We start from the raw sequence: 72,089 nt of genomic DNA on the forward strand, positions 1-72,089 counted from the left end.
AATCTTTATCAGTCAAACCGCATAACAACATACGTTGTTCCCTTTGTCATCGGTATGTTACTTGCCCGAGATTCGATCGTCGGTATCTCAATACCTAGTTCAATCTCGTTACCGGCAAGTCTCTTTACTCATTACGTAATACATCATCCCGCAACTAACTCATTAGTTGCATTTCTTGCAAGGCTTATAGTGATGTGCATTACCGAGAGGGCCCAGAGATACCTCCCCGACAATCGGAGTGACAAATCCTAATCTTGATCTATGCCAACTCAACAGGTACCATTGGAGACACCTGTAGAGCACCTTTATAATCACCCAGTTACGTTGTGACATTTGGTAGCACACAAAGTGTTCCTCCGGTATTCGGGAGTTGCATAATCTCATAGTCATAGGAACATGTATAAGTCATGAAGAAAGCAATAGCAATATACTAAACGATCAAATGCTAAGCTAACGGAATGGGTCAAGTCAATCACATCATTCTCTAATGATGTGATCCCCTTAATCAAATGACAACTCATGTCTATGGTTAGGAAACTCAACCATCTTTGATTCAATGAGCTAGTCAAGTAGAGGCATACTAGTGACACTTTGTTTGTCTATGTATTCACACGTGTACTAAGTTTCCGATTAATACAATTCTAGCATGAATAATAAACATTTATCATGATATAAGGAAATATAAATAGCAACTTTATTATTGCCTCTAGGGCATATTTCCTTCAGGGATCACAATAGTTTTCGAGGGTAGAGTATTCAACCTAAATTTATTGATTCGACACAAGGGGAGCCAAAGAATATTCTCAAGTATTAGCAGCTGAGTTGTCAATTTAACCACACCTGAAAGACTTAATATCTACAGCAAAGTATTTAGTAGCAAAGTAATATGGAAGTAACGGTAACGATGGCAAAAGTAAAAGTAGCAGTTTTGTAGCAATTGTAACAGTGGCAACGGAAAAGTAACTTAGCAAAGATCGATATGAAATGAACTCATAGGCAATGGATCAGTGATGGATAATTATGTCAGATGGCATTCATCATGCAACAGTTATAACCTAGGGTGACACGGAACTAGCTCCAATTCATCAATATAATGTAGGCATGTATTCCATATATAGTCATACATGCTCATGGAAAAGAACTTGCATGGCATATTTTGTCCTACCCTCCCGTGGCAGCGGGGTCCTAATGGAAACTAAGGGATATTATGGCCTCCTTTTAATAGAGAACCGGAACAAAGAATTGGCACATAGTAAATACATGAACTCCTCAAACTACAGTAATCACCGGAAAGAATCCCAATTATTGTCACCTTGGGGTACGCGGATCATAGCTCGTAATAGGTGTCTACAAATTGCAAGATCAGATCAAGAACACAAATATATTCATGAAAACATAATAGGTTTAGATCTGAAATTATGGCACTCGGGCCCTAGTGACAAGCATTAAGCATAGCGAAGTCATAGCAACATCAATCTCAGAACATAGTGGATACCAGGGGTCAAACCCTAACAAAACTAACTCGATTACATGATAAATCTCATCCAACCCATCACCATCCAGCAAGCCTACGATGGAATTACTCACACACAGCGGTGAGCATCATGAGATTTGTGATGGAGGAAGGTTGGTGATGATGATGGCGACGATTTCCCCTCTCCGGAGCCCCGAACGGACTCCAGATCTGACCTCCCGATGAAGAACAGGGGGTGACGGCAGCTCCGTATCGTAAAACATGATGAATCCTTCTCTCTGATTTTTTTCTCCTCGAACGTGAATATATGGAGTTGGAGTTGAGGCCGGTGGAGGTACAGGGGACCGACAAGGTAGGGGTACACCCTAGGGGGGCGCCCTCCACCCTTGTGGATACCCGGTGGGTCCCCGCTGGTTGATTTTTTCGCCAATATTTTTTATTTATTCCAAAAATATTCTCCGTGAAGTTTCAGATCATTCCGAGATCTTCTATTTTTGCACAAAAATAACACCAAGGCAATTCTGCTGAAAACAGCGTCAGTCCGGGTTAGTTCCATCCAAATCATGCAAATTAGAGTCCAGAACAAGGGCAAAAGAGTTTGAAAAAGTAGATACGATGGAGACGTATCAACTCCCCCAATCTTAACCCATTGCTTGTCCTCAAGCAAGTTAGTTGACAAACTAAAATTGATAAAGAAAAACTTTTACAAACTCTGTTTGATCTTGTTGTTGCAAATATGTAAAGCCAACATTCAGGCATTCAGCAAAGATTATGAACTAACCGTATTCACAATAACATTTAGGTCTCACATTTACTCATATCAATGGCATAATCAACTAGCGAGCAATAATAATAAATCTCAGATGATGACACTTTTTCAAAACAATCATGATATGATATAACAAGATGATATCTCACTAGCCCTTTATGAGACCGCAAAACATAAATGCAGAGCACCCCTAAAGATCAAGGACTGACTAGACATTGTAATTCATGGTAAAATAGATCCAGTCACAGTCATACTCAATATCATTTAATAGCAAAGCATACAAATGACAATGGTCCTCTCTAACTGGTGCTTTTTATAAGAGGATGATGACTCAACATAAAAGTAAATAGATAGGCCCTTCGCAGAGGGAAGCAGGGATTTGCAGAGGTGCCAGAGCTCGAGCTTTTGAAATAGAGATGAATAATATTTTGAGCGGTATGCTTTCATTGTCAACATAACAACCAAGAGATCTTGGTATCTTCCATACTAGAAACAATCGGTACCGTCCAACTAACAACAATCTTGGGGGAGTTTTGTTTGAAGTTATATTTTGATTTGATTTGAGCACGGGACTGGGCATCCCAGATACCAGCCATTTTCTCGTGAATGATGAGTGGAGTCCACTCATCGTGAGAATAACCCACCTAGCATGGAAGATACTGACAGCCCCCAGTCGCTACATGGGTGATTCGGGCATACAAAACAGATTATTATTTGAAGGTTTAGAGTTTGGCACATGCAAATTTACTTGGAACGGCGGGTAAATACCGCATATAGGTAGGCATGGTGGACTCATATGGAACAACTTTGGGTTTATGGAAGTGGATGCACAAGCAGTATTCCCGCTTAGTGCAAGTGAAGGCTAGCAAAAAATTGAGTAGCGACCAACTAGAGAGCGACGACAGTCATAAACATGCATTGAGATTAACCAACATTGAGTGCAAGCATGAGTAGGATATAAATCACAATGAACATAAATATCATGGAGGCTATGTTGATTTTGTTTCAACTACATGCATGAACATGTGCCAAGTCAAGCCACTTAAATCATTCAAAGGAGGATACCATCCTATCATACCACATCACAACCATTTTAAAAGCATGTTGGCACGCAAGGTAAACCATTATAAAATCCTAGCTAATTAAGCATGTCATGAGTAACTATAATCTCAAATTGTCATTGCAAACATGTTTCATTCATAATAGCCTGAATCAAGAACGATGAACTAATCATATTTACAAAAACAAGATAGGCCGAGTTCGTACCAGCTTTTCCTCATCTCAATCATATCATCATATATCGTCATTATTGCCTTTCACTTGCACGATCGAACGGTGTGAATAATAACAATAATGCACGTGCATTGGACTAAGCTGGAATCTGCAAACATATTCAAAGGAGAAGACAAGGTAGGTAATATGGGTCTCTGTTAGATCAACAATAATGCATATGAGAGCCATTCAACATTTTCATTATGGTCTTCTCCTCTCGACCCAAAGAAAGAAAAAAGAAATTCAAAGAAACACACTGAAATATTTTTTGGAGTTTTTGTTTTTCTGAAGAAAGTAAAACAAGAACGAGAAAAACTATTTACACGAGAAAGCTCCCAACAAGCAAAAGAAGAACAAGAAATCTTTTTGGTTTTTTTAATACTAAAACTAACTAAACATGGAAATGAAACTAAAAGGAAACTACAACTAATTTTTTTGGAAGTTTTTCAAACACACAAGAAGAAAGCAGAAAAAAGAAAATAAACTAGCATGGATAATACAAAGAAAAAGTATTTATAATTAAGTAATATGCTGCTAAGTGGGAAGCCGTTTAGGTTTTGATTGGTATGAACAGGTATGCAATTAAATATAGCATGGTAGTAATTTGCAATGTGATGGGAAGCAATCTCAAAATCTATTGACGGTTCTAGTTTTGATGTGCGACACGATTCTCGGATGGCGTAACGTGGGCATGCGTTCTCGGATGCGTACGTGGCGTTTGCACCATAGGGTGCACCAAAATAGGTGATGTCAGCACACGACTTGCTCCATCAACCGTGCGCGCTCGTTATTACCATCCCGCATGCTTCTTTTAATAAGAATGTGTGCCCATCTAGCGCACACACCTTGATATGTCTGATTGTTTCTGTTTGTTGTGGCTAATCCCAAACAATTCATCCGTGTGAAGTATATGCCGTTAATCGCACACACCTTGATCTAACTGGCCATTTCTGTTGTGTTGCCTAATCGAAAACAGTTCATCCGAGTGAACTGTATGCCGTATATTGCACACATACATCTTGATCTGGCTGGCCGTTTTTGTTGTGTTGCCTAATCACAAACAGTTCATCCAAGTGAACTATATGCTGTATATCACACACACCTTCATCTGTCTGATCGTTTTTATTGTTATGCTCATTGCAAATAGTTCCTTTGAGTGAACTGTATGCCACGCATCATACATGCAACTATAATTTGGATCGTGTTTGTTGTCTCCGCCATCACAAACGTTTTGTATCTTTTTTGACGGGTTTTTACATCACCTTTTACGATTAATGCATTGCACGCAGTTTCATCGAAGGGTCTCCAATTATAGTGTCGCGTTAACAGCATCCTATAATAGTGGTTGATTATGTGGAAAACATTAAATACTACTTTGATAATCCTGATAAATCTCCATTGAACTTGATAGTGGGAGATACTTTGGATCACCGAGAATACTTTAGGGATTATCACTTGTTTCAAAAAGGGAAACACTTATGGAATCAAATTAAAATTTTGCATTGGTATGCTTGAAATTTATGCTTAAGATATGATTGTACTTGTTGCTCTAAGATGGAGGCTCCACACCCCCCCTTTCAATGTGAATTTAATAATAATGAAACCTTGGCTTCTTATGCTAATGGTATATATAATTACTATGGTGTGGAACAAATAGAAGAATTTGTTGCTTTTAAGGGTGCTTATGAAATTGAATCTTTGTTTGAAGAGTATGAAGATTGTGATGATGCTCTTTACAGATTTGAAATATTTTCTGTACTTAAATATTGCTATGAGAATTATAAATACAATGCGTATATTAGTGATTTATTGATAAAGTCTCCGCTACCCAAGAAGAGACTAATATTTTGCAGGAACCCAAGAAGAGAAAATGCATATCCCTGCTCAGGTAACTTAGTTTTATACGAACATTCTTCGGTTTCATGTCATTCGAAAATAGTTTGTTAATATGACTTGATCAACCTTATTAATGGATTCTTTTTGAGGGGCATGTGGTCGAAGAATTTAGTAAGCACAACCTACTGTACCTACGTTTCTCTCTCTGTTATTTAAAGTTAATAAAGTAGAAATGCCATGATTATCCTGTTTTCTTTAATTTTCCGTGCAATAAAAATGTCCCACAAATAAAATTTCTCAAAATGTCCTGAAAATTTAATATGATTTTTTCTAGAATATTTTAGAATTTTTGGCACTGAACACACACCAGGGGGTGCACCTATGATCCACAAGCCCACAGGGTGTGCCACTCCCAGGGCGCGTCCAGCAGGCTTGTAGGTCCCACATGGACCCACTTACTTATTCCAGCAGTCCACTACCTTCTCCTTCCTCTAGAAAAAATCACTAGCTTGTTCAAACTCGTGTTCTTGCTCATTTGCCTGAGATTTTCGATCTTCTTGCTCGGAACTCCGTTTCCGGAACTGTTTTGGGAGATTATTCTTCGGTGTGTGACTCCTCTAATGGTCCAATTAGTTTTTGTTCTAGTGATTTATATATTGCAAATTTTTGTTGTTCTGGTGACCATGTTCTTGAGCTTGCATGTTGAATTTATATGGTCTAAAGTAGTTTTGATGCATGATATAGCCTCTAGATGTTGGGGAACGAAGCAGAATTTTAAAATTTTCTACGCATCACCAAGATCAATCTATGGAGTCATCTAGCAACGAGGGAGAGGGGAGTGCATCTACATACCCTTGTAGATCGCTAGCGGAAGCGTTCAAGAGAACGGGGTTGATGGAGTCGTACTCGTCGTGATCCAAATCACCGATGACCTAACGCCGAACGGACGGCACCTCCGCGTTCAACACACGTACGGTTGGGAAGACGTCTCCTCCAACTTGATCTAGCAAGGGGGAAGGAGAGGTTGATGGAGATCCAGCAGCACGACGGCATGGTGGTGGAAGCAACGGTGATCTCGGCAGGGCTTCGCCAAGCTCAGGGAGAGGGAGGCGCCAGGGGCTAGGGTGCGGCTGCCCTCCCTCCCCCCCCCACTATATATAGGACCCCTAGGGGGGCGCCGGCCCTAGGAGATGAGATCTCCAAGGGGGGGGCGGCGGCCAAGGGGGTGGAGTGCCCCCCAAGCCAAGTGGGGCGCCCCCCACCCCTAGGGTTTCCAACCCTAGGCGCAGGGGGAGGCCCATGGGGGGCGCACCAGCCCACTAGGGGCTGGTTCCCCTCCCACTTCAGCCCATGGGGCCCTCCGGGATAGGTGGCCCCACCCGGTGGACCCCCGAGACCCTTCCGGTGGTCCCGGTACAATACCGATTACCCCCGAAACTTTCCCGATGGCCGAAACTTGACTTCCTATATATAAATCTTCACCTCCGGACCATTCCGAAACTCCTCGTGACGTCTGGGATCTCATCCGGGACTCCAAACAACTTTCGGGTTACCGTATACTAATATCTCAACAACCCTAGCATCACCGAACCTTAAGTGTGTAGACCCTATGGGTTCGGGAGACACGCAGACATGACCGAGACGACTCTCCGGTCAATAACCAACAGCGGGATCTGGATACCCATGTTGGCTCCCACATGCTCCTTGATGATCTCATCGAATGAACCACGATGTCGAGGATTCAATCAATCCCGTATACAATTCCCTTTGTCAATCGGTACGTTACTTGCCCGAGACTCGATCGTCGGTATGCCAATACCTCGTTCAATCTCGTTACCGGCAAGTCACTTTACTCGTACCGCAATGCATGATCCCGTGATCAACCACTTGGTCACATTGAGCTCATTATGATGATGCATTACCGAGTGGGCCCAGAGATACCTCTCCGTCATACGGAGTGACAAATCCCAGTCTCGATTCGTGCCAACCCAACAGACACTTTCGGAGATACCCGTAGTGCACCTTTATAGTCACCCAGTTACGTTGTGACGTTTGGCACACCCAAAGCACTCCTACGGTATCCGGGAGTTGCACAATCTCATGGTCTAAGGAAATGATACTTGACATTTGGAAAAGCTATAGCAAACGAACTACACGATCTTTAAGCTATGCTTAGGATTGGGTCTTGTCCATCACATAATTCTCCTAATGATGTGATCCCGTTATCAATGACATCCAATGTCCATAGTCAGGAAACCATGACTATCTTTTGATCAACGAGCTAGTCAACTAGAGGCTCGCTAGGGACGTGTTGTGGTCTATGTATTCACACATGTATTACGATTTCCGGATAACACAATTATAGCATGAACAATAGACAATTATCATGAACAAAGAAATATAATAATAACCATTTTATTATTGCCTCTAGGGCATATTTCCAACACTAGACACTTGTGGGAGTAGTTGCTATCAACTTGGATAAGTTTTGTTCACTTTTACTTTGAGTCACTAAAAATTTCAGAAATTTACAGAGAAAAAGAAAATGCTCAAGTGGAGGTTGAGAGGTTCCTCGAGCCAAAGTCCTAAGGAAGCTCTGAAGCCCAAGTACAACCTTACTCGTGCAGCTGAGGTGCGGCCGTTTGAATGGCCATGCAACACATTCTTCAGAGATGCGGGAATTCTCGATGACTTTTATCATTTGGCGAACAATGCAAGCATTATCCCCTTCCTCGAAGATAAGTGTGACCAGTACCTTTTCCTCACAAATACTTTTGTGCAAAACTTTCATTTTCACTCTAGGAGAGAGATACCCACTGTTTCATTCCACTTATATGACATTCCTAGGGAGATGACACTTGATGAGTTTTGTGAGGCTTGCTTGACTCCATCTGAGGGCAACCCTATAGAGCCACATCCTAGTGATGTTGTGGATTTCATATCCGAAGTAACCGTGGGGGAGCGTAGAGGAGTATCTAAGGCTAGAGTTGCTAGTTTACATTTTTTCCATGTTACGTTACTACTCATTATTTGCCGGGAGGTGTTTGACTAGACGGTGGGAGAGTGGAGCACTCAGCTCGCCTGACCTTGGTATTTTGCGCCATGATCTTTATGGTGATATAACTTTTAGTTTGGGTGCTATGATTGCTCAGCGGTCACACACTAACCGCTCGAAGGGAGTCATTTATGGTGGTATTTATGCTTCCCGTCTCGCTAGACATTTTGAGATTCCTATCAAGCACGATGAGATAGAGGAGAAGCTTTTACTTGTTAGACACCTTGATTATGCTAGCATTTGGACATGACTTTATTGATGGTGGTCTGAGGCGATTTCAGTATAACTTGGTATTCAATCAGGACACCCGTGAGACTATTATGGTGTGTGCACCTTCTCGATTATGCCGGTTGACATTTACGCTTATTGGGGCTTGGCACCGCCCCAAGTTGACGAGCCAGAGCCAACACCTGAGCCCGAGCTTATCGAGGAGCCTGTCTATCAGTGGGAGACGTAGGAGCCCGCTTACCAGTGGGACCCTCGGGAGCCTCAATATTACCCTGGAGGGGGATACTTCGACCCATGGCCGTAGACCAACTTAGGCCAAAAGCCTAAGCTTGGAGGAGTATGTATTTCTCATCGACATTACATTCATGCATCACATATTCATTTCAGTTGTCGGTGTTCATCCTCTTTCATTGTATATCCATGTTAGTTTTATATTTCCACTTTCTTCTTGTGTATTTGAGAAACTTTGAAAATCCAAAAACATTTCTCGTTTCTTTTTGGTTTTTCTTGCTTGCTTAATTAATTCCTAGTAGTAAAAGAAAACCCAAATAGATTTCCTGTTATTCTTTTGTTTGTTGGGAACTTTTCCGTGTAAACTGTTTTTCTTATTTTTGTCTTTCTTTCATTAATTTGTATTATTCAGAAAAACTAAAAAAAACAAAAATGTTTCAGTGTTTTTTTTAATTCTCTCGTATGCCTTATTGATGGAATAAAACTCCCCTGCCCCGGTATAACACACACTGTGACACCACACACCTTGATCCAGGAAAGGGCACATTGCTTGGAACATTCATCGAAGATAAAGAGGGGAGTCATCAAAAGCACGTTCGTTTTGCACTCATGAAATCACTCGACCTCGCCAACAATGGATAGAACCCTGACCTAGGAAGCGTCATCGCGTTTCTTGCCCGCAGAGTTAACCACGTCGGCGAGACTACACCCACCTCCGCCGCCGCATTTCTCGTCCAACGAACCGCCCGCCTCGGCCGCTCCAGCGTCCGCGACAACCTCAACCGACGCCGGGCCCTCGTCGTCGTCACGTACAGCTTCGGCCACCTTCCCTTTCTTCCGCGTGCGGAGCATCTGTTCAGCCACGAGATCGAGTTCGCTCCCGGAGCTCTTCGCCACCTGCAGGTCAGGGGCGGCGCTCCCCGTGGTGGCCGAGACAGAGTCCGCCGGCGACTCCGCGGGGTCCACCAGGAACATGTCCGGGTCGAATTGATCCTGGCTCGAGGAGGCGAGGCTGTGGAAGAACAGCCCGTTGCCCGCCGCGGCCGCCGACGACGACGACGCGAAGCAGTAGCTGGCCCCGGCCGCGCGCGCGTACATCTGCTGCATGGGCGTCGGCATCCGGCCGAACGGCGCCGCCGCCGCCGCGGCCGGGGCGAAGAAGGCGGGCCGGCCGTTGTAGCCGGCGAAGGGGCGGGGCGGCCCGGCCGCGAGCGCCATCATCATCTGGGCGTTCCTCCTGGCGTGGAGCTCCGCGAGCAGCGCGTTCCGCTGGTTCCAGGCCTCGTCCCGCTCCTGCGCCATCCTGCGCGCGGCCGCGGCGAGCCTGCAGATGGTCTCGTCCGCGTCGGCGGACACGGCGCGCGTCTTGTGCAGCTCCAGCCTCGTGCAGTAGAGCTTCTCCTCCAGAGCGCTGCGCTCCTGCAGACGAAACAAAACGTCTGTTAAACTTCTTTTCATCTGCATATGTGGCCAATGCATGTTCATGTTCGTATCATAACTTGCTGTGCAACTCATCAACAGTTATTTGACCAAAAAGATCCCACGCATGCTCCATCTTAAGAGGAGACCACACCGGTGCAGAAGAAGGGAGCTAACCTCTTCATCTTGGCCGGCGAGCGGCGCGGATTTACCTTTTCCCGCGAGGCTCTGCTCCACCCCGCTGTTCCCCATAGTGAGACACCTCCCTCCCCTGTCTCCTGGGATGATGATCCATCTATGAGAAGCTGTCCGCGTTATATCGCCTGTCTCCCCAGATGGCAGCAGCGCGGACCTTCCTTTGCCGGCGAAGGTGGGATCGGATTGGGGGCGGCAAGGAATGTATCAGCGTCGGGTATGGAAAACGAGATCGCAGGAAGGAATGCGTATATCGGCCATGAAGCCCCTGCCATACTTGCAACGGACGCGGATGCGGATCCCCTCCCGGCGACTGTTCGTTCTGGCAGATTGGTTTGCCTTCTAATACGTCATAACTTGGCCCCACCTCTGTGTACCACCCTTGTCGTCTCCTCTCGCGTTCATGGCTTCGTGACTCATGAGTGGCATTTCCCGGCCTCCACGCTGCATCAGGATTCAGGTGCTCAATTCCCCCCTCATTTTTTTTGGAAACTCAACTTTCTTTTGACAAATGGGTAATTCTTATTGACTCATGATGTAGCATCGAGGGATACAATCATACAATCATAATGAGCACAGCCCAGTCTCACACCAGCCTCTCCATTGTTAGGAGGCACACAACCAACACACACAGAAAATCATGCTGGCAAAATAGCAAAAGTCAAATAAGACCGAAGCTATGCCTAGACACATAATGAAAAAAAAAAGAAGAAGAAGAAGAAAATTTCTCAAGTGATCAAAGCAGTGATCGATGATATATCTCAATGGCCATCCGTACCCATCTTTTGACGGCACATAGACTATAAGAAAAATTCTTCAAATGCGATGCCTTCAAGAAGGGAGCAACACGTGCACCCCGCCGTCACCAGATCCAACTATCGAAGGTCAGATTGTGGGTTTTCATGCCGAAGATCATGTTCGAGCAAACTCAACTAATTTTTTTGAAATGGTTATTTTTTTCGAAATTCTCCCATTTTAAGAGGACTAGGTAGTAAACTCAACTTAATTTGCATCAAGTTGCAAACCCAACATGCTATTGGAGCTAACGTATAATTTCAGATCGAGAAACGCAATCTACATTGCACATTCGACCACTTGACTGATCAGAAAGCATGCACAGCAACAAGATCGATGGTCGGGCCTCTAGATATTACGAAACGCTTGTTCTCTACAATCCTGGTCTTCACTACCCTACGATCAGGTACGTACGCTGCACGGAAGTGCAACATTTCACTCCGGATAAACGCTAAATCAACATGGTGATAAACGGGCAAGGGATCTTGCCATCTTTACAGCAGAGAATCTCACAGTTTTTGCTACTACCTTCCGCTAATCGTAGTGATTGACTGGCGTGAGAGGACTTCTAGGAGCACGTGCCGTTCGGTCCGAGGAGCTTTTTCCTTTGTCCACTTCATCTAGCTTGTTCTTTGATTTGAATTTCGCCACAAGATCTGGCATCGAGGCTTTCAGTTCCTCAATTGATTTGAAGCTATATGCGCCGGCCAGTAGCTCCCGTGGGCGATGACGAACTGGACTGTTAACCTGTTGAGAGAAAATGTAACGAAATAATCACCTGATTTAGGAATGATAGAAAGGTGGTTTGCATTGAATAATCGCATTTCATGTCTAAAATATAATTTGTTCCCAAACTTCTGTCGGAAGTGTTAACATGTCCATAAGGTGCATACGTTCGTATTGTTCAGTTGCTAGTTGTGTCAAGAATATAGTTCTTTCAACAATTTACTGCAATAAACTAAAAAAAGTCCATCTGTTTAGCTGAACTTGACCAATAAATATCCATTTTGTGTTTTCAAACATTAAAAATGTCATTCTGAGTTTAATTCATCCGCACAACTTGTTTCTTAGTTCTTTAAATACGGTGCAAATGTGAATGCATATAGCTTACCGAGTAATCCTTTTCAATACAGTTACTTGCAAAGGTTCTTATAGATTCTGTGCCCTGATTGTGTTTTTCAGTCAGCAATCCCAAATGATTTAAGAAGGAGGTGGATAGAGTTTCCATTCTCTCTCTGGTTTCATGACCCACTAAGTGAGAATCTGGAAAAAAAGAAACTGGATAACATAAGGAAAAGAAGATCTTTCGAGGGAAAAATATATTATAGTCCAAGTAGATATGTTACTCTCTGAAGTAGTCAAAATATCAGATGTAATGGCATGGAACCCTGCATCATTGTGTGAAGAACAAAGTTGAATCTCCTGGATAATACTTTCATTTTCATTTCTTCTCTCTCTGCATGCAAGAAATTCATTAGAAAAACTGGGAAGGACCTGCATTACAAGGTTCGTCACGGTAGGTCGAGTTTGCGAAAATGACTACAACTTACTGTATAAAATCATTAGCTTCCAGAACTGAGCTCTTATTTAGATGTTCTAAACATGACTGCGTATGTGACCAGTAAGAAACAGAATGGTGGCTTCCCTTCAAGCTGCAATGAAACAACGCTTCTTCAGCATAAATAAATCTTGGAACCAGAAGGGCTTCAAGGGTGAATGAGTAATTTAAATTGCACATAATTTTAGCTAGGCAAGAAAGATTGGTACCACTGCTGCAAGACGTCTCCCATTTTATCTCTGATACTAACATGCGATGACATATCCTCCAGGAATTGGTTCTCTAGCTTTTCAGCACAGGATGCAGCCTCTTTTTTGCCATTATCTGAAACTTGTTGTAGGCTGGACATTTCCAATGCCAGGTGTTCCTGCTCCTCACTATACTTCTCATTGAGTTGTCCAACATATTCTGAAACCTGCTAAAAGGGAGAACAGTTATTGCCTAAGTCATAAAAGGAGGCTTGTTATTGTGCAATTAAACAATAGATAAGCTGACCATTGTCGTTTTCCTGGCAGTCAAGCCAGCTAAAATTCCAGCAATCTTGTCAAGAGCAGCTTGCTCTTCTCTAATTGCAAGTTCCTATTGAATGGAAGGATGTGATCAGCGAGTTTGTCTATAAATGAACTGTGTATATGTAGCACCGTAGTTCAAAACCAACCAACCTCAAAACCCTTCTCAAATTCAGCAAGATGAGAGGTGCATCCTCTTTGACTTTGCTCCATAAGTTTCATGAGCCTAGACGCATGTGTACTAATATCATTAAAGAAATCTATTGACGTCTTCGACATGGCTTGTGCTGAGGTAAGACTCTTTTGCAATCCCTACCAGACAAGTTTCAGAATGAGTTGCAGAATCTGGCATAATGTGTGAAATATTGGTAGATGTTAGCAAAAGCAAGGGTCGAGGAGACATACTAATTCTTGCTGTTCAGCAGAAAATGCTAATAGCTCCTTGAGTTCAGAAGTAGATCTCAAAACCTCAGTTAATACTTGTTCAGCCTCTGAAACCATCACTCCTAGAAACTGTTAATAAGATAGGCCATGATTAGATTTTGTAAAGTGGCTCACTACTTTGAATCAGATAGCAACTGCTCCAAAAATGGAAGTTCTATTATTGCATACATTGTCAACAGCTATTGCTTGTGAAGATATATTCAGTTTCATCTGCTCAGAGTCTGTGATGGACTGCTGGCGCAGAGTGTTGACAAGCTCGTTCATGCATTGCACACCAGAGGTATACATATCTTTGGCCTTTGCTATTCTTCTCTTCAAATGATTAGCTGACTGGACGCAGTTGCGTGATGCAGATAATTAGTACATTGTGATAATCATGGTAATCTTGAACAGTTAACAAAGTAAGTATTTTAGTAGTAGTACCTCAGATTTAGCTGAAAAATATGAATTCATTTGTCCAGTCATGGACTCCAAAAATTGGTGCTGTTCACAAATCGACTCAACAACTGTGTTATGAAGAAGTCCAAGACTCTGATCCAATTGAGACCGAAAATTGAATAGCAATCCTTTATTTTCAACTTCAGTTTTCGATTGCCTTCCTATTTATATTTGCCAAAAAATACCAACGACCATCAGTGCAAGAAAGCAGCAACTTGTAGAGGGAGGGGGGAGGGGGGTTCTAGCTGTTTACCTAGTTTATTCTGAAGATCAGCAATATCTCCAGATGCAGTCTCGATGGTGCCACACAGAACCTTTGCACGTTCAAGAATTATATTCTCTATACATTGTGATGAATTAGTTCCAAACATAAGAACACTTGATCCAACTAACATATTAACTTAAGATCAAGAAATATTTACCGTCATGGAGTAAATTTGAGATTATGAAGTCCTTTTCCTTCAGAGACATGTTAGCTCTAGAATGAGCTTCCTGAAGATCCAGAAATTCCCTCTTGCAAGTTTCAATCCTCATCTAAATATGAAGATACTTAGATGTCAAGCTTTTGCGTTCTAAGTAGATATAAAAGCCTAAGAACCAGAAGGTTTTGCGTACTAAAAAATGTTATCCAGATTGCAGTACCTTTAACTCTTTATTCTGACCTTCCAAATTCAACCTGTGCTCCTGCTCTTCTAGGTACAAACTTCTGTACTTTTCGAGCTCCTGCCAGACCTCAAAAGGTACAAGTAAATTCAACCCTGAACTATATACTGATTAATATATTAATATACCAAAACTTTAATTAGATAAAAACTATACTTTGCTCTGCTTCTCCATGCTAAGCTCCATATGTTCCACCTTTTCCCTCATTATCTGCAACATGTAATAAAAAAGACTAAGGTAACATTCAATATCTTGCACAGAGGTTCCGTAACATGCATACTTAGAACAATCTGAAGTCTTATTTATACCTTTTTCTCTGCCTCCTCAAGAACAAACCTTTCATGGGGGATATAAATTCCATTCTTTTCCCTTGCAGCTTTTACATCTGACAATATATTTTTGAGATCCTATATGATAATGCGAGGAATAGGAATAACTAGAGGATTGAAGAAAACCTTGTTTCATTTTTTCCATTTCTTGATAGAGATCCTTAAGCATATCAGATTTGCAAACTTTTTGGTTTACCTACAGCAACAGTTGAAGTTAGTGACAAGGATATCAACTAAATCGGAGCACCAAAAATGAATAGAAGTAGGAAACTAGCACCTCTGGTTTGTTTCTTATGCTTTTAGCACGATAAGCATAATCAAGTGTAACTAGAGTTTCTTCCAGGCAGTGGACAGATGGAGTTACTGTTGCTATGATGCAAGTTTTGGCTTTTCCACCTAAGGATTCCCTAAGCAATCTGGTGAGCTTACTGTCCCTGGTAAAGTATCAAAATGAATATGTATTACTGCTATGCATAATGAATAAATTATGCGTAATCTTCCTGATTTATTATGAGAAACGGCATGTACTACCTGTATGGTACATGAAATGAATGCTCAACAAGTGCAGTGATGACACGACCCAGTGTTAATAAGCTCTTATTCAGCTCTCCAGCTTCTCTTGCTCTAACCTACCAGCATGCCACAAAATCATGACTTCAAGATGGATTGACATGTAATAAGAATTAACATCCTAAGTTAGCATCACAATAAGATTTAAATGTGTGTAGTAATATCCAGTTATGACAACACAAAACACATCAAAACATTCGTTGTCACTTTACCAAGACAAGTGCTTTTTTCGCTGAGAAGAAATTGCTTTGGAGACAAGATGGTTATGTATAAGGCCTAGGACATACCTAAACTGAAAAGACTTCTTCGAAACAACTATTGAAATGGGACAGCAGGATATACAGTTTATCATCTTCCAGTGTGTACTTTACCAGTTCAACCAAGTGAAAATATGGACGATTAACCCATGCACCCCAATAGGATGGGGTATGACAAACAGTTGATATAATCACTTATTAGTTGGTAATAGAACCAAGTACCTCTTTTGCACCTGATCGAGCTATACTCTCTGATCCTGCCAGGTCTACAAGGTTCAACCTCCCACATTTCATGAGTTCCTGATTCCCTGTTGTTGTTGCTTTGACATGGATATATATAGAAAAGACAGAATGTGAACGGCTGCAAGTACAGGATAGACAATGATCAGTATTCAACACGTCCCCTATTGGCACCCAAAAAACTAAGTGAAATGGTTATTGACCTGCTTTGCATATTCAGTGCAGTGTCGGCAGTGCGTCTCCTAGATGATCCATGTTGTAACAGACTATATATCTCACCAGGACTGTAGACAACAATTTCTTCAAGGCCTCTTATGACAGCCCCACCTTTGCCATCTTCCATAAGAGATATAGTAGGCCTTTTCTGTCTATCTTCAGGGAATCTGCTTTGGTCCTCTGAAGCCAACAGATCTGTTATTTCTTCGTTATAGAGCTCCAAGAAGGTTACCTTCATGCTATAGTCAGCCTTCTGTGCTTCCAAAATGTCGAAGATATGGCACACTGCTCTTGGCATGACACCAGCACTAGCTGGAAGTTCACCTACCTAAAAAGGCAGATGAGGCAAATTGTTCAGTTGCTGCATCTAACTTCTAAGCCCATGTTCCCCGCAAAAAAAAAAAAACTTCTAAGCAGATGTCCAAATTTTTAGTACCTGCTGCATCATCTCTCCCTCCATAGTGTAAGTTTTCCCGGTTCCAGTTTGTCCAAAGGCAAAGACAGTACAATTGTAGCCTTCAAGGACATCATCGACAATTGGTGCAACTGCATGATCATATATTGCCCTCTGCTGAGATTTTGGGCCAAAGACCTGGTTTAAAATAACAACCGTACATAAATGAAAAATCATGTAAATCTACGTCAATCATGTAGGGGTGTTTTTCGAAAAGGAAGGTCAAACCTCCAGGCCTCTGCATCCTCACATGCACACAACCATCATTTAAATAAAGAAGATGCAACAATGGAATAACCATGTACGTGTATCATGTTGCAGATTTGTGACACGCAAGATTTAATCGTTTAAAATTAGCCATAACCGACATTTTTCAGTTCTTTATCGCCGGTTGTGGCGTTTTTCAGATTTTATTTCGAATTCTGCTCATTTTATGAGCTTCTTTGGACCTCATGACTTTGTTATGTTTTTATTTAATAATTTGGCTGCATGCATCGATTGATGCAGAGGCCGGGGGTGATCCTCCTTTTAAAAAAAAAAGCCATAACCCAATGACGACAACTATTTAAAATCCATAGACCATAAGCAGCAAGCACAGGGATCAATAGTGGCTTTACCTTGTCAAAGGTGAATGTTTTGTCTGCTTGCTTGAATAGACTGTTCAGAACTGTGACCTCCCTCTTGGTGTCGTTGCAGGAGACGGCACTCTGGACATTCGCTTTCTGCTCCTCCGCGCTTAGCGGTCTAACCATGCACCAGTGATAAAAACGAATCAGAGACACCATGGAGATGTGCATCTGACTCCTAGTCTTTAACAACATGAACTAGCAACAGGAGCAATTTGCTAAAAAAATCCGTTGTCACTACACAGTTGGCAGTCAGAGATAAAAGCTAGCATTCCCACTGACTACGCCACGATTCGCCTTAGTCCTAGGCGCTACTTGGAGGATCACAGCATGGCTTACAAAGATTTTGCCCGGTGGGGCCAAAGCGAGAGCACCTCACCTGCATCGGAGCACGACCTGCACGTTCGCCTCGCGGTCTCTGTCATTGCCGCCGTCGATGCTGCAGGCGCCTACGCCGCTGCGGCGCACGGAGCTGTGCGAGCCCGCTTCCGCCCACCGCAGCTCCCGGCGCCCGGGCCGCGGCGTGAGGAAGGGGGTCGGCGGGCCCACCCACGACCGCCGGCTGGGGTTCGGGGTATGCGCCATGCCGGCGACGCCGCCTAAAGCGACCCCGGAGCTTGGATCTGGGGGCGGATTGGGGCGAAATCCGCGTGGTTTCTGCGGGATTCGGCTCGGCGATTTGGGAGATGGGCGAGATGAAGAGTGAGTGAGGACGCCTTTTTCGCGTGTTTTGAAATTTTGAATGAACACAGCGATGGGGTCTCGGGGAGTGGGAGTGGGGGCTGTGGGAGTGGATGTGTGAATGGGGGAGGCATTGGGATGGTGGGCCTTAAACGCGTGGGCAACGGCCCACTGCGCAGAGCGAGACTGATGTCGCTTTCTTCTTGCAATCAAAAGCCTCCCACTTTGTCTCAAAAAAAAAATCAAAAGCCTCCCACCCCTCGAAAAAAAAAGGCTCCCCTTTTTTTGGTCGAAGTTGTTGCTCTTTGAGGTGATTGGCGTTAGTCAAGACGCGCCTTTGATGCTCTGCTCAGGGCAGGCTTTTTTGTGTTGTGTATGTAATGTGTGCGGAGACTTTTCTTCAGATTAACTCGGTGTGGTGCCTGTTCTATAATTGTTGTTCGCAACAAGTTGTAGTTTTTTATAATTGTCTTTTGTTTTCTATGAGAATATGCTACATCTTTAACGTACTTTCGAAAAAAGCCTTCCTTTTTCCTCAAAAACAAAAAATCAAAGCCTCCCAAAGAAAGCCGAAATCACTGATCAGGGTGTACTCCTTCGGTAATTGCCTTTGGCTCCTAGGTGCATATGCACTTATTGTTGAGATACATATTTTGAAAAGTTAAAAAATTCGGAACAAAAATCCCGCATGTATATCCAGACATTTTATGTGCGTGCACAAGGTTTCGGTGAAAAACGTCATTTTTTGTGGCTTGTGTAAAAAAGACAATTTCTGATGCTTCATTCTAACTATTCACAAGACATTTCTTTATCTTTTTTACACAAGCCATAAAAAACGCCGTTTTTCACCAAAACCTTGTGCACGCACATAAAATGTCCAGATATACACGCGGGATTTTTGTTCCGAATTTTTCAACTTTTCAAAACATGTATTTCGATAATGGGTGCATATGCACCTAGAAGCCAAAACACCGTTCTCGTACTCCTTGCAATTTTGCAAAGGTTGCCCTATCTTCTTTAACGGTGACAAGTGACGGACCCATGCACATTACTCGTCGTAACTAGAGAGTTTTAATGAATTTTAGGTTGATTTTTTGTCCTTTTTTCTTAGATTATTTTTCATAAAATGATTTATCTCTTGAACTATGCATCCAAATCGCGTCAAGATCTTCGAAACTATATCCCATTGACAAACTTTTTTCAGAAAAAATATCTGCTTCCAGCTAGTAATAATTTGTTTGCCTCAAAGAAAAGCTAGTAATAATTTGTGCTTTTTCGATAAAAGCACAATTGTTCTCTCCCGGTGAAGCCATAGGAATTGAAGCACTACTGTGCTTTTCGCGCAGAAGCACATATGTGCTCCACGCTCACAAAAAACAAAGAAAAAAATTGAGAAATAAAAAAACAATTTTTTGTAGGGAAAAACATTGAAACACGAAAAATCCAAGAAAAAAATAAATAAATAAAAGAAAAACATTAAAGGTAAAAAACCTGGAGGACTCCTTGACGCTCATTCCTTCTCGTCTCGGCCGTTGCTTATCCCGTCGCTCGCAACGCTTGCCATGTGCGAGTTGGCCGGCGCTGCCACTTGTAGGCTGCCCTCCGCGGAGATAGAGAGATAGAGAGATCAAAGCCTCTCTGCTCTCTTGCGGAAGATTTTCGCATCAGTTTAGTAAGATTACATCTTAAAAAGACATCTCTATGTATGAATTATATTTTTGAGTCGAAATAATGATATACCAAAGTTCAATCTTGACAAGAAAATAATGCTTACCAAAGTTCATATATTCCTGCAAAACTAAGTCCATATGAATTAGTTTCTTCCGTCCCATTTATGTATGATTCTCAACATTCATGCAAAAAAATGTATGATTCTCAACAAGAAGTTAGGTTATAGGTCACAAATATATGACATTTTGGATATTTCAATATGGAATGCGTACGACTGAAATGGATGAACAGACACACCAAAATGTGTCTATATATATTTAACCAAAAAACATAAGAACATCTTGTATTTGTGAATGGAGAGGGAAAAAAATATGTTTCATAAATGCATCTTCTTTCTTCTGAATTTTAAGTTATACACACACACACACACACACACACACACACACACACACACGAACGATTAAAGAAGAGGCATTTCAATCCTATGTTTATCCAAAATTAAACTGAATAACATATTGTACCTCTCTAGAGAGATAGATCAGGCATTTCCAACTAGACTCATTACTGTCCGATAGAGTGGTCGTTGTTAGCATGCATCCATGCACCATTTTGACTGCTACAGTCATCGTAGTAAAGCAACGGTAACCAATTCTAAGATATACTGTGTCCTGCTTCTGTTTGAAGTTAACAATCTATTGACTTTTTGGAGTATGTTTCAAAAATACTGTTGACTTCGCACAGACACCGGATGGTCGATTGATTGGTTCTGAATAAGGTTGTTATCTATATGATGGAATGAAAGCTACACTCTGGAGTTGATGCGATGCTAGTTTTGCATTATACTGTAATTTTCAGGTAGCTACCCAAGTCAGCTGAGCAGAGTGGCCATACTATAATCAAGGAATATAGCTGATTTGGCAAGCATGAGTTGTTTACACATCTATATTAGTTGACTTCAGTGAGGCTTGGTCCTAATGTTCTAGAAGATCAATAGGCACAGGTACAACTCATTCTGCACCATAAAATAAGTTACTCAAAAGTCAAAATGCAAGAATATTCTGCCAACTGATTTCGATCCCTTTAGATTGGCCCTCTAATTTGAATATAAATTGTAGGTCAGATGGCTTTTGAAACTCTGCATATGAACATATTTATTTACATATTGCAACTATATTATTTTTTTAACCTAGGAGCAGTGCAAACCGCTGTGGTGATGGTAATGGCTTTGTGGGTCGCAACATGGATCGACTACGGTGGTCAGCATCCCCTTGCCCTACCAGCATGGCGGGAAAGCCGGTTGCAGCAGCGAGAGAATCCATCACGTGGTGGTTGTGGAGTCGCTGTCGTGGTATTCTCACGGGGGGCTTGCGAGTCGACAGATGCCACAAGGGCTTAGTGTGAGGGTAAGACTGCTGCTGATAGGACCGGGAGCGGGTATGCGAGTAGCACGCGCTAGTTACCCAGGTTCGGGGCTCTCCGGAGAGATAACACCCCTACTCCTGCATGTCTGAGTATATCTGGTATATCTATCTGGTACAGAGTTGCTTCTGGAGCTGTATGTGAGCTCAGTGCCATAGGCATCTGGCTTTGCATATGTCTTATATGGGTGTATGAGCTAGCTAGCAAGTGGGCATGACAGTGCTCCACCGTGTGTGGCATGTATGCATGCGTGAGGGAATTCATCCTTCCTGGATGGATGGATGGGAGCCCATATATATAGTTTGGAGCTAGCTTGATATGTAAGCTATGTGGGTAGCTTAGGAAGTAAGCTAGGTAGTGGCATGGGAACAAGGGGGCATGATGGGGTGTCATGCTTGTCCCCTGGGTCACTTCATAAATAGTGCCAAGGGACAAGTGACACTATACATGATGACATGAGGTACAGCCGTCTCGTCCGCGGTATGGCCGCCACGTTGGGGTCTTGTCGGTGTCGGGTCGGGTTGCAGTCGGTAGCCGGCTATTTGGCGTAGTCGGCAGCCGGCTGGTTGGTGTAGTCGGCAGCCGGCTGGTTGGCGCAGTCGGTAGCCGGCTGGTCAGAGCAGTCGGACGGGGAGCCGGCAGGAGCGGCCGGGCAGTCGAACTGAGGGGCTTTGCTAGCCCCGATGTCTTGAAATATCGTCTCGCCGTCCTCGAGGTACCCGTGGTCGATTACTCCGACAGTAGCCCCCAAGCCTCCGGGCAACTTGGCAAAGTTGGGCGGAGGTTTTTTGGCGAGTGTTCATGGAAATGATCATGAAAAAAGACAAAGTTAGTCCATGCGGATATATCAAATGTTTGCTTTTAGCATTGCAAGTTTTATGCGGAGGGTGCCGACTCGGTTTCCTCCGAGCCCCCTTAATCTTTTTCGTGTTCCCTCCGCTTTTTGGCTTGTGCTCTTGCTTTTCGGACAGCCGCTCTGCGGTCTGTGGCTAAGAGTGGGCCGCGAAATGGAGTGTACAGTACTCAGAGTCTAGGAGCAGATTCAACCGAGTAGATACTTGTAAAGGAAAACGGCCGGGTCGCCCGAACCATTTTTCTTCCCGGACGTTTTTCGCATGGGTGGCCTCCAGCGTTCACTCTTGCTAGCCGGACAGCCGCTCTGCGGTCTGTGACTAAGAGTGAGCCTTTGGTACCGCGCACAGTACTAAGCCGTCTGCGGGAACTAACGTCTCAAGCCAAGCGGCCAGCCCCCGGGCCAACTCTGGTTGGCGCCGGGGTGAACAGTGATGCAACTGTAAAAAAATGCGGAGATAGCACCCGAGCATCGCTCGGAGTTATCCGTGCTTGCGTGATGCAAAAATATGCGAGCGAGGAGCTCACATTGATTTTTGTGTAGTCGCGGTCGTCGAAAACAGCCGGCACGACTCGGCGCTCGCGGAGCGCGTCGGCGCACCCGCTGGGTGTAGCCTTCGAGCCCCTGGGTGCTCGAAGGGGGGTTCCGGCCGGTCAGGCTCGACCGGCCAGGCGGCGAGGCGTCTTGCAACATCCTTTTTCTTCTTTTCTGCCGGCTGGGGAGCCGGACAGAACTCTTCTCTTGTCTGCAATCTTCGCGAGGGCGCGCCAGCGCACCCGCTGGGTGTAGCCCCCGAGATTCGGGCCGACTGCTGAGCAGTCGGCCCGGATCTCCCGGCAACTACTTTGTCTTCTTCTCACGGGGGCGCGTCAGCGCACCCGCTGGGTGTAGCCCCCGAGATTCGGGCCGACTGCTGAGCAGTCGGGCCGGATCTCCCGACGACTGCTTTGTCTTCTTCCTCGCGGGGGCGCGTCAGCACACCCGCTGGATGTATCGCCCGAGATTCGGGCGCTCGAGGAGGTCCCGGCCGGTCGGGCTTGACCGGCAGGGGGCGAGTGGGACGCGGCCGAGCCGGCGCTCTTGCCGGCCAGACGTTGAAGCTGGTAGGCAGGCCGGGTCGCGTCTAGCCGTCCGAGTGGTGAAGCATGCGGGCGGATAGACGAACATTTTTCCTTCGGATACACTTTTTTCCTAAGTCGACTTGAGCAGTCGGCCACATTTCTTTTTCTCTCGATGGGTTGGGCAGTCGGCCCTTCTTCTGCACGAGCAGCCGGCTGCATGCCTCTCTATCTTCTTCTCTCTCTTTTTTTTCCAGTCCACCGGCTAGGCACCCGGCGTGACTTTTCTCTCTTCAGCCGGCTAGCGGCTTTGACTTTTCTTTTATCTTCTTCACATTGGCTCAACAGTCGGCAGGAGCGGGCAGGGAGCCGGCAGTCGGCCAGGCCGGCCGGGTGGTCGGTGAAGCCGGGTGGTGGGCGGAGTCGGCCGTCCGGGTGGCGGGAGCCGGCCGCGCAGGCGCAGACGGGGAGTCGGTAGCCGGGTGGTGGGACTTGGGCGTCCCGGGGCGCGGAGGGGCGGAGGCGAGGCGTCGGCGACCCGGCGGCCGGGTGCCGGCGAAGCCGGCCGGGGGGTCGAGCAGAGAACCAAGGCAGGCGGCGCTGGTCGAGGCGAGCCCGAGCAGCCGGCTAGCGGGCGCGCGGCGACCCGGGAGCCGGGCGCGGCTGGGCGGAAGGGCCACGAGAGCCGGAGCGACGCATGGGCAGACGCCGGCGACCCGACGTCCGGGTGCTGCGGGAGTTGACGAGGCGGAGTCGACGCCGCACGCGGAGGCCGGCTGGCGGGGCGAAGCCGGCGCTGGGCGCCGGAGGCTCAGGCGGAGCAGGAGCCCGTCGGGGCGGAAGGAGGCCGGGAGGCGCGTGGACGCGGATGGAGCCGGGGCCAGCTAGTGGCGCGCGCGACGGGAGCCGGACGGATGGGCGCGTCCCGGTCAGGGCAGAGGTGACCTGGTAGGGGCGAACCCGGCGGACGATGCAGGAAGCCGGCGCGGGCGTAGCCGGCCGGACGGGCATGGTGACCCGACAGTCAGGCGTGGGCGAAGCGGGCGGAGCCGGTGACCGAGTCGGCGCGGACGCTGGAGGCTCGCGGCGAGTCGGGGCGCATGCGGATGCGGCGAGTCGGATGCGGGAGCCGCCGGGCGGGGCGAGGTGGAGACGCTTCGGCCAGGCGGAGGAGAGGAGTCGGCCCGATGCGGGATGTAGGCAGAGTCGGCCGCAGGGCAGGCCTGGCAACGCGCTGAGCCGGCCGGAGCTATGAGAGCCGGGCCGGGACGAGGCCACAGCTGGCGCGGGCAGAGGAGCGCGCAGGGGCGCAGCGGCCGGGTGCGAAGATGGCAGCAACGACGCGAACGCAAGCCGGCGGGCGAGCGAAGTAGGCGGACGGGCACGGAGGCGGAGCATACGCTCGGGAGGCCGAGAGCAGTCGGCCACATGCGGGGATGGACCTGGCGGCCGGGAGGCCGACAAGCAGCAAGGAGCGCAGCGGGCGTGACGGGCACCCGGCCACGGGCGGAGAAGGCCGCGTGGAGGCCGGCACAGGGCGGCGTGAACGCGATGCGGTTGCGCAGGGGCCGGCCGGAGTGTGGGGCGCTGGGGAAGAGCCCGGACGGGAACGCAGCAATCCGCAGCGGCGCGAGCGCAGCCGTGCAGGATCTTGACTGGGAGGCAGCAAGCTGCAGCAGCACTGGTGTGGCCGGAGATGCATGAGGCAAGACGCAGTGCAGGTGCTAACAACAGGTCATGTCGTTGCTTGCGTAGTGTATGGATGGTTTGACCATTGACTTCCGTCTAGCTAGCAAGCATAGATGATATATGGAGGAGTGAGCGTGTGTTTTGGCCGGAGCAAGCCGCAACGCGGAGGGAAGCAAACGCGAGCAGCGCGTGGATGGCCACGGCCGACCGAAACGAGGCTCCGCGTACGGCTCGCGCGCGGACTGACGGCCGACGTTGCGGTGGTGATGACGAAGGCGCGGCTGACGGCGAGGACGCGCCGCTCCTCGCGGCCATTTCGAGGGCGTGTCGATGCCCCAGACCGCTATCGGAGAGACGGCGCGACGCCGCGGTGGTGAAGGCGAAGAGGCCGACGGCGAGGACGCGCCACCCCTCGCGGCCGCTCCGGGGGCGGGTCGATGTCGAGCCCCCGAGCGCTACCGGAGAGACGGCGCGACGCCGCAGCGGAGGCGATGAAGAAAAAAGGGTCCCGCCCGAACTGCAAAACCAGCAGCAGCGCGGTAGCATAGTACCGCCCCACGGTGGGCGCCAACGGTCGTGGTATTCTTACGGGGGGCTTGCGAGTCGACAGATGCCACAAGGGCTTAGTGTGAGGGTAAGACTGCTGCTGATAGGACCGGGAGCGGGTATGCGAGTAGCACGCGCTAGTTACCCAGGTTCGGGGCTCTCCGGAGAGATAACACCCCTACTCCTGCATGTCTGAGTATATCTGATATATCTATCTGGTACAGGGTTGCTCCTGGAGCTGTATGTGAGGTCAGTGCCATAGGCATCTGGCTTTGCATATGTCTTATATGGGTGTATGAGCTAGCTAGCAAGTGGGCATGAGAGTGCTCCACCGTGCGTGGCATGTATGCATGCGTGAGGGAATTCATCCTCCCTGGATGGATGGATGTGAGCCCATATATATAGTGTGGAGCTAGCTTGATATGTAAGCTATGTGGGTAGCTTAGGAAGTAAGCTAGGTAGTGGCATGGGAACAAGGGGGCATGATGGGGTGTCATGCTTGTCCCCTGGGTCACTTCATAAATAGTGCCAAGGGACAAGTGACACTATACATGATGACATGAGGTACAGCCGTCTCGTCCGCGGTATGGCCGCCACGTCGGGGTCTTGTCGGTGTCGGGTCGGGTTGCAGTCGGCAGCCGGCTGTTTGGCGTAGTCGGCAGCTGGCTGGTTGGTGCAGTCGGCAGCTGGCTGGTTGGCGCAGTCGGAGCCGGCTGGTCAGAGCAGTCGGACGGGGAGCCGGCAGGAGCGGCCAGGCAGTCGGACTGAGGGGCTTTGCTAGCCCCGATGTCTTGAAATATCGTCTTGCCGTCCTCGGGGTACCCGTAGTCGATTACTCCGACAGTAGCCCCCAAGCCTCCGGGCAACTTGGCAAAGTTGGGCGGAGGTTTTTTGACGAGTGTTCATGGAAATGATCATGAAAAAAGACAAAGTTAGTCCATGCGGATATATCAAATGTTTGCTTTTAGCATTGCAAGTTTTATGCGTAGGGTGCCGACTCGGTTTCGTCCGAGCCCCCTTAATCTTTTTCGTGTTCCCTCTGCTTTTTGGCGTGTGCTCTTACTTGCCGGACAGCCGCTCTGTGGTCTGTGGCTAAGAGTGGGCCGCGAAGTGGAGTGTACAGTACTCAGAGTCTAGGAGCAGATTCAACCGAGTAGATACTTGTAAAGGAAAACGGTCAGGTCGCCCAAACCATTTTTCTTCCCGGACGTTTTTCGCGTGGGTGGCCTCCAGCGTTCACTCTTGCTAGCCGGACAGCCGCTCTGCGGTCTGTGACTAAGAGTGAGCCTTTGGTACCGCGCACGGTACTAAGCCGTCTGCGGGAACTAATGTCTCAGGCCAAGCGGCCAGCCCCCGGGCCAACTCTGGTTGGCGCCGGGGTGAACAGTGATGCAACTGTAAAAAAATGCGGAGATAGCACCCGAGCATCGCTCGGGGTTATCCGTGCTTGCGTGATGCAAAAATATGCGGGCGAGCAGCTCACATTGATTTTTGTGTAGTCGCGGTCGTCGAAAACAGCCGGCGCGACTCGGCGCTCGCGGAGCGCGTCGGCGCACCCGCTGGGTGTAGCCTTCGAGCCCCCGGGTGCTCGAAGGGGGGTTCTGGCCGGTCAGGCTCGACCGGCCAGGCGGCGAGGCGTCTTGCAACGTCATTTTTCTTCTTTTCTGCCGGCTGGGGGAGCCGGACAGAACTCTTCTCTTGTTTGCAATCTTCGCGGGGGCGCGCCAGCGCACCCGCTAGGTGTAGCCCCCGAGATTCGGGCCGACTGCTGAGCAGTCGGGCCGGATCTCCCGACAACTACTTTGTCTTCTTCTCACGGGGGCGCGTCAGCGCACCCGCTGGGTATAGCCCCCGAGATTCGGGCCGACTGCTGAGCAGTCAGGCCGGATCTTCCGACGACTACTTTGTCTTCTTCCTCGCGGGGGCGCGTCAGCACACCCGCTGGATGTATCGCCCGAGATTCGGGCGCTTGAGGAGGTCTCGGCCGGTCGGGCTTGACTGGCAGGGGGCGAGCGGGACGCGGCCGAGCCGGCGCTCTTGCCGGCCAGACGTTGAAGCTGGTAGGCAGGCCGGGTCGCGTCTAGCCGTCCGAGTGGCGAAGCAGGCGGGCGGATAGACGAACGTTTTTCCTTCGGATACACTTTTTTCCTAAGTCGACTTGAGCAGTCGGCCACATTTCTTTTGCTCTCGATGGGTTGGGCAGTCGGCCCTTCTTCTGCACGAGCAGCCGGCTGCATGCCTCTCTATCTTCTTCTCTCTTTTTTTTTCCAGTCCGCCGGCTAGGCACCCGGCGTGACTTTTCTCTCTTCAGCCGGCTAGCGGCTTTGACTTTTCTTTTATCTTCTTCACATTGGCTCAACAGTCGGCAGGAGCGGGCAGGGAGCCGGCAGTCGGCTAGGCCGGCCGGGTGGTCGGTGAAGCCGTGTGGTGGGCGGAGTCGGCCGTCCGGGTGGCGGGAGCCGGCCGCGCAGGCACGGACGGGGAGTCGGTAGCCGGGTGGCGGGACTTGGGCGTCCCGGCGCGTGGAGGGGCGGAGGCGAGGCGTCGGTGACCCGGCAGCCGGGTGCCGGCGAAGCCGGCCGGGGGGTCGAGCAGAGAACCAACGCGGGCGGCGCTGGGCGAGGCGAGCCCGAGCAGCCGGCTAGCGGGCGCGCGGCGACCCGGGAGCCGGGCGCGGCTGGGCGGAAGGGCCACGCGAGCCGGAGCGGCGCATGGGCAGACGCCGGCGACCCGGCGTCCGGGTGCTGCGGGAGTCGGCGAGGCGGAGTCGACGCCACACGCGGAGGCCGGCTGGCGGGGCGAAGCCGGCGCTGGGCGACCCGGCGGCGTGGCTGGGCGCCGGAGGCTCAGGCGGAGCAGGAGCCCGTCGGGGCGGAAGGAGGCCGGGAGGCCCGTGGACGCGGATGGAGCCGGGGCCAGCTAGTGGCGCGCGCGACGGGTGCCGGACGGACGGGCGCGTCCCGGCCAGGGCGGAGGTGACCTGGTAGGGGCGGACCCGGCGGACGATGCAGGAAGCCGGCGCGGGCGTAGCCGGCCGGACGGGCATGGTGACCTGACAGTCAGGCGTGGGCGAAGCGGGTGGAGCCTGTGACCGAGTCGGCGCGGACGCTGGAGGCTCGCGGCGAATCGGGGCGCATGCGGATGCGGCGAGTCGGACGCGGGAGCCGCCGGGCGGGGCGAGGTGGAGACGCTTCGGCCAGGCGGAGGAGAGGAGTCAGCCCGATGCGGGATGTAGGCGGAGTCGGCCGCAGGGCAGGCCTGGCAACGCGCTGAGCCGGCCGGAGCTGTGAGAGCCGGGCCGGGACGGGGCCACAGCTGGCGCGGGCAGAGGAGTGCGCAGGGGCGCAGCGGCCGGGCGTGAAGATGGCGGCAACGACGCGAACGCAAGCCGGCGGGCGGGCAGGCGAAGTAGGCGGACGGGCACGGAGGCGGAACATACACTTGGGAGACCGAGAGCAGTCGGCCACATGCGGGGATGGACCCGGCGGCCGGGAGGCCGACAAGCAGCAAGGAGCACAGCGGGCGTGACGGGCACTCGGCGACGGGCGGAGAAGGCCGCGTGGAGGCCGGCACAGGGCGGCGTGAACGCGATGCGGTTGCGCAGGGGCCGGCCGGAGTGTGGGGCGCTGGGGAAGAGCCCGGACGGGAACGCAGCAATCCGCAGCGGCGCGAGCGCGGCTGTGCAGGATCTTGACTGGGAGGCAGCAAGCTGCAGCAGCACTGGCATGGCCGGAGATGCACGAGGCAAGACGCAGTGCAGGTGCTAACAACAGGTCATGCCGTTGCTTGCGTAGTGTATGGATGGTTTGACCATTGACTTCCGTCTAGCTAGCAAGCATAGATGATATATGGAGGAGTGAGCGTGTGTTTTGGCCGGAGCAAGCCGCAACGCAGAGGGAAGCAAACACGAGCAGCGCGTGGATGGCCACGGCCGACCGAAACGAGGCTCCGCGCGCGGCTCGCGCGCGGACTGACGGCCGACGTTGCGGTGGTGATGACGAAGGCGCGGCCGACGGCGAGGACGCGCCGCTCCTCGCGGCCATTTCGAGGGCGTGTCGATGTCGAGCCCCAGACCGCTATCGGAGAGACGGCGCGACGCCGCGGTGGTGAAGGCGAAGAGGCCGACGGCGAGGACGCGCCACCCCTCGCGGCCGCTCCGGGGGCGGGTCGATGTCGAGCCCCCGAGCGCTACCGGAGAGACGGCGCGACGCCGCGGCGGAGGCGATGAAGAAAAAAGGGTCCCGCCCGGACTGCGAAACCAACAGCAGCGCGGTAGCATAGTACCGCCCCACGGTGGGCGCCAACGGTCGTGGTATTCTTACGGGGGGCTTGCGAGTCGACAGATGCCACAAGGGCTTAGTGTGAGGGTAAGACTGCTGCTGATAGGACCGGGAGCGGGTATGCGAGTAGCACGCGCTGGTTACCCAGGTTCGGGGCTCTCCGGAGAGATAACACCCCTACTCCTGCATGTCTGAGTATATCTGGTATATCTATCTGGTACAGAGTTGCTCCTGGAGCTGTATCTGAACTCGGTGCCATAGGCATCTGGCTTTGCATATGTTTTATATGGGTGTATGAGCTAGCTAGCAAGTGGGCATGAGAGTGCTCCACCGTGCGTGACATGTATGCATGCGTGAGGGAATTCATCCTCCCTGGATGGATGGATGTGAGCCCATATATATAGTGTGGAGCTAGCTTGATATGTAAGCTATGTGGGTAGCTTAGGAAGTAAGCTAGGTAGTGGCATGGGAATAAGGGGGCATGATGGGGTGTCATGCTTGTTCCCTGGGTCACTTCATAAATAATGCCAAGGGACAAGTGACACTATACATGATGACATGAGTTACAGCCGTCTCGTCCGCGGTATGGCCGCTATGTCGGGGTCTTGTCGGTGTCGGATCGGGTTACAGTCGGCAGCCGGCTGTTTGGCGTAGCCGGCAGCCGGCTGGTTGGCGCAGTCAACAGCCGGCTGGTCAAAGCAGTCGGACGGGAAGCCGGCAGGAGCGGCCGGGGAGTCGGACTGAGAGGCTTTGCTAGCTTCAATGTCTTGAAATATCGTCTTACCGTCTTTGGGGTACCCGTAGTCGATTACTCCGACAGTCGCTAACAACAAGAATAGCACGCGGCCGTAAGGGGAAGTTGGGAGGTGAAATGTCCTCCATATCGGGGGAGACTGGCACCGATGGTACGAGGTACCAGGGGTATCTAACCTGAAGGGAAGCCGGCCACAAGGTCGGCCTTCGGCCCAGCTATGGCTCATGCCTCTCGTCCCGTCAGCGGGCTTTCTTCCAAAAGCCACATCAACTTGGCTTCCAAGACTTGAACCGGCAGATTCATTCGAACAGTTTGGTCGGCATGATTCGACTAGGTATGTGAAACCCTAAGCCTTGTCATCCCTTATAAGGCGAGGCCAAGACCAACCTAGGGGCATATGACAATCGCACATGCGATCTCCTAGTCTCTTAGAGCATCCCTAACTGTCTCCTATAATTTAGATGAGGGTACTGCCGAGTATCCTTTAAGGAGCATATTTGTTCTTCTAGAAAAGTGTCATTCCGTTTATATATATATGGCTCCGTGCAACATTTTCATGATATCATTATGATCAATATTCATGTTCCGACTTGTTGATTTGGACTCTTGTTCTGACGCGGGAAAATAAGTTTTTCACTGGATTAGTTGGTTGGTCCCCGTGGATTAGGCTAGCTTTATTGGAATGGAACTGTTGGGGCTAGCCAGCCAGCCTGCAGATGTAGAGAGGTTGCCCCCACCATCCTCTTTAATAGCGAAATCAAAGCAATTTCTATTGATGGAAGAAAGGCTATTTGATCCGATCCGCCTATGCCAATTCGAGTCTGGCGAGTTGCTATCATCTCTTGCCCTAACTTTTTCTATTAGAAACAATTGCCTAAACTTAACTCCTTAAAAAATCAACACAAACTCATTGCAAATTTGATTCAGACAACTACATCAAACTTGATTTGAAACATTTTTCATAACTTAAATGAAATTAAACTAGATTGCATACAAACTAAATAAAACTACTCCCTACCGCTCTCTTTTCCAACCTCTCCCAGTCCAATTTGGTAAACGACGCATTTTCTCTAGCTCTACCGCCATGGCCTTTGTCGGCGGCACCGCCCTGGACGGCTCTGTTGCCACCGTCGTCACTGTCGGAGTCACTAGAGTAAAGGTCGATGACCTCTGTCGTCCCGGTCTTGTACTACTCGTACAGTCGGCGCTCCGCCTCGACATGCTCTGGGTACAGGTGGCAGAGCTACGCCATGTACGCCTCGCCGGCTTGCTCTGCCTCTACGACTCACGAGCCTCCTGGTCTTCCTGCATCTCCCATGTGATGGCCACCCAGGGGTCGACGGGCACCAACTGCAGCAGACCATCGGAGAAGTTGCGCGGGCATTGGCACCGTGGAGGTGGGCCGGCACTATGTTGTATTCTCGCGCTGCCTGCACTGCCGAGTGGGGAGATCCGACCCAAATGCGCTCATGGGTGTCGCGGTTGGTGATCTCCGCGACCCACATCCCCCACCGACCTTGCCGCATGCCGAGGTATTCCTCCATGGCAGCGGCGGTGGTGGGAGGCCGGGGAAGCGGGATCCATCGGCGTGGGAGGAGGAAGTGCCGCCACGGCCAAGGGCTCGGGACAACGTGTAGCGACGTGGATCCGCTCGGGGGATGGGTGGCAGAAGCGGCGGCTAGATCCGGTCATTATCAACAATGGGGGCAGTGGCGGAGTGGATGGAGGTGCGCCCTGGTGGAGCTTGGGCCGCGGCAGAATGGAAGAAGAGGAGAGACGGGCGTGGGAAATTTTTACTCCGCAGGCGGGCGACCGAGTATATTCAAGGATCGCGGCTGCCGCGGAGTAAAAAATATCCTCCATTAAAGGTTTTAAGGATTTGCTTAGTTGCCGGTTAGAGGAGAAAACCCAAATTGGTCCTTCTCTAATGTTTTATTAGAGATCGGTTAGAGATGCTAATCCTCTTTCACATGACGACACATACATCAATCCAGACTCAGCAGGAGTAGAGTGTTGCCTTCGTGATGAGGGCCCAAACCTAAGTAAAAACCTCCAATGAACTCCATTCTTCTACTTTCGGCCAAGTGCATATGCCTATCGGTACTGCTGCAGGTTTTCTGACCCGACAGGCACGAGATCTTAGTATGCTTGCGTAAACCAATCAAGGGAGATGTGTAGTTTTAGCTCTAGAGCAACTCCTGCACTCGCAAGAAGTCACCCCTAGGACCTAGCGACGATGAAAGGTCAGGCTTGCAATCGCACGTCTCTCAAACCGAAAGCTCGAGAGCCGTGAACTCACCAGAGGACATAAGAATTCAGAGGCCTCACTCTTCAGATATACAGTAGTAAACCGATCACGAAAGTCCCGGTTGCTTGCCAAGGCTTCGATCTCAAGTCCCAACGACCGCTCCAAACCGGCAACGGAAGCAGCTGGCTCGCTTGGAATCGGGGAAGAACGACCTAGCCTTGCCAGTCAGCACGGTCGGTGTCGCACTGCGGTACAAGACGAGCCAGCGCGTGGAATGGAACGGTTTCCGCTCACCGCGCGGCCGCTGAGAGATCGATCGATCCCTCCTCCTCCTCCTCCTCCTTTCTTCTCTTCGCTTGCCACACTATTTTACTAGTACGTATGATCTGATTAACAAATCGTCGCACTTGGCATGCGACAGTGGACTTCCATGGCTATAAGTACGCGCCAGATCTTCACTTCTTTTCCTTCATTCAGACGCATCCGAAAGCTCCTGGTCATCTGTCTCGACATTTTTGCCTCTCCTAGCTTCGTCTCAGTTGCTAGCCTGGTCGTCTGACTTGTGCCATGGCCCATGGGAAGAGGTCTAGGCAGCAGCAAGCCGAAACAACCTCCGTCAGCCTGATGGACCTGGACGGCGGCGACATGGCGCGCATCCTCATGCTCTTCTCCGGCCACCACAACAGCCACGGTCACCAGGGCGCTGCCGCGCCCGCGTCGCCGGAGAGGGTGTTCGAGTGCAAGACCTGCAGTCGGCGGTTCCCGTCCTTCCAGGCGCTCGGCGGGCACCGTGCCAGCCACAAGAAGCCGCAGCTGGCTGACGGCGAGCCGGCCAAGCCCAAGGTGCACGGCTGCTCCATCTGCGGGCTCGAGTTCGCCGTCGGCCAGGCGCTCGGCGGACACATGCGCCGCCACCGCGCCGTCGCGGCCGCAGGGGCCGGCGTCGAGCGCGGCCTCAGCCTCGACCTCGACCTCGGGCCGAGAGGCGACGGCAAGAAGAAGACAACGGCGGTGGCGGCCGGACTGATGATCGACCTGAACGTGCCGGCTCTGGCACTGGAGGAGGAAGAGCCGGCCGATCATGCCAAGCTGGGGCTCGCCGTGGAAATGCAGTTTCCCGTGGTGGTTGACTTCCGACGTTGAAATCTAACACAAGATATTTACGTCGCTAGAGCCTTCGTCGCTACATCATGCATGGCCGGCCGTGCAGCAGGCGCGTGACGAACTGGCTGCGCTGACGCCTGTTCACGCAGACGCCGGCAATCAAGAGCCAGCTCCGCCGGTGTGGGGTTGGCCGTGCCCCAAGCGGATATGCTGAACTGCTGTCCCTGACACGTTTCCTGGTGAAGCCGGTGTCCACCGTCAAGGACGAGGAGGCAGCGGACCTGACTCTTCTGCTGCATATCTACATCACCAACAGAGCAGCTCCTGATTTTTTTTGGAAAATAACATAGCTTTGTTAATTGCAAATAACGGTTACATCGCCTATAAAAAAAGATAGAATTTCATCTAAAGGCTCCTGAATCGCTAACCTAGTCATGGGCAACTTTATTCGCTTCCCTCTATTACAGTGTTCAAAACCAATGAACTGCCTCTCCCACACTACCAATAACGCAAGCTTTGTTAATCACCTCCTGCAATCCCAACTTATTACAAACTTCTTTGCTTTCTGACAAAGAAACAACACATTCTTTGTATCTTCCCGCCCATTTGTACAGGATGGGCATGTGGGCGAAACTTTAATGTGTCTATTGACAAGCGTAACACGACACGGGAGAGTTCCATGTAGCGTTCATCATTAGTACCTTCGCCGGGCATGATAAATTTCAATTCTTAACCTAGATGGGATTGACATTGATTCGTCCCATACCATTAGTATCTTGGAATTTTCTCCCATTTTGTTGGTTTCATTCTACCAAACAAGCTAACCAAACAGTGAACAACCCATTTTTTTTGTATAACTCCGAGCAATGAAGTCCGACATGTTATACATAGGAAGGAGAATCACGAGGACTCGTTGAGCATCTATTGGCCACAATGCTTGTCTCACCAAGTCTTCATCTTAAAAATTTGTGACTGGATCAATAAGATCTGATACTTTTGACAGAAGATGCTCCCTCCTCTAGGAGTAATAATTTTTCTATTTGCACAGTTCAGAATCCATGCATCTTTTCAAATTTTGATATTTTGTCTATTTCCAACTCGGCAGATATAGTCATTTTTCAGTGATATAACTCCCACTCTAATGCTTTGCCAAGTAAAAAAGAGCCCTTTTTTAAACTTGTATTCATCATGCCGCCATCAGGGAAATATTTAGCTCTTAAAATAGGGCCACATAAAGAACCAGGATTGTCAAAAAGACGTCATACTTGTTTAGCTAACAATATCAGATTAGAATGATGTAGATGCAAATATTTTACATCCGAGTTTACATCTGCTATAAAATGCATCACAAGTGCTGCAAATATGCATCACTCGGGTGCAGATTTTACATCTAAATGTAAAACCCAACCCTGTCGTGCGAACCCAAACTCCCAATAGAAACTTCCACCACGTGACCGCCCTGCCTCCCACCGCACCACGCCGCCCGCCCACTGGCCCACTGACACTAGATTCGGCCTTCCCACCTCGCCGTTGCCGGGTCTGCCGCCCTTTGCCGCCCACACCTCGAAATCGCCGAAATCAAAGTCATGCCGCCTCTGATTTGAAGCATCTTCGTTCAATTTCCACCCAAATCTAAGGCCAACTCCACCGCACGATCCCAAACAGACATCCGTTTTGCTCGAATTCTGTCCGTTTGGGTAGGGCAATGGGGTCGTGTCTGGGCCGTTTCTGGGATGCGGTGGCCGTGCGCCCAACGCGCGGCCGCATCCCGGCCGCATCCTGTCCGCGTACTTTTTTCTTTACAAGCCCGTAAACTTTTTTCATCACTCATTCTTGATACATGGGAATACATCACCAAATTTTGACTGAAAAATCAAGACCAAAGAAAACAAGAACCACAAGAATACATTTTAGAAGATATCCAACTTCCTTAACTGCTCCTGTAAGTTGGATTAGTGTCTTCTCGATGCATTCATTGTTGATCTGCGGAAGAGCCGCCTCCATCCTGCGTGTTTCTTACTTCTTCGAGTCTAAAGAAGTAGAGGTTGCTTCCTCGCATCTAGTCTCGTGTCTAGTCTCTAATATAGCAACAAGTGCACTTGTCTCATCTACAGCCTCTATGCTAGCTAAAAGTGCACGAACATCTACTAAATTACGCTCTATCAATATATCGATGCACTCTTTTTCCAATACCAAAACTTGCATCCATTCTACACAACAAAATTTAAAGTTAGCACAACTAGTCAAATCTAGAGCACAAACCGAAGCTAAAAAGAGCACATACCCCATCGTTTAAGCACTTGATGAACACCCATCCGGGATGTTCCAGCGTTGTAGACACGCGGCGCACGACCCTTCTTTAGGCAGTGGTCACACTTAATGAGCGGCAACGGTGCACCGACGAGCTTTTGGGCTAGCACCGAGCCCGGCCGATCGCCATTCGTGTATCTACCGGCAGACCACCGACGGTGTAGATCCGAGCGGCTAGAGAAGGAGCCACTGCCTGCATGTGGCCTTGCGGCCCTGACAGGGCCTTCCGGCCCGGTGTCCGGCCAGTCCATGGCGCGGCGCGGCCTCCCACAGCCGGGCGAGCTCAAGACCGACCGGATCCGCCCCAAATCCGGCCGGCGGGTGCGCAAATCAGGTGGCTGTGGTTGGGGTAGCTCGGGGGTGCCGAGGGGAAGGGGCTGGGCGAGCGCGCGTCCGAGCTGCACAGCTACAATGGCAGCGGAGGCGGCGGCGAGGGAAGAGTGAAGAAGAATGGAGGGCATGCGGCCGGAGGGAGGGAGGGGCGGATAGAAAAAGGCGCCCTTGTGCCACCGACGGGCGGGCCAGGGGAAGACACGCGCAGACGACCTGCGCGTCCGCGTGCTGTCCGTTTCACTCCAAAAGCGGCGCAAACTTGGGTCGGGGATAGGTCAAAAGCGGACAAAAGTCCGTTTACGCCCGCGCACTGGACCGTCTGGTTAGTCTATTTTATCTCAAACGGACGCACGTGAATAAAATGAAGTCGCGCAGTGGAGTTGGCCTAAGCAGCAAATGCTAAGAAAATAGCATGTGAACTTTCTGTCCGGCAGCGATTCAAGTTATGGCCGAAAATGTGAACTGACCGCATTCATCACGCATCTCAAGAATCACCGTCAAGTACCTTCTGCTTATGTGTGAATACAACAATCTATTGACTTTGTGCAGTACAGTATCTCGGCTTCCCACAGGCACAGGTCCGGTAGTTGATTGGTTCCAAAAATCTCTAAATATTATGCTACTCCTTTCGTTCTAAATTATTTGTCACATGTATGGATGTATCTAGATGTATTTTAGTTCTAAATACATCCATTTCTGCGATGAGTAATTTAGAACGGAGGAAGTAGATCTCATCCAACGGAGGGAGTAGACCCTGGAGCTGATGTCAGTTGCATTATACGGAGTAGTTTTCTGTGAACTACCCAAGTCAGCTGAGCGGAGTGACCATACTATAATTGCCAGGGGCATTGTTGACTTGGCAGGCAAGAGTTGTTTACACAGCTCTATTAGTTGACCTCACGGAGGCTTGGCCCCAAGAGCTGTGATTTCCGGGACTCACGTACTGCTCGTTCCGGATCATACACAATGCTACTCAAAAGTCAGAATGCTCGAATATCCTCAGACTGATTCCCTTGATGGCTTCAGGTTGACCCCCCAAACCTTGATATAAAATGCAGGTCAGCTGGCCCCTCATCATCTCCGCAGCATGTTTAAATACTACAGTCGGGGACCAAGACAGAGCCTAGAGAGCCAGTAACACGGTGACACTAACAGCCCATTATTAAAGAGGTCAAATATGGCGTTGCTTCTACACTTGTCAAGCCTCCCGCATCTGTAGTAGTGGTGCGTGCTGCGTGCAGATCACAGGAGGAACTGAGACTCCTGCATCGATATGTTTTATCTGAATGGCTTCGAGTGAGAGTTTCTTACGAGCTCACATGCACCCAGGTGGTACAAAGCTGGCCTTTTTGGATGGTCTTGGGGTGCCTGGATGTTGGACGGCGGCCCTAGTGAAGGGAGGCGTGGTGTTCGAGGGCGGAACTTGCGTCTCAGGGGCGGGCGGGTAGCCATGGCTTCGTGGGGGGCTTGGCTGCGGGTGGTGGGCGGAGCGGGGGTGTCGGAGAGGTGTGATTGCCGGGGTCTATCACTTACCCAGTCCTCGTACTGGCCGGCGGCGGCGGCGTTCACGACGTCGTATCCTTTTTGAAGGCTCCGTCACGGTGCTCCCACTCCTCCGTGTGGCTCCGGGTGAAAACTTGATCTTCGGATCGGACGGTGGCGGCTATCCGTGGTTGTACCTTTCTGGAAGGCACCGTCCTGGAGTCCTTGCTTCGTCCTTGTCCGTCTCACCCCTCCTTGGTGGCTCCAAGTAGTTCTTCTTGGTTCATCTCTAGTTTGCTTGGTTGTCGTCCGAGTGGTGTGTCGGTGTCCGGCACCTTTATATCTTGCCTTGGATGTGTGCTGTGTGTCGTGATGGGTGTGTTTGTATCGGTTCGCTCGGATGTTTATGGTGATGTTTGCTTTATAATATAAAGCGGGGCAACCCTTTTTCGGTAAACATATACTAAATCAGCGACAATTAATATGAAGCCGGAGGAAGTAATTTCTTTTAAAATCTTCTAATTTTTTGTAATAAACATTGATGAATGTTTTACATGCAGGCAAACTTTTGTGATCTTCATGGTGGTCTGAATAAAAATAATGCTTCAAAAAGACTACTTTTGGAAGCATTATTTTTCCCTCTCAGACTTCCACGAGTGTCATTTCGTAACGAAAAAATGCATGCAGGTGAAACAATCTTCAATATTTGTTATAAAAAAAGTCATTTTTTTACTATTTTTCTGATTTTATGGTTAATCAGGATGCATATATGCTCGGGACCAGAATAACACTTTGAAGCGAAAAACTGCAAGCCTATTTCTGGCGATCTACTCTTGTCATGGCAAAATGCATAGCTGTAGGCTGTAGCCACGCAGGAGATCGGATGCATCATTGATCGTCATAAAAGAACAGAAGCAGTACACATAACGTGCAGTCAGATGGTAATTTTTTAAAATAATACATTTCTTTAATAATTTAAAGATATATTATGCCATTTTCTCTCTCTCTCTTTTAAAAATAATACACCATCGGCCACCGTGGAAGCCGATTGGCTTCAGTCGACTGTGGCTAAACCGAATGGAATCCTATTGGCTTCGCCTAAGCCGATGAGGCTCCTGTCGGCTTCAGGTTATAGCTCTAGTCGGTTTCAGTATGTCCGATTAGGCCTAATTGGCTTCACCTAAGCCGATTAGCTGCAATCAGCTATGCCGAACTCATGCTCAAAAAAAAAAAGCTATGCCGAACTCGATAGGTGCATTCCCACCATATTTTGCACTGTAATTATGATTTTGTGTGCAAAAATAGCACCTGGCTAATCTAATTGAGAGAGGATCACCTCTAGACCAGAATGACAAAAAAGACCCCCTGGGTTCCCACGTGGCACCTGCCGCTACTAGACCAGGCGGTAGCACTGGTTCCTGCTTATTTCTCTTGCCAAAGTTTTCCGCTTCTGATTTCCCGTGTATACATCGCGCCACCGTTTCCTGCCTATATCTCCTGCCATAATTATCCCCTTCTGAGTTCCCGCATATGCTTCTGTTCTGAACCTATAAAACCCCCTCCACACTATGGTGGGTAAGCAGTTCAGTGTAGTCTCGTAGTCTCATCAAGATGTTTGATTATCCTTTTGATCTTAGTTTTCACCCTCGTATGTCCGAATGCCTTCTGCGTTTAGCCGCCAATTTCAAGAGAGACAATAGAGTAGTTTCATGGGACGAACTCATCAGTAGTGACACCCTACTGAATGGGCTGGCCCACACATTAACTAGGTGCGGGTGGCCTTCAAGAACCTTTGAGGAGATACGGAAAGAACTTCTCATGTTGCATGGAAAATGTCAGTTGAATCTTACCCTTGAAGCATGCGAAGCAACGATGAACGGTGGCCTTGAATCAACGGAGCCTCCACCTCTGCCACCTCCACCACCAAAATGCTCAACCCTCTAGGTCTCCCATCATGAGATCGAGGTCTCCCTTGCCTTCCCCAACCCTCTAGAATGCAACTACGGTGGAAAATGGGCAAGAAACTGGCTAAGTTTCGTGTATAAATGAGAGTGTTTTTGGGTAGGGAGAGAAGAAAAGAAGAACAAAAGAATGGAGGAGGAAGAAGGAGGGCGAGTGCGGCTGGAGGCTTATCAGCCTCCTATCTACCTTGGCGAAGCCGACTAGGCCTTGTCGGCATGGGCCCGGTAGACTGGACGCCCGCTGTCGGTGTCAAAACCGGCGGATCTCAGGTAGAGGGTCCCGAACTATGCGTCTAAGGTTGATGGTAACAGGAGACCGGGGACATGGTGTTTACCCAGCTTTGGGCCCTCTCTATGGAGGTAATACCCTACTTCCTGCTTGATTGATCTTGATGAATATGAGTATTACAAGAGTTGATCTACCTTGATATCGTAATGGTTAAAACCCTAAAAGTCTAGCCTATGTGATTATGATTGTCCCTATGGACTAAACCCTCTAGTTTATATAGACAACGAAGGGGACTAGGGTTGTACAAAGTCGGTTACAGAGAAAGGAATCTTCATATCCGAACTCCAAGCTTGCCATCCACGCCAAGGAGAGTCCCATCCGGACACGGGTGAGAGTCTTCGGTCTTGTATCTTCGTAGCCCATCAGTCCGGCCCATGTCCAATAGGCCGGACGCCCGAGGAACCCTTAGTCCAGGACTCCCTCAGTAGCCCCCGAACCAGTCTTCCAATGACGATGTGTCCGGCACGCAGGTTGTCTTCGGCATTGCAAGGCGGGTTCCTCCTCCGATCACTTCAAAGTCCCTGACTTCAAGAGCAATATTCGGCTTTCCATTTAATGTCGCGCCCATCGGCTTCCACGCCTTCCTGACTTCAGCCTCCATGTGTCGAGCGAATACGAGAGGTCGGGGTATTTTTGCACATACTACCCTGACCATACAAGAAAGGCACTTATTTAAAGAGATTAGATCTCAAATCCATTCCACACCCTGCAAAAAAAATCCTCAGAGCTCGCTAGGAGAAACCACTCCAACATGGCTAGCGTTCCCAGCTCTTCCTCCCGACCCCACGGCTTCGAAAAAGGCGATTGGGAGAGATGTCCCGTTTCTCATGCTCAGATGATGAAGCTGCAAAAATAGGGCTTTCTCCCCCCCACGGATCTAGTCCCCGTCCGAGCAGGATCGATGTCCTTCAACGGCAGGGTTTAGGCGGAGAATTTCCCCAATCCATCTAGGGGGGAACGAGTGTGCTTCGTTCCCTACTTGCTAAGGGGTGTCGGATTTCCAATCCACCCATTCCTCCAAGGACTTCTGGAGTATTCTGGCCTCCAACCGCACAATTTTACTCCTGCCTCCATCCTGCACATTGCGGGTTACGTTGCTCTTTTTGAGTTATTCCTGGGCTGTGAGGCCCATTTTGAATTATGGAGGAAACTGTTCTGCCTCGTCCCTCGTAACCAAGGGGGATCAATATTCGAAGTGGGAGGAGCCGAGGTATGGCGCATCGCCGGGACCGGATACCTGTCCGGCACGCCGAAGAAGGCATCTGAAGAGTGGTCTTCCGAATGGTTCTATATTGACGACGTCGCTCTTCCTGACCCAGTCCGGATGGGTCTCCCTGAATTTTCAAGCGCTCCATTGAAGAAACGCCATAGCTGGCGCCCTCGGAGCCTCAAGGAGGAGGATAGCGTGGAAGTCAGTCAGTTGATGGGCAAGAATAAGATGCTCGCCCAGTACGGATTATCCATAATTGAGGTAATGGCGATTTCTATAGTGCAGGGGGTCCAACCACTCCAATATAGAGGGCTTCCCATGTGGCACTATAATGGGGAAGATGACGCCTCATGCTGCGGTCGGAAGGGTCCGAAAACCCCCGCCGCTTTGGCCAAAATATTGGCCGAACTGTACAAAGGGGAGAAGGAGGAGTTCACTTGTCTCCAATGTCGAGATGGATTTTCCATGTATAATCCTCCTAGCTGGGTAAGTTCCAATCCCGCCATTTTACTCAATCCTCTCCCTGAATCATTTCTAATGGATAGTAACCTATCCACACGCAACAGGAATGGCGGAAGGCTACCAAGGGGATCCATAGCCCCGCCCCCACCTGGAGGGTCACAACCGGGACCTTGACCCCGGATTCGAAGAGGATCCGAACATATTTGTGGAGCTTGAAAATGGAGTGTTCTACCAGACGAGCTATGATGGTACGGAGGTGCCCATCATTGCCGATTATCCCGACCTCCTCCCCGCTTCGCATGTAAGTAATTTTATTAGACACCTTCTTCGAAAGAGCTTCCTTATTATGCCTCACCCACTGCACTATTTCGTGCTCCAAAGGGGAGGCGCTCGATGCCGCAATGCGCACCAGAAGCATCTCCGAGGAGAGGGGAGCCCGCACCGTGCACATCTTCAAAGAGAAAGGCAAACGATAATACGGCAGAACCTTCATCAAAGAGGTAAGGCTTTATTTTAAAAATATGCCTCATGGTCGCCACATCAAATCGTGATGTCATCCGCCGCATTCTATCAGGAAAAGTGTCCGACGAACTATGTCCGGGGATCCTGCCGGTCGTGCCTCCACTAGTCAGGTTCCAGACCCTGCCCTAAGGACGGGGGCTGACACGGGAGTGGCGCCGGACTGTCCTTCTGCAGAGGATTCAGACGATATGTCCGTCACGAACTCTGAAGTGGAGAGCACCATGAATCATCGTCGTCGGAGGGTCGTTCTCCGTGACCCCGGCTTTTCAAAGGAGGCATTCGATGCCTTCATCTCGTCGGATGCGTACATCTGAGCTGCTCAAGATGGACTTGCCAGAGCCACAGACCAGCATCTAAAAGATATGCGGGCAAGTGCAGATTTAATAATCATATACCAGTAGCCCCCGAGACTTAAAGCAGTTGATACAACTGATTTAAGGATCATTGTATAACCAAACACTTATGGAAAAGAATAGCCTGCTGTCTCAAGAGCTGGCAAAGTGTCAGACTCAGCTAACTGCGGCTACCGTCGAATTGGAAAAATCCAAGGAGGCACTAATACGTCTCCAACGTATCTATAATTTTTGATTGCTCCATGCTATATTATCTACTATTTTGGGCAATATTGGGCTTTATTATCCACTTTTATATTATTTTTGGGACTAACCTATTAACCGGAGGCCTAGCCCAGATTTGCTGTTTTATGCCTATTTTAGTGTTTTGAAGAAAAGGAATATCAGACGGAGTCGAAACAGAACGAAATCAACTAGAGAAGTTATTTTTGGAAGGAAACACACCCGATGGACTTGGACCCCACGTCAGAAGATACGGGAGCTGCCCATGAGGGTGGGGGCGCGCCCACCCCCTAGGGTGCGCCGCCTGCCTCGTGGGGCCCCCGTGGCTCCCCTGACGTGCTTCTTCTGCCTATATAACTCCATATACCCTAAAAACATCCGAGAGCATAATAGACCGGGAGTTCTGCTGCCAGAAGCCTCCATAGCCACCGAAAACCAATCTAGACCCGTTCCGGCACCCTGCCGGAGGGGGCAATCCATCTCTGGTGGCCATCTTCATCATCCCGGTGCTCTCCATGACGAGGAGGGAGTAGTTCTCCCTCGGGGCTAAGGGTATGTACCAGTAGCTATGTGTTTGATCTCTCTCTCTCTCTCTCTCGTGTTCTTGATTTGGCACGATCTTGATGTATCGTGAGCTTTGCTATTATAGTTGGATCTTATGTTTCTCCTCCCCCTCTTCTCTCTTGTAATGAATTGAGTTTCCCCTTTGAAGTAATCTTATCGGATTGAGTCTTTAAAGATTTGAGAACACTTGATGTATGTCTTGCCGTGCGTATCTGTGGTGACAATGGGATACCACGTGATTCACTTGATGTATGTTTTGGTGATCAACTTGCGGGTTCCGCCCATGAACCTATGCATAGGGGTTGGCACATGTTTTCGTCGTGATTCTCCGATAGGAACTTTGGGGCACTCTTTGAGGTTCTATGTGTTGGTTGAATAGATGAATCTGAGATTGTGTGATGCATATCGTATAATCATACCCACGGATACTTGAGGTGACATTGGAGTATCTAGGTGACATTAGGGTTTTGATTGATTTGTGTCTTAAGGTGTTATTCTAGTACGAACTCTAGGGCTGTTTGTGACACTTATAGGAATAGCCCAACGGATTGATTGGAAAGAATAACTTTGAGGTGGTTTCGTACCCTACCATAATCTTTTCGTTTGTTCTCCGCTATTAGTGACTTTGGAGTGACTCTTTGTTGCATGTTGAGGGATAGTTATGTGATCCAATTATGTTAGTATTGTTGAGGGAACTTACACTAGCGAAAGTATGAACCCTAGGCCTTGTTTCCACACATTGCAATACCATTTACGCTCACTTTTATCATTAGTTACCTTGTTGTTTTTATAATTTCAGATTACAAAAACCTTTATCTACTATCCATATACCACTTGTATCATCATCTCTTCGCCGAACTAGTGCACCTATACAATTTACCATTGTATTGGGTGTGTTGGGGACACAAGAGACTCTTTGTTATTTGGTTGCAGGGTTGCTTGAGAGAGACCATCTTCATCCTACGCCTCCTACGGATTGATAAACCTTAGGTCATCCACTTGAGGGAAATTTGCCACTGTCCTAAAAACCTCTGCACTTGGAGGCCCAACAACGTCTACAAGAAGAAGGTTGTGTAGTAGACATCAAGCTCTTTTCTGGCGCCGTTGCCGGGGAGATGAGTGCTTGAAGGTATATCTTTAGATCTTGCAATCAAGTCTTTTAGTTTCTTGTTTTATCACTAGTTTAGTTTATAAAAGAAAACTATAAAAAATGGAATTGAGATTGTCTCATACGCTTCACCTTTTTAATATCTTTCATGAGTATGATGGAAATGATAATTGTGCTCAAGTGCTAGAAGAAGAAATCTATAAAATGTTTGGCACTAAATATCTGAATGATGAGCATGATTGCAATGTTGTTAGTATGAATTCCTTGAGTATCCATGATGCTAATGATATGCAAAGCCACAAGTTTGGGGAAGCTATGTTTGATGAAGATGATACTTTTTGTCCCCCAAGTTTTGATGAGCAAATTTATTATGATGAAAGCATGCCTCCTATCTATGATTATTATTGCGATGACACGTATGCTTTAAAGAATAATAATAACAATGAACCTTGTCATCTTGATCTTAATTTTCAATCACATGATAGTTATTTTGTTGAGTTTGCTCCCACTATTATTCATGAGAAGAATTTTGCTTATGTGGAGAGTAGTAAATTTTCTATGCTTGTAGATCATGAAAATAATGCTTTAGGTGCTGGTTATATTGTTGAATTCATTCATGATGCTACTGAAAATTATTATGAGGGAGGAATATATGCTTGTAGGAATTGCAATAATATCAAGTTTCCTCTCTATGTGCTTAAAATTTTGAAGTTATGCTTGTTTTACCTTCCTATGCAAGTTGATTCTTGTTCCCATAAGTTGTTTGCTCACAAAATCTCTATGCATAGGAAGTATGTTAGACTTAAATGTGCTAGTCATATTCTTCATGATGCTCTCTTTATATTTCAATTCTTATCTTTTATGTGAGCATCATTGAAATCATCATGCCTAGCTAGGGGCGTTAAACGATAGCGCTTGTTGGGAGGCAACCCAATTTTATTTTAGTTACTTGCTTTTTGTTCCTGTTTAGTAATAAATAATTCATCTAGCCTCTGTTTAGATGTGGTTTTATTCTTTTAATTAGTGTTTGTGCCAAGTAGAACCTTTGGGAAGACTTGGGGGAAGTCTTGTTGATCATGCTGTCAAAAACAGAAACTTTAGCGCTCACGAGAATTGTTGCCATTTTTTATTGGAGGGTGATATTTAGTTAATCCCTTTTGCAGATGATTAATAGATAAATTCCTCAGGTCCAGAAATTTATTTGAGAATTTTATGAGCTCCAGAAGTATACGTTTGATCCAGATTACTACAGACTGTTCTGTTTTTGACAGATTCTGTTTTCTATGTGTTGTTTACTTATTTTGATGAATCTATGGCTAGTAAAATAGTTTATAAACCATAGAGAAGTTGGAATACAGTAGGTTTAACACCAATATAAATAAATAATGAGTTAATTACAGTACCTTGAAGTGGTGATTTATTTCCTTATACTAACGGAGCTTACGAGTTTTCTGTTAAGTTTTGTGTTGTGAAGTTTTCAAGTTTTGGGTAAGGATTCGATGGACTATGGAATAAGGAGTAGCAAGAGCCTAAGTTTGGGGATGCCCAAGGCACCCCAAGGTAATATTCAAGGATAGCCAAGAGCCTAAGCTTCGGGATGCCCCGGAAGGCATCCCCTCTTTCGTCTTCGTTCATCGGTAACTTTACTTGGAGCTATATTTTTATTCGCCACATGATATGTGTTTTGCTTGGAGCGTCAATTTATTTTGTTAGGATTTGCTTGCTGTTATTTAGAATAATGTTTTGCATCTTTTATTTCAATAAAAGTGGCATTGATAGCCTTTACTATGCCTAGGTTACAATTATACATGTTGCTGTTTGAAAACAGAAAGTTTACCGCTGTTGCAATAATTCCCTAGAAAAGTCAGAATGTGATAAAATGTTGAAACCTTTTGCATATTAAGCTCTGATAAATTTACTACAGTGGGAATTTTCTTTCATAATTTTTGGGGCTAGGGAAGTATGGATGTTGCAGCATTCTTTACAGACTATCCTGTTTAGGCAGATTGCTGTTATGTTTGCATTGTTTGCATATGTTTGCTTCTTTAATGATTCTTTGAGGATAGGACTATTAAATATGCAGAGGCATTTAGTATGAAATGTTGAATAATAATTTTAGTGATTTTCTACAGTAGAGTATGATAAGATTTTTGCAATGGTTTATGCTAACTTATCTCACGAGTCCTTGTTGAGTTTTGTGTGGATGAAGCTTTTGAGATTTAGGGAGACCGTGATATGAGAGGAATTAAGGAGACACAAAAGCTCAAGCTTGGGGATGCCCAAGGCACCCCAAGATAATATTTCAAGAAGTCTCAAGCATCTAAGCTTGGGGATGCCCCGGTTGGCATCCCACCTTTCTTCTTCAACAACTATCGGTTAGTATCGGTTGATCCTAAGCTTTTGCTTCTTCACATGATGTTTGCTATTATTAGATGTCATTTTCTTTTGCTTTGCTTGCTGTTTGAATAAAATACCAATATCTGAAATTATTAAATGTTAGAGAGTCTTCACATAGTTGCATAATTATTCGACTACTCATTGATCTTCACTTATATCTTTCGGAATAGTTTGTCGTTTGCTCTAGTGCTTCACTTATATCCTTTTAGAGTATGGTGGTAGTTTTATTTTGAAGAAATAGATGAACTCTCATACTTCACTTATATTATTTTGAGAGTATTAAATAGCATGGTAATTTGCTTAAAATCCTAATATGATAGGTATTCAAGAATAATAAAAATTCTCTTATGAGTGTGTTGAATACTAAGAGAAGTTTGATGCTTGATGATTGTTTTGAGATATGGAGATGGTGATATTAGAGTCATGCTAGTTGAGTAGTTGTGAATTTGAGAGATACTTGTGTTGAAGTTTGTGATTCCTGTAGCATATGCACGTATGGTGAACCGTTATGTAACGAAGTCGGAGCATGAGGTGTTTATTGATTGTCTTCCTTATGAGTGGTGGTCGGGGACGAGCGATGGTCTTTTCATACCAATCTATCCCCCTAGGAGCATGCGCGTAGTACTTTGCTTTGATAACTTCTAGATTTTTGCAATAAGTATATGAGTTCTTTATGACTAATGTTGAGTCCATGGATTATACGCACTCTCACCCTTCCACCTTTGCTAGCCTCTCTAGTACCGCACAACTTTCGCCGGTACCATAAACCCACCATATACCTTCCTCAAAACAGCCACCATACCTAACTATTATGGCATTTCCATAGCCATTCCGAGATATATTGCTATGCAACTTTCCACCATTCCGTTTATTATGACACGCTTCATCATTGTCATATTGCTTTGCATGATCATGTAGTTGACATTGTATTTGTGGCAAAGCCACCATTCATAATTCTTTCATACATGTCACTCTTGATTCATTGCATATCCTGGTACACCGCCGGAGGCATTCATATAGAGTCATCTTTGTTCTAGTATCGAGTTGTAATTCTTGAGTTGTAAACAAATAGAAGTGTGATGATCACCATTCAATAGAGCATTGTCCCCAAAAAAAGAAAGGCCAAAAAAGGGAAAGGCCAAATAAAAAAAGGGAAAGGCCAAATAAAAAGAAGGAAAGGCCAAATAAAAAAGAAAATAAATAAAAAGCAGCAATGCTACTATCCTTTTTTCCACACTTGTGCTTCAAAGTAGCACCATGATATAGCAAGTCTCATATATTGTGCTTCAAAGTAGCACCACGTTCTTGAGTCTCATAAGTTGTCACTTTCATATACTAGTGGGAATTTTACATTATAGAACTTGGCTTGTATTTTCCAATGACGGGCTTCCTCAAATTGCCCTAGGTCTTCGTGAGCAAGCAAGTTGGATGCACACCCACTAGTTTCTTTTGTTGAGCTTTCATACATTTACAGCTCTAGTGCATCCGTTGCATGGCAATCCCTACTCACTCACATTGATATCTATTGATGGGCATCTCCATAGCCTGTTGATACGCCTAGTTGATGTGAGACTATCTTCTCCCTTTTTGTATTCTCCACAACCACCATTCTATTCCACCTATAGTGCTATGTCCATGGCTCACGCTCATATATTGCGTGAAGATTGAAAAAGTTTGAGAACATCAAAAGTATGAAACAATTGCTTGGCTTGTCATCGGGGTTGTGCATGATTTAAATATTTTGTGTGGTGAAGATGGAGCATAGCCAGACTATATGATTTTGTAGGTATAACTTTCTTTGGCCATGTTATTTTGAGAAGACATCATTGCTTAGTTAGTATGCTTGAAGTATTATTATTTTTATGTCAATATGAACTTTTGTCTTGAATCTTTCGAATCTGAATATTCATATCACAAGTAAGAAGAATTACATTGAAATTATGCCAACTATCATTCCACATCAAAAATTATCTTTTTATCATTTATCTACTCGAGGATGAGCAAGAATTAAGCTTGGGGATGCTTGATACGTCTCCAACGTATCTATAATTTTTGATTGCTCCATGCTATATTATCTACTGTTTGGGCAATATTGGGCTTTATTATCCACTTTTATATTATTTTTGGGACTAACCTATTAACCGGAGGCCCAGCCCAGATTTGCTGTTTTATGCCTATTTCAGTGTTTTGAAGAAAAGGAATATCAGACGGAGTCGAAACGGAACGAAATCAACTGGAGAAGTTATTTTTGGAAGGAAACACACCTGATGGACTTGGACCCCCATGTCAGAAGATACGGGAGCTGCCCACGAGTGTGGGGGTGTTGGAAATATGCCCTAGAGGCAATAATAAATTAGTTATTATTATATTTCCTTGTTCATGATAATCGTTTATTATCCATGCTAGAATTGTATTGATAGGAAACTCAGATACATGTGTGGATACATAGACAACACCATGTCCCTAGTAAGCCTCTAGTTGACTAGCTCGTTAATCAATAGATGGTTATGGTTTCCTAACCATGGACATTGGATGTCATTGATAACGGGATCACATCATTAGGAGAATGATGTGATGGACAAAGACCCAATCCTAAGCCTAGCACAAGATCATGTAGTTCGTATGCTAAAGCTTTTCTAATGTCAAGTATCATTTCCTTAGACCATGAGATTGTGCAATTCCCGGATACCGTAGGAGTGCTTTGGGTGTGCCAAACGTCACAATGTAACTGGGTGGCTATAAAGGTACACTACAGGTATCTCTGAAAGTGTCTGTTGGGTTGGCACTAATCGAGACTGGGATTTGTCACTCCGTGTAAACGGAGAGGTATCTCTGGGCCCACTCGGTAGGACATCATCATAATGTGCACAATGTGATCAAGGAGTTTATCATGGGATGATGTGTTATGGAACGAGTAAAGAGACTTGCCGGTAACGAGATTGAACAAGGTATCGGGATACCGACGATCGAATCTCGGGCAAGTATCGTACCGCTAGACAAAGGGAATTGTATACGGGATTGATTAAGTCCTTGACATCGTGGTTCATCCGATGAGATCATCGTGGAACATGTGGGAGCCAACATGGGTATCCAGATCCCGCTGTTGGTTATTGACCGGAGAGTCATCTCGGTCATGTCTGCATGTCTCCCGAACCCGTAGGGTCTACACACTTAAGGTTCGGTGACGCTAGGGTTATAGAGATATTAGTATGCGGTAACCCGAAAGTTGTTCGGAGTCCCGGATGAGATCCCGGACGTCACGAGGAGTTCCGAAATGGTCCGGAGGTAAAGATTTATATATGGGAAGTCTTGTTTTGGTCACCGGAAAAGTTTCGCGCATTATCGGTATTGTACCGGGAGTGCCGAAAAGGGTCCGGGGGTCCACCTGCCCGGGGGGCCACATGGGCTGTAGGGGTGTGCGCCTTGGCCTATATGGGCCAAGGGCACCAGCCCCAAGAGGCCCATGCGCCAAGAGATAAGGGAAAGAAAGAGTCCTAAAGGGGGAAGGCACCTCCTAGGTGCCTTGGGGAGGATGGACTCCTCCCTGGCCGCACCCTTCCTTGGAGGAAGGGCCAAGGCTGCGCCCCCCTCTCCCTTGGCCCTATATATAGTGGGGAGAAGGGAGGGCAGCCGCACCTAAGCCCTGGCGCCTCCCTCTCCCTCCCATGACACATCTCCCTCCTCCCGCAACGCTTGGCGAAGCCCTGTTGGAATGCCGCTACTTCCACCACCACACCGTCGTGCTGCTGGATATCCATCAACCTCTCCTCCCCCCTTGCTGGATCAAGAAGGAGGAGACATCGCTGCTCCGTACGTGTGTTGAACGCGGAGGTGCCGTCCGTTCGGCGCTAGGACCATCGGTGATTTGGATCACGACGAGTACGACTCCATCATCCCCGTTCTCTTGAACGCTTCCGCGTGCGATCTACAAGGGTATGTAGATCCACTCCTCCCTCGTAGCTAGATGACTCCATAGATAGATCTTGGTGACACGTAGGAAAATTTTGAATTTATGCTACGTTCCCCAACAGTGGCATCATGAGCTAGGTCTATGCGTAGTTTCTATGCACGAGTAGAACACAAAGTAGTTGTGGGCGTTGATTTTGTTCAATATGCTTACCGTTACTAGTCCAATCTTGATTCGGTGGCATTGTGGGATGAAGCGTCCCGGACCGACCTTACACGTACTCTTACGTGAGACTGGTTCCATCGACTGACATGCACTAGTTGCATAAGGTGGCTAGCGGGTGTCTGTCTCTCCCACTTTAGTCGGATCAGATTCGATGAAAAGGGTCCTTATGAAGGGTAAATAGCAATTGGCATATCACATTATGGTTTTTGCGTAGGTAAGAAACGTTCTTGCTAGAAACCCATAGCAGCCACGTAAAACATGCAAACAACAATTAGAGGACGTCTAACTTGTTTTTGCAGGGTATGCTATGTGATGTGATATGGCCAAAGGATGTGATGAATGATATATGTGATGTATGAGATGATCATGTTCTTGTAATAGGAATCACGACTTGCATGTCGATGAGTATGACAACCGGCAGGAGCCATAGGAGTTGTCTTAATTTATTTATGACCTGCGTGTCAACATAAATGTCATGTAATTACTTTACTTTATTGCTAACCGTTAGCTGTAGTAGTAGAAGTAATAGTTGACGAGACAAATTCATGAAGACACGATGATAGAGATCATGATGATGGAGATCATGGTGTCATGCCGGTGACGATGATGATCATGGAGCCCCGAAGATGGAGATCAAGAGGAGCAAAGTGATGATGGCCATATCATGTCACTATTTGATTGCATGTGATGTTTATCATGTTTATGCATCTTGTTTACTTAGAACGACGGTAGTAAATAAGATGATCCCTCACTAAAATTTCAAGAAGGTGTTCCCCCTAACTGTGCACCATTGCAAAAGTTCGTCGTTTCGAAGCACCACGTGATGATCGGGTGTGATAGATTCTTACGTTCGAATACAACGGGTGTTGACGAGCCTAGCATGTACAGACATGGCCTCGTAACACATGCGAAACACTTAGGTTAACTTGACGAGCCTAGCATGTACAGACATGGCCTCGGAACACAAGAGACCGAAAGGTCGAGCATGAGTCGTATAGAAGATACGATCAACATGAAGATGTTCACCAATGATGACTAGTCCGTCTCACGTGATGATCGGACACGGCCTAGTTGACTCGGATCATGTAATCACTTAGATGACTAGAGGGATGTCTATCTGAGTGGGAGTTCATAAGATGAACTTAATTATCCTGAACATAGTCAAAAGGTCTTCGCAAATTATGTCGTGGCTCACGTTTCTGTTCTACTGTTTAGATATGTTCCTAGAGAAAATTTAGTTGAAAGTTGATAGTAGCAATTATGCGGACTAGGTCCGTAAACTGAGGATTGTCCTCATTGCTTCATAGAAGGCTTATGTCCTTAATGCACTGCTCAGTGTGCTGAACCTCGAACTTTGTCTGTGGATGTTGCGAACATCTGACATACACATTTTGATAACTACGTGATAGTTCAGTTAAACGGTTTAGAGTTGAGGCACCGAAGACGTTTTGAAATGTCGCGAAACATATGAGATGTTTCGAGGGCTGAAATTGGGATTTCAGGCTCGTGCCCACGTCAAGAGGTATAAGACCTCCGACGATTTTCTTAGCCTACAAACTAAGGGAGAAAAGCTCAATTGTTGAACTTGTGCTCAGATTGTCTGAGTACAACAATCGCTTGAATCGAGTGGGAGTTGATCTTCCATATGAAAATAGTGATGGGTCTCCGAAGTCATTACCACCAAGCTGCTTGAGCTTCGTGATGAACTATAATATATCAGGGACATATATGATGATCCTTGAGATATTCGCGATGTTTGACACCACAAAAGTAGAGATCAAGAAGGAGCATCAATTGTTGATGGTTGGTGAAACCACTAGTTTCAAGAAGGGCAAGGGCAAAAAGGGATGCTTCATGAAACGGCAAATCAGCTGCTGCTCTAGTGAAGAAACCCAAGGTTGAACCCAAACCCGAGACTAAGTGCTTCTGTAATAAAGGGAACAGCCACTGGAGCAGAATTACCCTAGATACTTGGTGGATAAGAAGGCTGGCAAGGTCGATAGAAGTATATTGGATGTATTATGTTAATGTGTACTTTACTAGTACTCCTAGTAGCACCAGGGTATTAGATACCGGTTCGGTTGCTAAGTGTTAGTAACTCGAAATAAAAGCTACGGAATAAACGGAGACTAGCTAAAGGTGAGCTGACGATATGTGTTGGAAGTGTTTCCAAGGTTGATATGATCAAGCATCACACGCTCCCTCTACCATCGAGATTGGTATTAAAACCTAAATAATTGTTATTTGGTGTTTGTGTTGAGCATAGACATGATTGGATTATGTCTATCGCGATATGGTTATTCATTTAAGGAGAATAATGGTTACTTTGTTTATTTGAATAATACCTTCAATGGTCTTACGCCTAAAATGAATGGTTTATTGAATCTCGATCGTAGTGATACACATGTTCATGCCAAAAAGATAGTAATGATAGTACCACCTACTTGTGGCACTGCCACGTAAGTCATATCGGTATAAAACGCATGAAGAAGCTCCGTGATGATGGATCTTTGGGCTCACTTGTTTTGAAAGGTTTGAGACATGTGAACCATGTCTATTGGTGTATATGCATGAAGAAACTCCATGCAATTGGACCGTTTGGACTCACTTGATTTTGAATCACTTGAGACATGCAAATCATACCACATGGGCAAGATGACTGAAAGCCTCGTTTTCAGTAAAATGGAACTAGAAAGCAACTTGTTGGAAGTAATACATTTTGATGTGTGCAATCCAATGAGTGCTGAGGCATGTAGTGGATATCGTTATGTTCTTACTTCACAGATGATTTGAGTAGATGTTGAGTATATTTACTTGATGAATCACGAGTCTGAATTATTGAAAGGTTCAAGTAATTTCAGGGTGAAGTTGAAAGATCATCGTGACAAGAGGATAAAATATCTATGATATGATCATAGAGATGAATATCTGAATTACGAGTTTGGCACAGAATTAAGACATTGTGGAAATTGTTTCACAACTAATACAGCCTGGAACACCATAGTGTGATGGTGTGTCCGAACATCATAACTGCACCCTATTGGATATGATGCATACCATGATGTCTCTTATCGAATTACCATGATAGTTTATGGGTTAGGCATTAGAGACAACCACATTCACTTTAAATAGGGCACCACGTAATTCCGATGAGATGACACCGTATGAACTATGGTTTAGAGAAACCTAAGCTGTCATTTCTTAAAAGTTTGGGGCTGCGACGCTTATGTGAAAAAGTTTTAGGCTGATAAGCTCGAACCCAAAGCGGATAAATGCATCTTCAGGACACCCAAAATAGTTGGGTATACCTCCTGTCTCAGATCCGAAAGCAATAAGGGATTGTTTCTAGAATCGGGTCCTTTCTCGAGGAAAAGTTTCTCTCGAAAGAATTGAGTGGGAGGATGGTGGAGACTTGATGAGGTTATTGAACCGTCTCTTCAACTAGTGTGTGGCAGGGCACAGGAGTTGTTCCTGTGGCACCTACACCAATTGAAGTGGAAGCTTATGATAGTGATCATGAAACTTCAGATCAAGTTACTACCAAACCTCGTGGGATGACAAGGATGCATACTACTTCAGAGTGGTTTGTAATCCTGTCTTGGAAGTCATGTTGCTAGACAACAATGAACCTACGAGCTATGGAGAAGCGACGGTGGGCCCGGATTCCGATAAATGGCTCGAGGCCATAAAATCCGAGAGAGGATCCATGTATGAAAACAAAGTGTAGACTTTGGCAGAACGGCTCGATGGTCGTAATTCTATTGAGTACAGATGGATTTTAAAAGGAAGACGGACAATGATGGTAGGTATCACCATTAAGAAAGCTCGACTTGTCGTTAAGATGTTTTCCGACAAGTTCAAGGAGTTGACTGCGATGAGACTTTCTCACTCGTAGCGATGCTAAGAGTCTGTTGGAATTATATTAGCAATTACTGCATTATTTGTGAAATATTGCAGATAGGATGCCAAAAACCATTGTTTCCTCGACGATTTTTGAGGAAAGGTTGTATGTGATACAACCGGAAGGTTTTGTTAATCCTAAAAGATGCTAATAAGTATGCAAAGCTCCAGCAATCCTTCTAAGGACTGGAGTCAGCATCTCGGAGTTGGAATGTATGCTTTGATAAGATGATTAAAGTTTTGGGTGTATACAAAGTTTATGAGAAACTTGTATTTCCAAAGAAGTGAGTGGGAGCACTATAGAATTTCTGATAAATATATGTTGACATATTGTTGATCAGAAATGACGTAGAATTTCTGGAAAGCATATAGGGTTATTTGGAAAGTATTTTTCAATGGAAAGCCTGGATTAAGCTACTTGAACATTGAGCATCAAGATCTATAAGGATAGATCAAAATTCTTAATGGTACTTTCAAATGAGCACATACCTTGACATGATCTTGAAGGTGTTCAAGATGGATCAGTCAAAGGAGTTCTTGCCTGAGTTGTAAGGTATGAAGTTAAGACTTAAAGCTCGACCACAGCAGAATAGAGAGAAAGGACGAAGGTCGTCCCCTATGCTTAAGACATAGGCCCTACAGTATGCTATGCTGTGTGCCGCACCTGAAATATGCCTTGCCATGAGTCAGTCAAGGGGTACAAGAGTGATCCAAGAATGGATCACAAGACATCGGTCAAAGTTATCCTTAGTAACTAGTGGACTAAGGAATTTTCTCGATTATGGAGGTGGTAAAAGAGTTCGTCGTAAAGGGTTACGCCGATGCAAACTTTGACACTAATCCAGATTATTCTGAGTAGTAAACTGGATTCGTATAGTAGAACAGTTATTTGGAATAGCTCCAAATGTAGCGTAGTAGCTGCATCTACAAGATGACATAGAGATTTGCGAAGTACATACGGATCTGAAAGATTCAGACCCGTTGACTATAACATCTCTCACAAGCATAACATGTTCAAATCCAGAACTCATCGAGTGTTAATCACATGGTAATGTGAACTAGATTATTGACTCTATTAACTCTTTGGGTGTTAGTCACATGGGGATGTGACCTTGAGTGTTAGTCACATAGTGATGTGAACTGGATTATTGACTCTAGTGCAAGTGGGAGACTGTTGGAAATATGCCCTAGAGGCAATAATAAATTAGTTATTATTATATTTCCTTGTTCATGGTAATCGTTTATTATCCATGCTAGAATTGTATTGATAGGAAACTCAGATACATGTGTGGATACATAGACAACACCATGTCCCTAGTAAGCCTCTAGTTGACTAGCTCGTTAATCAATAGATGGTTATGGTTTCCTAACCATGGACATTGGATGTCATTGATAATGGGATCACATCATTAGGAGAATGATGTGATAGACAAAGACCCAATCCTAAGCCTAGCACAAGATCATGTAGTTCATATGCTAAAGCTTTTCTAATGTCAAGTATCATTTCCTTAGACCATGAGATTGTGCAACTCCCGGATACCGTAGGAGTGCTTTGGGTGTGCCAAACGTCACAATGTGACTGGGTGGCTATAAAGGTACACTATAGGTATCTCCGAAAGTGTCTGTTGGGTTGGCACGAATCAAGACTGGGATTTGTCACTCCGTGTAAACGGAGAGGTATCTCTGGGCCCACTCGGTAGGACATCATCATAATGTGCACAATGTGATCAAGGAGTTTATCACGGGATGATGTGTTACGGAACGAGTAAAGAGACTTGCCGGTAACGAGATTGAACAAGGTATCGGGATACCGACGATCGAATCTCGGGCAAGTATCGTACCGCTAGACAAAGGGAATTGTATACGGGATTGATTAAGTCCTTGACATCGCGGTTCATCCGATGAGATCATCGTGGAACATGTGGGAGCCAACATGGGTATCCAGATCCCGCTGTTGGTTATTGACCGGAGAGTCATCTCGGTCATGTCTACATGTCTCCCGAACCCGTAGGGTCTACACACTTAAGGTTTGGTGACGCTAGGGTTATAGAGATATTAGTATGCGGTAACCCGAAAGTTGTTCGGAGTCCCGGATGAGATCCCGAACGTCACGAGGAGTTCCGGAATGGTCCGGAGGTAAAGATTTATATATGGGAAGTCTTGTTTTGGTCGCCGGAAAAGTTTCGCGCATTATCGGTATTGTACCGGGAGTGCCGAAAAGGGTCCGGGGGTCCACCAAGGGGTCCACCTGCCCGGGGGGGGGGGCACATGGGCTGTAGGGGTGTGCGCCTTGGCCTATATGGGCCAAGGGCACCAGCCCCAAGAGGCCCATGCGCCAAGAGATAAGGGAAAGAAAGAGTCCTAAAGGGGGAAGGCACCTCCTAGGTGCCTTGGGGAGGATGGACTCCTCCCTGGCCGCACCCTTCCTTGGAGGAAGGGCCAAGGCTGCGCCCCCCCTCTCCCTTAGCCCTATATATAGTGGGGAGAAGGGAGGGCAGCCGCACCTAAGCCCTGGCGCCTCCCTCTCCCTCCCATGACACATCTCCCTCCTCCCGCAGCGCTTGGCGAAGCCCTGTTGGAATCCCGCTACTTCCACCACCACGCCGTCGTGCTGCTGGATCTCCATCAACCTCTCCTCCCCCCTTGCTGGATCAAGAAGGAGGAGACGTCGCTGCTCCGTACGTGTGTTGAACGCGGAGGTGCCGTCCGTTCGGCGCTAGGACCATCGGTGATTTGGATCACGACGAGTACGACTCCATCAACCCCGTTCTCTTGAACGCTTCCACGCGCGATCTACAAGGGTATGTAGATCCACTCCTCCCTCATAGCTAGATGACTCCATAGATAGATCTTGGTGACACGTAGGAAAATTTTGAATTTATGCTACGTTCCCCAACAGGGGGGCGCGCCCACCCCCCTAGGGCGCGCCCCCTGCCTCGTGGGGCCCCCGTGGCTCCCATGACGTGCTTCTTCTGCCTGTATAACTCCATATACCCTAAAACTTTCAGAACGCAACATAGATCGGGAGTTCCGCCGCCAGAAGCCTCCGTAGCCACCAAAAACCAATCTAGACCCGTTCCGGCACCCTGCCGGAGGGGGCAATCCATCTCTGGTGGCCATCTTCATCATCCCGGTGCTCTCCATGACAAGGAGGGAGTAGTTCTCCCTCGGGGCTGAGGGTATGTACCAGTAGCTATGTGTTTGATCTCTCTCTCTCTCTCTCTCTCGTGTTCTTGATTTGGCACGATCTTGATGTATCGTGAGCTTTGCTATTATAGTTGGATCTTATGTTTCTCCTCCCCCTCCTCTCTCTTGTAATGAATTGAGTTTCCCCTTTGAAGTAATCTTATCGGATTGAGTCTTTAAAGATTTGAGAACACTTGATGTATGTCTTGCCGTGCGTATCTGTGGTGACAATGGGATACCACGTGATTCACTTGATGTATGTTTTGGTGATCAACTTGCGGGTTCCGCCCATGAACCTATGCATAGGGGTTGGCACATGTTTTCGTCGTGATTCTCCGGTAGGAACTTTGGGGCACTCTTTGAGGTTCTATGTGTTGGTTGAATAGATGAATCTGAGATTGTGTGATGCATATCGTATAATCATACCCACGGATACTTGAGGTGACATTGGAGTATCTAGGTGACATTAGGGTTTTGATTGATTTGTATCTTATGGTGTTATTCTAGTACGAACTCTAGGGCTGTTTGTGACACTTATAGGAATAGCCCAACAGATTGATTGGAAAGAATAACTTTGAGGTGGGTTCATACCCTACCATAATCTTTTCGTTTGTTCTCCGCTATTAGTGACTTTGGAGTGACTCTTTGTTGCATGTTGAGGGATAGTTATGTGATCCAATTATGTTAGTATTGTTGAGGAACTTACACTAGCGAAAGTATGAACCCTAGGCCTTGTTTCCACACATTGCAATACCGTTTACACTCACTTTTATCATTAGTTACCTTGCTGTTTTTATAATTTCATATTACAAAAACCTTTATCTACTATCCATATACCACTTGTATCATCATCTCTTCGCCGAACTAGTGCACCTATACAATTTACCATTGTATTGGGTGTGTTGGGGACACAAGCGACTCTTTGTTATTTGGCTGCAGGGTTGCTTGAGAGAGACCATCTTCATCCTACGCCTCCTACGGATTGATAAACCTTAGGTCATCCACTTGAGGGAAATTTGCTACTGTCCTACAAACCTCTGCACTTGGAGGCCCAACAACGTCTACAAGAAGAAGGTTGTGTAGTAGACATCAGGCACCTCCTGGTAATGCTTCTCCTCGTCAGAAAAAGGTATAATCATATACCAGTTGTATTAATACTGTTGTGTTTCTGCTGACAGAATTAGTAGAGCAACCGAGAAGGAAACTGAAGGAAGCCCAGACTGGTGAACAAGAGGCCAAAACACAACATGCGGCAGGCAAACGTGTGCTTACGCGGGTCAGGGATGAGAAGAACAAGCTGCAGGATTCCCATACCCAACTGGGCGAAGAACTGAAAGATGTTCGAGCCCAGCTAGCTGACACCGTCAAGGAGAATAGGAGGCTACAAGGCGGCATATTCAGTATGCTCTTCAAATTTGCTTCCCTATAATTCGGCGAGGGCCGGAACTGACAGATTTATGTCTGCAGGTATGCTAACTGGCCGTCCCGAAGAGGAAATGTTCGGATCTTAAGACCTGCTACAAGAGCTGTCCCAGATGCACGAGCGAGTTCGGCAAGCAATGCGGAGTGTTGCCAAGGCTTTATGGCCATCCACCTCTCCTCCAGGAGGTATGGCGGAGCTCGTGGAGCTCTTCAAAGGAGCACGGCGGCGTAGTCGATTATGGAAGATATCAGCCTGCTGGGAAGGTGCGCGAGAGGCCTGGGCCATGGTAAAAACACGGTATACCAAGCTTGATCCAAATCATATGGCCCGGGTCGGACCTCTAGGGTCAGATGGGAAAGAAATTCCCGTTAATTTGGTGTATGACAAAGTAGAAGTGGCCACCAAATATTCCCAACAGGATTGTAATCTAGATAGCCTGTTAGACGGAATAGAGGAGGAAATTTTTGAGTCCAAGTGACTATGTACTTTCCTTGACATATTTGTCCCTAGCCGGATGATAAGTCTCCAACGTATCTATAATTTTTGATTGCTTCATGCTATATTATCTACTGTTTTGGATGTTTATGGGCTTTATTATACACTTTTATATCATTTTTGGGACTAACCTATTAACCGAGAGGCCAGTGCCAGTTTCTGTTTTTACCTTGTTTTAGGGTTTCAAAGAAAAGGAAAAAACCAAACGGAGTCCAATTGACCTGAAACTTCACGGAACCCATTTTTGGAAGGAACGAAGCCTAGAAGACTTGAAGTGCACGTAAGGGAAGCTTCGAGGAGGCCACGAGGTAGGGGGCGCACCCACCCCCTGGGCGCGCCCTCCACCCTCGTGGGCCCCTCGTGGCCCCCTGACGTACTTCTTCCGCCTATATATATCGATATGCCCTAAAAACATCCGAGAGCATAATAGATCGGGAGTTCCGCGCCAGAAGCCTCCGTAGCCACCGAAAACCAATCTAGACCTGTTCCGGCACCCTGCTGGAGGGGGCAATCCCTCTTCGGTGGCCATCTTCATCATCCCGGTGCTCTCCATGACGAGGAGGGAGTAGTTCTCCCTCGGGGATAAGGGTATGTACCAGTAGCTATGTGTTTGATCTCTCTCTCTCTCTCTCTCATGTTCTTGATTTGGCACGATCTTGATGTATCGCGAGCTTTGCTATTATATTTGGATCCTATGATGTTTCTTCCCCCCTCTACTCTCTTGTAATGGATTGAGTTTCCCCTTTGAACTTATCTTATCGGATTGAGACTTAAAGATTTGAGAACACTCGATGTATGTCTTGCCGTGGATATCTGTGGTGACAATGGGATATCACGTGATTCACTTGATGTATGTTTTGGTGATCAACTTGCGGGTTCTGCCCATGAACCTATGCATAGGGGTTGGCACACGTTTTCGTCGTGATTCTCTGGTAGAAACTTTGGGGCACTCTTTGAGGTTCTATGTGTTGGTTGAATAGATGAATCTAATATTGTGTGATGCATATCGTATAATCATACCCACGGATACTTGAGGTGACATTGGAGTATCTAGGTGACATTAGGGTTTTGATTGATTTGTGTCTTAAGGTGTTATTCTAGTACGAACTCTAGGGGTATTTGTGACACTTATAGGAATAGCCCAATGGATTGATTGGAAAGAATAACTTTGAGGTGGTTTCGTACCCTACCATAATCTCTTCGTTTGTTCTCCGCTATTAGTGACTTTGGAGTGACTCTTTGTTGCATGTTGAGGGATAGTTATGTGATCCAATTATGTTATTATTGTTGAGAGGACTTGCACTAGTGAAAGTATGAACCCTAGGCCTTGTTTCAACGCATTGCAATACCGTTTACGCTCACTTTTATCACTTGTTACCTTGCTGTTTTTATATTTTCAGATTACAAAAACCTATATCTACCATCCATATACCACTTGTATCACTATCTCTTCGCCGAACTAGTGCACCTATACAATTTACCATTGTATTGGGTGTGTTGGGGACACAAGAGACTCTTTGTTATTTGGTTGCAGGGTTGCTTGAGAGAGACCATCTTCATCCTACGCCTTCTACGGATTGATAAACCTTAGGTCATCCACTTGAGGGAAATTTTCTACTGTCCTACAAACCTCTGCACTTGGAGGCCAACAACGTCTACAAGAAGAAGCTTTTATAGTAGACATCAAGCTCTTTTCTGGTGCCGTTGCCGGGGAGGTGAGTGCTTGAAGGTATATCTTTAGATTTTGCAATCGAATCTTTTTGTTTCTTGTTTCTTGTTTTATCACTAGTTTAGTCTATAAAAGAAAACTATAAAAAAATGGAATTGAGTTTGCCTCATACGCTTCATCTTTTTAATATCTTTCGTGAGTATGATGGAAAGGAAAATTGTGCCAAAGTGTTAGAAGAAGAATGCATTAAAATGTTTGGCACTAAATATTTGAATGATGAGCATGATTACAATGTTGTTAGTATGAACTCTTTGAATATTCATAGTACTAATGATGATTGCACTATTATCCATGAGAAGAATTTTGCTTGTGTGGAGAGTAGTAAATTTTCTATGCTTGTAGATCATGAAAAGAATGCTTTAGGTGCTGGTTATATTGTTGAATTCATTCATGATGCTACTGAAAGTTATTATGAGGGAGGAATATATGCTTGTAGAAATTGCAATAATATCAAGTTTCCTCTCTATGTGCTTAAAGTTTTGAAGTTATGCTTGTTTTACCTTCCTATGCAAGTTGATTATTGCTCCCATAAGTTGTTTGATCACAAAATCCCTATGCATAGGAAGTATGTTAGACTTAAATGTGTTAGTCATATTCTTCATGATTCTCTCTTTATGCTACAATCCTTATCTTTTATATGAGCATCATTGAAATCATCATGCCTAGCTAGGGGCGTTAAACGACAGCGCTTATTGGGAGGAAACCCAATTTTATTTTAGTTCCTTGATTTTTGTTACTGTTTAGTAATAAATAATTCATATAGCCTCTGTTTAGATGTGGTTTTTATGTTTTAAATTAGTGTTTGTGCCAAGTAGAACCGTTGGGAAGACTTGGGGAAAGTCTTGTTGATCATGCTGTAAAAAAACAGAAACTTTAGCGCTCACGAGAATTGCTGTCATTTTTATTTGGAGAGTGCTATTTAGTTAATTCTTTTTTCAGATGATTAATAGATAAACTCCTCAGGTCCAGCAATTTATTTGATAATTTTATGAGTTCCATAAGTATACGTTTGATCCAGATTACTACAGACTGTTCTGTTTTTGACAGATTCTGTTTTTCATGTGTTGTTTACTTATTTTGATGAATCTATGGCTAGTAAAATAGTTTATAAACCATAGAGAAGTTGGAATACAGTAATTTTAACACAAATATAAATAAATAATGAGTTCATTACATTACCTTGATGTGGTGATTTATTTTCTTATACTAACGGAGCTTACGAGTTTTCTGTTAAGTTTTGTGTTGTGAAGTTTTCAAGTTTTGGGTAAGGATTCAATGGACTATGGAATAAGGAGTGGCAAGAGCCTAAGCTTAGGGGTTCCCAAGGCACCCCAAGGTAATATTCAAGGATATCCAAGAGCCTAAGCTTGGGGATGCCCCGGAAGGCATCCCCTCTTTCGTCTTCGTTCATCGGTAACTTTACTTGGAGCTATATTTTTATTCGCCACATGATATGTGTTTTGCTTGGAGCGTCATTTTATTTCATTATGTTTTGCTTACTGTTTGAATAAAATACCAAGATCTGAAATTATTAAATGTTAGAGAGTCTTCACACAGTTGCATAATTATTCGACTACTCATTGATCTTCACTTATATCTTTCAGAGTAGTTTGTCATTTTCTCTAGTGCTTCACTTATATCTTTTTAGAGCATGGTGGTAGTTTTATTTTGAAGAAATATATGAACTTTCATGCTTCACTTAGATTATTTTGAGAGTCTTAAATAGCATGGTAATTTGCGTAAAATCCTAATATGCTAGGTATTCAAGATTAGTAAAATTTTCTTATGAGTGTTTTGAATACTAAGAGAAGTTTGATGCTTGATGATTGTTTTGAGATATGGAGGTAATAATATCAAAGTCATGCTAGTTGAGTAGTTGTGAAATTGAGAAATGCTTGTGTTGAAGTTTGCAAGTCCCGTAGCATGCACATATGGTAAACGTTATGTAACAAATTTGAAACATGAGGTGTTATTTGATTGTCCTCCTTATGAGTGGCGGTCGGGGACGAGCGATGGTCCTTTCCTACCAATCTACCCCCCTAGGAGCATGCGCATAGTGACGAGGTTTTTTATTACTTGTAGATTTTTCCAATAAATATGTGAGTTCTTTATGACTAATGTTGAGTCCATGGATTATACGCACTCTCACACTTCCATCCTTTCTAGCCTCTTCGGTACCGTGCATTGCCCTTTCTCACATTGAGAGTTGGTGCAAACTTCGCCGGTGCATCCAAACCCCGTGATATGATACGCTCTATCACACATAAACCTCCTTATATCTTCCTTAAAATAGCCACCATACCTACCTATTATGGCATTTCCATAGCCATTCCGAGATATATTGCCATGCAACTTTCCACCGTTCCGTTTATCATGACACATTCATCATTGTCATATTGCTTTGCATGATCATGTAGTTGACATCGTATTTGTGGCAAAGCCACCGTTCATAATTCATACATGTCACTCTTGATTCATTGCATATCCCGGTACACCGCCGGAGGCATTCATATAGAGTCATACTTTGTTCTAGCATCGAGTTGTAATCATTGAGTTGTACATAAATAGAAGTGTGATGATCATCATTTTCTAGAGCATTGTCCCAAGTGAGGAATAAAAAAAAGGAGAAAGGCCATAAAAAAAAGAGAAGGCCCAAAAAAAAGAGAAAGGCCATAAAAAAGAGAAGGCCCAAAAAATGAAAAAATGAAAATGAGAGAAAAAGAGAGAAGGGACAATGCTACTATCCTTTGCCACACTTGTGCTTCAATGTAGCACCATAATCTTCATGATAGAGAGTCTCTTGTTTTGTCACTTTCATATACTAGTGAGAATTTTTCATTATAGAACTTGGCTTGTATATTCTAACAATGGGCCTCCTCAAGTGCCCTAGGTCTTTGTGAGCAAGCAAGTTGGATGCACACCCACTTAGTTTCTTTTGTTGAGCTTTCATACATTTATAGCTCTAGTGCATCCGTTGCATGGCAATCCCTACTCCTTGCATTAACATCAATCGATGGGCATCTCCATAGCCCATTGATTAGCCTCCTTGATGTGAGACTTTCTCCTTTTTGTCTTCTCCACATAACCCCCTCATTATATTCTATTTCACCCATAGTGCTATGTCCATGGCTCGCGCTCATATATTGCGTCAAAGTTTATTGGTTTGAGATTACTAATGAAACAATTGCTTGGCTTGTCATCGGGGTTGTGCATGATGAGAGCATTCTTGTGTGACGAAAATGAAACATGACTAAACCATATGATTTTGTAGGGATGAACTTTCTTTGGCCATGTTATCTTGAGAAGACATAATTAGTTAGTTAATATGTTTGAAGTATTATCATTTTTATGTCACTATGAACTTTTGTATTGAATCTTTCGGATCGGAATATTCTTGCCACAATTAAGAAGAATTACATTGAAATTATGCCAAGTAGCACTCCGCATCAAAAATTCTATTTTTATCATTTACCTACTCGAGGACGAGCAGGAATTAAGCTTGGGGATGCTGATACGTCTCCAACGTATCTATAATTTTTGATTGCTCCATGCTATATTATCTACTGTTTTGGATGTTTATGGTCTTTATTATACACTTTTATATCATTTTTGGGACTAACCTATTAACCCAGAGCCCAATGCCAGTTTCTGTTTTTACCTTGTTTTAGGGTTTCAAAGAAAAGGAAAACCAAACGGAGTCCAATTGACCTGAAACTTCACGGAACCCATTTTTGGAAGGAAAGAAGCCCAGAAGACTTGAAGTGCACGTAAGGGAAGCTTCGAGGAGGCCACGAGGTAGGGGGCGTGCCCAGCCCCCCTGGGCGCGCCCTCCACCCTCGTGGGCCCCTCGTGCCCCCCTGACATACTTCTTCCGCCTATATATCTCCATATACCCTAAAAACATCCGATAACATAATAGATTGGGAGTTCCGCCGCCAGAAGCCTCCGTAGCCACCGAAAACCAATCTAGACCCGTTCCGGCACCCTGCCGGAGGGGGCAATCCCTCTTCGGTGGCCATCTTCATCATCCCCGTGCTCTCCATGACGAGGAGGGAGTAGTTCTCCCTCGGGGCTGAGGGTATGTACCAGTAGCTATGTGTTTGATCTCTCTCTCTCTCTCTCTCTCTCTCTCTCTCGTGTTCTTGATTTGGCACGATCTTGATGTATCGCGAGCTTTGCTATTATATTTGGATGCTATGATGTTTCTTCCCCCATCTACTCTCTTGTAATGAATTGAGTTTCCCCTTTGAAGTTATCTTATCGGATTGAGTCTTTAAAGATTTGAGAACACTTGATGTATGTCTTGCCGTGGATATCTGTGGTGACAACGGGATATCACGTGATTTACTTGATGTATGTTTTGGTGATCAACTTGCGGGTTCCGCCCATGAACCTATGCATAGGGGTTGGCACACGTTTTCGTCATGATTCTCCGGTAGAAACTTTGGGGCACTCTTTGAGGTTCTATGTGTTGATTGAATAGATGAATCTGAGATTGTGTGATGCATATCGTATAATCATGCCCACGGATACTTGAGGTTACATTGGAGTATCTAGGTGACATTAGGGTTTTGATTGATTTGTGTCTTAAGGTGTTATTCTAGTACGAACTCTAGGGCTGTTTGTGACACTTATAGGAATAGCCCAACGGATTGATTGGAAAGAATAATTTTGAGGTAGTTTCGTACCCTACCATAATCTCTTTGTTTGTTCTCCGCTATTAGTGACTTTGGAGTGACTCTTTGTTGCATGTTGAGGGATAGTTATGTGATCCAATTATGTTATTATTGTTGAGAGGACTTGCACTAGTGAAAGTATGAACCCTAGGCCTTGTTTCAACGCATTGCAATACCATTTACGCTCACTTTTATCACTTGTTACCTTGCTGTTTTTATATTTTCAGATTACAAAAACCTATATCTACCATCCATATACCACTTGTATCACCATCTCTTCGCCGAACTAGTGCACCTATATAATTTACCATTGTATTGGGTGTGTTGGGGACACAAGAGAGTCTTTGTTATTTGGTTGCAGGGTTGCTTGAGAGAGACCATCTTCATCCTACGCCTCGTACGGATTGATAAACCTTAGGTCATCCACTTGAGGGAAATTTGCTACTGTCCTACAAACCTCTGCACTTGGAGGCCCAACAATCTCTACAAGAATAAGGTTGTGTAGTAGACATCACCAGATTGTAAAACGATTGTCATGGCCGACCTTTTCGCTTCGACCTCTGGACCCGAAGGTGCGGAGTGTTTCCGAATACCGGAGCTGCAAAATAGACCGGTGTATGTGTGAAAACCAGGCGTAGGGGTCATAGTTGCTTGAACAGACAAGTTGTATCCAGCTAGCTATGTTATATTACATTGTGATTGTAAGAAACATCTTCCAGAGAGAATAGTTCCGTTAAGGGTTCCTTTCCCTGGGTGTACATGTGTTACTATGCATGTTCGAACTGTGATTGAAAACATCACTGTATACGTAACATCTGGGGGTTCATAGTGGGAGGAATATAAAAACATCTTTAGTCCGCCGACCGAATATTCCCTTAAGAACGCTAGCTTTCGGCTTCATCCAGTTTGAGGTACACATCCGGATGACCCGGCAGTAGCAATCGCAGAGGTGCTCCCTTTATGCCCTAGCCGAACTAACAGGAACGTAGGGCATAAGCACAGGAGCCAGGCAACCCAGCTTGGCCAAAACTTAAGTCACATCGATGCATATAATGACGAAAAAATTAGATGTGGGGAGAAAGTGCATATGTGATGAGCTTGATGCTAGAAAAATTACAATAATAAGCTTCTGTGCAAGAAGCCCCCAGGTATAAAGGACGTTTACATTTGAAGATGTGTACGTCATATGTGCATGTTTTGGCCGTACGAAAGCTTTAAGGCTAAAAAATAAAAAGCAAAAATAGAGGAGGAAAAAATAATGGATACAATAGGGATAAGGAGACGAACAAAGAGTTTGGCGCTAGGCATAGAATATTTGGAGTCTGGCCGCGTTCCAGGGGTTCGGCTCTAGGCGATTGTCTGATGCATCACGCAGGTGGTACGCTACTCCAGTGAGAACTTCGTCAATGATGAAGGGACCCTCCCACTTGGGCTTGAGTTTGTCCTTTTTCTTCTCCCGCAAGCGTAGAACGAGTTCGCCAACATTATAAGTCTTGGCCCGCACTTCTCTGCTTTGATATCTGCGGGCCTGTTGTTGATAAAATGCGGAACAGGCTTTTGCAACATCGCGCTCCTCCTCCAGGGCGTCTAAGCTGTCCTGCCGATCCAGCTCGACCTCTCTCTCTTCGTACATGCGCACTCGAGGCGAGTCATGAATAATGTTGCAGGATAACACAGCCTTTGCGATGTACACCATAAAGAAAGGTGTATATCCGGTAGTATGATTGGGCGTGGGCCGCAGCCCCTAGAGTATGGAGTCAAGCTTCTCAACCCAGTGCTTGTCTGATTCTTTCAAAGACCGCACTAGTCTAGGTTTAATGCCGCTCCTAATAAGGCTATTGGCTTGTTCGACTTGACCATTTGTTTGCGGATGATAGACGGAGGCGTAATCGAGCTTAATGCCTAGATTAGCACACCAGGCTTTCACCTCATCGACTGTAAAATTGGAGCTGTTGTCGGTGATGATACGGTGTGGGACACCATGACGATGCACGACACCAGATATAAAGTCTATCACTGGTCCGGCTTCGGCCGTTTTAACTGGTTTGACCTCTATCCACTTAGTGAACTTATCTACCATAACCAGCAGATATTTTTTCTTATGGCTGCCTCCTTTAAGGGGTCCGACCATATCCAGCCCCCAGATCGCAAAAGGCCAAGTAATGGGGATTGTTTGTAGAGCAGTGGGCGGCATATGGCTTTGGTTGGCGAAAAGTTGGCATCCGACGCAACGTTGGACAAGGTCCTGTGCATCGGCTCGGGCCGTCAGCCAATAGAAACCTGTACAGAAGGCCTTGCTTACAAGGCCCGAGCTGCGGCGTGGTGGCCACCGAGATCGACATGAATTTCAGCCAAGAGCTTCCACCCCTCTTCTTCGGAGATACATCTTTGAAGTACTCCGGTAGCGCTTTTCTTGTAGAGCTCTCCTTCGTGGACCTTGTAGCTTTCGAACGCCGAACAATGCAGCGAGTCCCATTCTGATCCTCAGGGAGCTCTCGCCTATTAAGGTAGGCCAAGAAGGGTTCGGTCCATGAGGCAATGACTGCCATGATAAGATGGGCCGATGGTGTTATTTCGGTGGCTGAGCCTCCGATTATATCAGTGTGCTCAGAGTCTGGGGTTATGGTCGGATCCGGACTGGTATTGCCGCTCTCCCCTTGCCACACCACGGATGGCTTAAAAAGCCTTTCTAGAAAGATGTTAGGTGGGACGGGGTCGCGCTTAGTGCCGATGCGAGCAAGGACATCTGCCGCTTGATTACTTTCTCGAACCACATGGTGAAACTCGAGCCCCTCGAACCGAGCCGACATTTTGAGAACGGCATTACGGTAAGCTGCCATCTTCAGATCTTTGGCATCAAAATGTCCATTTATTTGAGATATTGCGAGGTTCGAGTCCCCGCGCACTTCCAGGCGTTGTATGCCCATGGAGACAGCCATCCGAAGACCGTGCAATAAGGCCTCATATTCGGCTGCATTGTTGGAGTATGTATATAATATTTGGAGTACATACTGAATTGTGTCTCCGGTGGGGGGCGTTAAGACAATGCCCGCGCCTAAGCCCGCCAGCATTTTAGAACCATCGAAGTGCATGACCCAGTTGGAATATGTGCCGCACTCTTTAGGGAGTTCGGCCTCTGTCCATTCGGCGACGAAGTCCGCTAGTACTTGTGATTTGCTGGCCCTGCGTGGCTTATATGTTATGTCGAATGGAAGGATCTCAATGGCCCACTTGGCAATCCGGCCCATGGCGTCACGATTGTGTATTATGTCATTCAGTGGTACTTTGGAAGTCACCATGATCGAACACTCTTGGAAATAGTGTCGTAGCTTCCAGGATGCCATGAAGACCGCGTATACTATCTTTTGATAATGAGGGTACCGGGATTTGCATGGAGTTAGGACAGTGGATACGTAGTATACTGGCTTCTAGAGCGGGAATTTGTGCATGTCCTCCTCTTGCTCGACGACGAGTACTGCGCTCACCACCTAGTGTGTTGCAGAGATGTATAATAACATTGGTTCGCCGACGCTTGGCGCGGCCAGGATTGGGTTGCTTGCTAAAAGAGCCTTTATTTCTTCCAATCCGGCCGTTGATACGTCTTCAACGTATCTATAATTTTTGATTGTTCCATGCTATTTTATTATCTGTTTTGGATTTTAATGGGCTTTATTTTACACTTTTATATTATTTTTGGGACTAACCTATTAACCCAAGGCCCAGTGCAAATTGCTGTTTTTTTTGCCTATTTCAGTGTTTCACAGAAAAGGAATATAAACGGAGTCCAAACGGAATGAAACCTTCGGGAGCGTGATTTTTGGAACAAACATGATCCAGAGGACTTGGAGTGGACGTCAAGAAACATACGATGAGTCCACGAGGCAGGGGGGTGCGCCTACCCCCCTGGGCGCGCCCTTCCCCCTCGTGGCTTAACCGACCTACTTCTTCCTCCTATATATGTTCACATACCCCCGAAAACATCCAGGAGCACCACGAAACCCTATTTCCACCGCCACAACCTTCTATACCCAAGAGATCCCATCTTGGGGCCTTTTCTGGAGCTCCGTCGGAGGGGGCATTGATCACAGAGGGCCTCTACATCAACTCCATGGCCCCTTCGATGATGTGTGAGTAGTTTACTTCAGACCTTCAGGTCCATAGTTATTAGCTAGATGGCTTCTTCTCTCTCTTTGGATCTCAATACAAAGTTCTCCTCGATCTTCTTGGAGATCTATTCGATGTAACTCTTTTTACGGTGTGTTTGTTGAGATCCGATGAATTGTGGGTTTATGATCAAGTCTATCTATGAACAATATTTGATTCTTCTCTGAAATCTTTTATGCATGATTGGTTATCTTTGCAAGTCTCTTTGAATTATCAGTTTGGTTTGGCCTATTAGATTGATCATTCTTGCAATGGGAGAAGTGCTTAGCTTTGGGTTCAATCTTGCGGTGCTCGATCCCAGTGACAGAAAGGGAAACGACACATATTGTATTGTTGCCATCTAGGATAAAAAGATGGGGTTTATATCATATTGCTTGAGTTTATCCCTCTACATCATGTCATCTTACCTAAGGCGTTACTCTGTTCTTATGAACTTAATACTCTAGATGCATGCTGGATAGCAGTCGATGTGTGGAGTAATAGTAGTAGATGCAGGCAGGAGTCGGTCTACTTGTCACGGACGTGATGCCTATAGACATGATCATGCCTAGATATTCTCATAATTATTTGCTTTTCTATCAATTGCTCGACAGTAATTTGTTCACCCACCGTAATACGTATGCTATCTTGAGAGAAGCCACTAGTGAAACATATGGCCCCCGGGTCTATTTTCCATCATATAAGTTTCCAATCTATTTTACTTTGCAATCTTTACTTTCAATCTATACCATAAAAATACCAAAAATATTTATCTTATCATTATTATCTCTATCAGATCTCACTATCGTAAGTGACCGTGAAGGGATTGACAACCCCTTTAACGCGTTGGTTGCGAGGTTCTTATTTGTTTGTGTACGTACGAGGGACTTGCATGTGGCCTCCTACTGGATTGATACCTTGGTTCTCAAAAATTGAGGGAAATACTTACGCTACTTTGCTACATCACCCTTTCCTCTTCAAGCGAAAACCAACGCAGTGCTCAAGAGGTAGCAAGAAGGATTTCTGGTGCCGTTGCCGGGGACTCTACGCACAAGTCAAGACATACCATGTACCCATTACAAACTCTTATCCCTCGCATTATATTATTTGCCATTTGCCTCTCGTTTTCCTCTCCCCCACTTCACCCTTGCCGTTTTATTCGCCCTCTTTTTCCGCTCGCTTTCTTCCCGTGTGTATCTTTCTTTGTGTTTCCATATGCCCTCTATTTGCTTGCATCTTTGCTTGCTAAAAATCTATTGTTATGGATCCACTTAAAGTGTTCTACTTGGATCATCTTTGATCCTTATGCGC

The 72,089-nt window shown here is 46.5% G+C and overlaps 2 protein-coding genes across 2 annotated transcripts; one reads left to right on the top strand and one right to left on the bottom strand.

Annotated features, from left to right (window-relative positions):
* Window positions 1-11,554: 11,554 nt before the first annotated feature.
* On the bottom strand, window positions 11,555-18,379 carry LOC125528595 (ATP binding microtubule motor family protein). The gene is made up of 23 exons (XM_048693040.2): window positions 17,958-18,379; window positions 17,570-17,696; window positions 16,935-17,090; window positions 16,486-16,826; window positions 16,265-16,403; window positions 15,747-15,844; window positions 15,493-15,649; window positions 15,342-15,411; window positions 15,195-15,271; window positions 15,043-15,096; window positions 14,866-14,946; window positions 14,646-14,757; window positions 14,477-14,563; window positions 14,209-14,384; window positions 13,954-14,115; window positions 13,747-13,854; window positions 13,495-13,653; window positions 13,328-13,411; window positions 13,042-13,247; window positions 12,825-12,926; window positions 12,621-12,730; window positions 12,386-12,537; window positions 11,555-12,021 (listed from the first exon to the last, which is right to left on the bottom strand). The coding sequence occupies exons 1-23, from the start codon at window positions 18,161-18,163 to the stop codon at window positions 11,809-11,811; spliced, it is 3,177 nt and encodes a 1,058-aa protein (XP_048548997.1). The 5' UTR covers window positions 18,164-18,379; the 3' UTR covers window positions 11,555-11,808.
* A 14,552-nt stretch (window positions 18,380-32,931) lies between these two features.
* LOC125553760 (uncharacterized) lies at window positions 32,932-34,258 on the top strand. The gene has a single exon (XM_048717477.2). It carries the CDS (start codon window positions 33,345-33,347, stop codon window positions 33,918-33,920), a length of 576 nt encoding a protein of 191 aa, XP_048573434.1. The 5' UTR covers window positions 32,932-33,344; the 3' UTR covers window positions 33,921-34,258.
* The last annotated feature ends 37,831 nt before the right edge of the window (window positions 34,259-72,089 follow it).

Source organism: Triticum urartu, chromosome 4A (assembly GCF_056163025.1).
Source record: "Triticum urartu cultivar PI428250 chromosome 4A, HENAU_Tu73, whole genome shotgun sequence".
NCBI lineage: Eukaryota > Viridiplantae > Streptophyta > Magnoliopsida > Poales > Poaceae > Triticum > Triticum urartu.

Excerpts from the sequence above, each read along its gene's own strand:
- LOC125528595 (XM_048693040.2), bottom strand. The coding sequence starts at position 18,163 with ATGGCGCATACCCCGAACCCCAGCCGGCGGTCGTGGGTGGGCCCGCCG. Across the intron at positions 14,564-14,645 it reads CTCAAATTTACTCCATGACG|AGAATATAATTCTTGAACGT; the intron begins GTAAATATTTCT and ends CACAATGTATAG. Across the intron at positions 12,731-12,824 it reads GAAGCTAATGATTTTATACA|AGAGAGAAGAAATGAAAATG; the intron begins GTAAGTTGTAGT and ends TCTTGCATGCAG.
- LOC125553760 (XM_048717477.2), top strand. The coding sequence starts at position 33,345 with ATGGCCCATGGGAAGAGGTCTAGGCAGCAGCAAGCCGAAACAACCTCC.